Source organism: Aethalodelphis obliquidens, unplaced genomic scaffold, assembly GCF_003676395.1.
Source record: "Aethalodelphis obliquidens isolate GAN/ISIS:26980383/991018 unplaced genomic scaffold, ASM367639v1 scaffold10, whole genome shotgun sequence".
Classification (NCBI taxonomy): Eukaryota; Metazoa; Chordata; class Mammalia; order Artiodactyla; family Delphinidae; genus Aethalodelphis; species Aethalodelphis obliquidens.
The window spans coordinates 10486915-10559003 of NW_020837954.1; the positions used below are offsets into that span (position 1 = coordinate 10486915).

The following is a 72089-nucleotide window of genomic DNA, read 5'->3' on the forward strand; positions in this document are numbered from 1 at the left end:
TACAAGCCAGAAGGTAGTGGCATGACATATTTAAAGCAATGAATGGGAAGAACCTACAACCAAGATTACTCTACCCAGCAAGGATCTCATTCAGATTCGATGGAGAAATCAAAAGCTTTACAGACAAACAAAACCTAAGAGAATTCAGCACCACCAAACTGGCTTTACAACAAATGCTAAAGGAACTTTTCTAAGTGGGGAACACAAGAGAAGAAAAGGACCTACACAAACAAACCCAAAACAATTAAGAAAATCGTAATAGGAACATACATATGATAATTACCTTAAACGTGAACGGATTAAATGCTCCAACCAAGAGACACAGGCTTGCTGAATGGATACAAAAACAAGACCCATATATATGCTGTCTACAAGAGACACACTTCAGACCTAGGGACACATACAGACTGAAAGTGAGGGGATGGAAAAAGATATTCCATGCAAATGGAAATCAAAAGAAAGCTGGAGTAGCAATACTCATATCAGATAAAATAGACTTTAAAATAAAGAATGTTACAAGAGACAAGGAAGGACACTATATAATGATCAAGGGATCAATCCAAGAAGAAGATATAAGAATTATAAATATATATGCTCCCCACATAGGAGCACCTCAATACATAAGGCAACTGCTAACAGCTATAAGAGAGGAAACTGACAGTAACACAATAACAGTGGGGGACTTTAACACCTCACTTACACAAATGGATAGATCATCCAAACAGAAAATTACTAAGGATACAAGCTTTAAATGACACAATACACCAGATAGATTTAATTGATATTTATAGGATATTCCATCCAAAAGGGGCAGATTACACTTTCTTCTCAAGTGTGCACGAAACATTCTCCAGGATAGATCACATCTTGGGTCACAAATCAAGCCTCAGTAAATTTAAGAAAATTGAAACCATATCAAACATCTTTTCTGATCACAATGCTATGAGATTAGAAATCAATTACAGGGAATGCAAAAAACACAAACACATGGAGGCTAAACAATATGTTATTAAACAACCAAGAGATCACTGTAGAAATCAAAGAGGAAATCAAAAAATACCTAGAGACAAATGACAATGAAAACACGAAGATCCAGAACCTATGGGATGCAGCAAAAGCAGTTATAAGAGGGAAGTTTAAAACAATACAAGCCTACCTCAAGAAACAAGAAAAATCTCAAATAAACAATCTAAAGTTACACCTAAAGGAACTAGGAAAAGAAGAACAAACAAAACCCAAAACTGGCAGAAGGATAGAAATCATAAAGATCAGAGCAGAAATAAATGAAATAGAAACAAAGGAAATAATAGCAAAGATCAATAAAACTAAAAGCTGGTTCTTTGAGAAGATAAATAAAATTGATAAACCCATTACCCAGACTCATCAAGAAAAAGAGGGAGAGGACTCAATCGATAAAATTAGAAATGAAAAAGGAGAAGTAAAAACTGACACTGCAGAAATACAAAGCATCCTAAGAGACTACTACATGCAACTCTATGCCAATAAAATGGACAACCTGGAAGAAATGGACAAATTCTTAGAAAGGTATAACCTTCCAAGACTGAACCAGGAAGAAATAGAAAATATGAACAGACCAGTCACAAGTAATGAAACTGAAACTGTGATTAAAAATCTTCCAACAAATAAAAGTCCAGGACCAGATGGCTTCACAGGGGAATTCTATCAAACATGTAGAGAAGTGCTGACACTCATCCTTCTCAAACACCTCCAAGAATTGCAGAGGAAGGAACACTCCCAAATTCATTCTACGAGGCCACCATCACCCTGATCCCAAAACCAGACAAAAATACTACAGAAAAAGAAAATTACAGACCAATATCACTGATGAATAGAGATCCAAAAATCCTCAAGAAAATACTAGCAAACAGAATCCAACAACACATTGAAAGGATCATACACCATGATCAAGTGGGATTTATCCCAGGGATGCAAGGATTCTTCAATATATGCAAATCAATCAATGTGATACACCATATTAACAAGTTGAAGAATAAAAAACATACGATCATCTCAATAGATGCAGAAAAAGCTTTTGACAAAATTCAACACCCATTTATGATAAAAACTCTCCAGAAAGTGGGCATAGAGGGAACCTACCTCAACATAATAAAGGTCATATACAACAAACCCATAGCAAGTATCATTCTCAATTGTGAAAAGCTGAAAGCATTTCCTCTAAGATCAGGAACAAGACAAGGATGTCCACTCTCACCACGATTATTCAACATAGTTTTGGAAGTCCTAGGCACGGCAATCAGAGAGGAAAAAAAATAAAAGGAATACAAATTGGAAAAGAAGCAAAACTGTCACTCTTTGCAGATGACATGATACTATACACAGAGAATCCTAAAGATGCCACCAGAAAACTACTAGAGCTAAGCAATGAATTTGGTAAAGTTGCAGGATACAAAATTAATGCACAGAAATCTCTTGCATTCCTATACACTAATGATGAAAAATCTGAAAGAGAAATTAAGGAAACACTCCCATTTACCACTGCAACAAAAAGAATAAAACACCTAGGAATTAACCTACCTAGGGAGAGAAAAGACCTGTATGCAGAAAACCGTAAGACACTGATGAAAGAAATTAAAGATGATACAAACAGATAGAGAGATATACCATGTTCTTGGATTGGAAGAATCAACATTGTGAAAATGACTATACTACCCAAAGCAATCTACAGATTCAATGAAATCCCTATCAAATTACCAACGCCATTTTTTTACAGAACTAGAACAAAAAGTCTTAAAATTTGTATGGAGAAACTAAAGACCCCAAATAGCCAAAGCAGTCTTGAGGGAAAAAAACGAAGCTGGAGGAATCAGACTCCCTGACTTCAGACGATACTACAAAGCCACAATAATCAAGACATTATGGTACTGGCACAAAAACAGAGATATAGATCAATGGAACAGGATAGAAAGCCAGAGATAAATCCACACACATATTGTCAACTAATCTATGACGAAGCAGGTAAGAATATACGATGGAGAAGAGACAGCCTCTTCAATAAGTGGTGCTGGGAAAACTGGACAGCTACATGAAAAATAATGAAATTAGAACACTCCCTAACACCATACACAAAAATAAACTGAAAATGGATTAGAGACCTAAATACAAGACCGGAGACTATAATAAAACTCCTGAGGAACACATAGGAAGAACATTCTTTGACATAAATCACAGCAAGATCTTTTTTGATCCACCTCCTAGAGTAATGGAAATAAAAACAAAAATAAACAAATGGGACCTAATGAAACTTAAAAGCTTTTGCAAAGCAAAGGAAACTACAAACAAGATGAAAAGACAACCCTCAGAATGAGAGAAAATATTTGCAAACGAATCAACGGACAAAGGATTAATCTCCAAAATATATAAACAGCTCATGCAGCTTAATATCAAAAAAACAAACAACCCAATCCTAAAATGGGCAGAAGACCTTAGACATTTCTCCAAAGAAGATATACAGATGGCCAAGAAGCACATGAAAAGCTGCTCAACATCACTAATTATTAGAGAAATGCAAATCAAAACTACAATGAGGTATCACCTCACACCAGTTAGAATGGGCATCATCAGAAAATCTACAAACAACAAATGCTGGAGAGAGTATGCAGGAAAGGGAACCCTCTTGCACTGTTGGTGGGAATGTAAATTGATACAGCCACTATGGAGAACAGTATGGAGGTTCCTTTAAAAAACTAAAAATAGAATTACCATATGACCCAGCAATTCCATTACTGGGCATATACCCAGAGAAAACCATAATTCCAAAGGACACATGCACCTCAGTGTTCATTGCAGCACTATTTACAATAGCCAGGTCATGGAAGCAACCTAAATGCCCATCGACAGATGAATGGATAAAGAAGATGTGGTATATATATACAATGGAATATTACTCAGCCATAAAAAGGAATGAAATTGGGTCATTTGTAGAGGCGTGGATGGAGCTAGAGACTGTCACTGAAGTCAGAAAGGGAAAAACAAATATCGTATATTAACGCATATATGTGGAACCTAGAAAAATGGTACAGATGAACCGGTTTGCAGGGCAGAAATTGAGACACAGATGTAGAGAACAAATGTATGGACACCAAGGGGGGAAAGCGGCAGGGGGCGTTGGGGTGGGGTGGTGGTGGGATGAACTGGGAGACTGAGATTGACATATATACACTAATATGTATAAAATGGAGAACTAATAAGAACCTGCTGTATAAAAAAATAAAATAAAATTCAAAAAAAATTAAACAAAAATGAAAAAGAAATTCTCCAGAAACTCTTTATTACAGGGAAAAATAATAACCCTAGAAATATTATGAGATTATCTTAATATGAGAGATAGATGGAATAGAGGAAGGAGGAAGTGAAAGCATGCAAACATTATTTTGTGCAAGAGGAAGCTATAGATTCTGGTTACCTCTAGAACGTAGAAAAATATTTATATACACATCAAAAATTTAAGGTTAGCTAGTAGAAAAACACTTTAGTTTCTAGACCACCAGAGTAAAAAACAAGAACAAAAGCAAACAAGAAATTGATCAAAAACAGGCAAGGAACAAAACAAACAGAAAACAAGAAGCATGGTAAAACAACGCGTCAATCCAACACATGACAGTAACAGATGCCTTGTGTGAGGGAAAGCAAAGCTATGGCTATGAGCTATTTACAAGAGATACTCCTAAAATAAAATGACAGCAAAAGATTGAACATAAAGGGATGAAAAAAACATCTCAGAAAATGCTAACTAAAAGAAAACGTGTAGCATAGTATTAATCTGACAAAATAGCGCACAAGGAAACAATTGCTAAGAGACAACAGTGAGGGATGTTTTTATTTTTAAAAAATTACAATCCACAGAAATCATAAGAGTGACAAACAGCTGTCCATTATCCCCAGAATTTCAAAGTACATAAAGCAAAAAGCCTTGTAAAAATATAAGAAGAGGAAAATCCATAACCACAGTAGGTCTAACACCCTTAAAATCCACTCCTATATATTCTGCAGGTTTCTCCTGATAGATTAGCAAAGCCTTACAGCGTGGGTAGTGTGTAAGTTGTTTCTTCCCAGGTGTTAGTATATCCCTATCCCTGGAGCATGCAGAGAATTGACCCTAGTTACAGGGCTAATGGCAACAAGGACTGGTTTTGGTGCGTCTTGAGGAGAACAAGCATCCCCTTTCAAAGCATCTGCCCCAGCTGAGGCTAGGATGGGGTTTTCGAGCAAAGGAAGGCTAGTCTCTTCAGATACCAGAGGGCAAGATAGTTCCAGTGGCAAAGGAATCCTGGGGTGACTTGGGGTTTCAAGATTGTTATTTTATCAGAATCTAACAAGATGTTTCTCTTCCAAGTTGCAGAATCCCATTCTTTCCTAGTCAATGCCCTAAATTTTAACATAAGAAACTTGGCATCACTGTGAATTTAATAATCATAATTCAACAACCCACACAATTAAATTTTCTATAACATTTCAGCGATTATCAGCCCTGTGGCTATAAGAAATAATCCTTGTAAGGGCTTAAGAGAAGCTCTGTGACATTCTATAGTCAGACCATGACTTGAGCTGAGAGTTAAAGGACCTGACCTTGTCATATTCTCTTCGTAAATACTCTAGTACCCTCAGGACAATCCACCCCACATCGTTGTTATCATGACTGCCATTAACAGTCCGGCAGTTTCTTGGGATTCCAAGGCATTTGCTTCCATTGAGATTGCATCATAACGAATCACAGGTGATAGCTTGATTAACTGTGGTGCCGCTACAGTACCAGCATCCCATTTCCCACTGGCAAGGAGCTGAGCACTGCACTTAAGCTCAGACAAATCCCCAAATACTATTCGTGTGTATGGTTGGAGTGGGGAGGGGGACATCTATCTACTGGGACCACTTCCGCTATCAATAGCTTTTTTTTTTTTTTTGCCGTACGTGGGCCTCTCACTGTTGTGCCCTCTCCCGTTGCGGAGCACAGGCTCCGGACGCGCAGGCTCAGCGGCCGTGGCTCACGGGCCCAGCCGCTCCGCGGCATGTGGAATCCTCACGGACCGGGGCACGAACCCGTGTCCCCTGCATCGGCAGGCAGACTCTCAACCCCTGCGCCACCAGGGAAGCCCCCGCTATCAATTCTCTGATAGGGTCCAGACAGAGACAGAAACTACACAGGAATTTGAACATTTGCAACCATACGGGGATGGTTAATATAAAGAACTATTTACAGGGAGTACACCCTAATAAAGCAAGAATACCCTAGGACTGAGGGAGAACAGCCAAGGAAAGAACAAACTTTCCTAGGCTGAGATTCAGATCTCCTTCCAGAGACAAGGCTGCAGCCCACTGCAAGGTGGAGAAGCTCTAGATGCCCGGGGCCAAAGCTGGTCCAAAATGAGGCTGGCGGTCAGGTGTCACAGGCAGAGCACACGGGCTGGGGACCAGCATTACAACTTGCTAGAGGGTGAGCACCACTCAGTGTCCTACACTTAACGCTGGCAACCGTGGGGCACACTGCACACTGGAAGGCACTCCCTTCCTCCTACAATGTCCCTCCAGCACCCTCTACTGACAAATTTAGCACTGTTCCGGATGGCAGAGTCTGGCTCCATTATCAAGGCAATGAAGGGTAGCATGGAGCTGAGAGGTAGTAAATTGGTAACCGTTTAACTTACTTGCTGTCCGTTGCACCTCCTTTTCCTTCAACCAGTCCCACAGCTGCGGGAGCTCTTTACCTGGCACAGTGCCCTGAACCCTCATTCCCAAAGGGGCTGACAGCATTCCCTGCCCATCTGTGCGGCTTTTTTCACCCCAGAAGCAACACCATTGACCCAAGAATGTCAAACCCGAGTGGCTCACCTTTGTAACTAGAGACTCCTTCCCCGATCTCAGAGCGGTACATTTTCCGAGCTTGGAAACACTACAACAAGAACTAGTCGTGGGTCCAGACCTTGGGCGAGTGTATAACCACTACCCTGTGGGCAGTGGATACGGAGTCTGGCTCAAGCGTGGTGACAGTGGTTTTGCAGGAAAGAAAGGCAGAACTGGCGACGAGCAGGGAGAAAGTCAAGCTTCTGAGGGAGGATGAGCTGCTCTTTAAGGGTGCCTCCAAGCCCGAGCTTGGCTGTTTGTTTAGAAAACGATCAGCAGCTGTGAAGGAACTCGGCCCTTATGGGTGGTTAAAGGTCACGAACGCTGCTCCTTCGAGATGGTGGGCGTGGCTAACGCAGCCTCCAAATACCTGTTTATGGCTCCCTCACGTGCACGCACACTAATGAGGGCAGGAGAAGCACCTGGCTGAGGTTCAGGGCAAACAGTACTGGGACCCACAGTAAACAGTCTTTTTTTTAAAGACGCAGCTAGACGTAATCTAATAGGAAAAGAAATGGCCGTGCTGTGGTTATTCTCCGTGAGGATGAAACTTCAGAATACTGTGACTTTCATTTGTCTAGGTCACCCCCAAGACCAGGCTCCTTTGTGGGTTTAGAGATATGAGCTAACTTGTCCAGCTCTAAGTGCTCAGGCAGGGTCAGCCGTTACTCACCCACCGCTTGCCTCTTACCAAGGAGTCAAGTGAAACAGGAGCCAGAGCCCACCCCGCCCCCCCCCGCCCCGCCTTGGGGGACGTTGTAAAATGAGGAGTGCCTCCAGCTGCGGCCACCCAGCAGACGCCACACCTGCACCCCTCCTCCACGCTCCCCGAGCCCGGCCTCTCCTCCGTGGCCTGACTGAATCCTGGTTCCTGCAGCCCTGGCTCTCAGAGCCTGGATGGCAAACGGCGAATCTGCTTCACAAGTGAGTGCACGTGTGAAGACGCCAATCAACAGCCTACCACCGTTTTGGTATATTTTTAGTAAAACATAGCTTTCACCTTTTAAATGTCACCTGGAATTAATTGACTTGTTTTTCACAAAACCCGAAAGAGCCCACATTGGCTCTGTGTGACCTGGAGGGGCCTGCCCTGCCCAGGGCCCTTCTGAGAGAAGCAGCCCAAAGCAGCCCTATAGGGATTCTACCCCATCCCCTCCATCCATAACTCTAGTGAACACCTGCCCCCAGGGCAGTCAGTCCAGATTTCTGGTCTGGCCCTAAAAGATGAGCTTTGCAAATCATACTCTTTCCTTGGGAATTGGAAAACTGAAAGCAGCTGGAAAGTTCCGTAAGTGGAGAGTCACACAGCAGGAAAGTTGTATGACTAGGGTGTCAGGAAACTCTTCAGCTGAGAAAGAGTGGAAGAGAGAGAGAGTTTCCTCACTCCTGACTGCTCTCATGGCTCCTGCGCTAGTCCAGTGAGCCTTGCCCTGTTTGTGGGCTGTTCTTGGACGCCCACGACATTTCCTCTGGAATCCAGACCCCACCAGAGCACTTCCTGCTGGAGTGCTCTCTGGAGGATGAGCATGGGGGCCCTCATTTAGCAGCAGACCTTGGAACAAAATCCCGGCCTCCAGACCAAACTGATGAGGCTGCCCTCAAAAGCAGGGGTGGCCCTGAAAATTCTTGACAGTGGTGTGTGGCCGAGGTCCCACTCGTCAGAAGGGAGGTCTGCCCCTTCAGACGCCAGCAGGTGTGTGCCGGTGGCCAGCCGGAGTCGGGCGAGTCACGGGAGTTGGAGGGAGGCCATGGAGAATGGCTTCACGCCCTTCCCTAAATGAAATAATGTCTTAAACGCTCACTGTAAATTATCAGGGTGGCACAGTCTTCAAATTGCTCCCGTCCAGGCTTGGCTCGGCAAGCCTCACTCCCTGTTCGATGGGGCCAGAGAGGAGTGGAGTGGGGCCCTTAGGAAAGACAAGGGAATCGCCCCTGGTCTGGCGTGCAAACCAAATCCGCAGGTGGAGCTAAAAAAGTCACTTCAAATTTTGGTTGCTCTGCGTATGCACATGAGTTAGCATGAGTAAGGATGTGGCCATCAGAGAAGGGAGAAAGAAGGGGAGATTTTGTAGGTCCCTGTAAATAAAGAAATAACAGTGCTGGTGGCCATGGTAAAAAGCACAAGCACACAGCCTCCCGGTAGAGGAGGAAGGCAACTCACTCCTTCAAATGGCCCTTGGGGAACACTCAGGCTTTCTCAGTGATGTCCCAACATTTTTACACACCCCCAGCGAAATTCATAAAAATAAGTACCCCCTGCATATTTGAAAGCTGATATCTGGTTTTCATCTTAAGCTTAAACAGTTGCAAAGAATACAACTTCCAGTAAAGATTGACATTTTAACATACAACTGTTCCGTTACTCTCTTAAAGGTAAAAATAAAACTAGACCATGAGATAGAATGACTGGAAGGTGAGGTAGAGGAACACTGAGTGGAGATCCTCTTTAGGGACCCATCATCATCCACACAAAACGGTGGGAGCAGACCACTCTAGGCAGAAGGAACAAGTGCAAAGGCCCTGAGGCAGAGACAAACTCGACTTGTTTGCAAAACAGAAAAATGCTAGTGTAGTGAGAGATAGGCTGTGAGGGGGAGGTGGGGCTGGATCATGTAGAAGTCCAGACACTATTGTGTTGATCTCTTCGTTTTGCCTCTCCACACTCCCTACTGTTACGGCCCTGTCCTGAGCCACAAAAGCCTGACCTCACCTGTGTCTCTGTCAGTGGGCAGTTGACTGGTGACTTCTAGATGTGCTTAGCCAAGAGTGCACTCCAGCAGTTCTGACGAGGGAAAAGCAAGAGGGTGGGATGTTTACTACCCCGGCTCCCTTCTTGCAGGGTCCCATGGGCCGGCTGGGTTCCTTCAGCAAAGGTCCCAGCTCCTGTCAGGGAGCCTCTCTGTTTCTGGTTACTGTTTCCTTCCCTTTCCTTCCTGCAAGCCTTGGTGCCTGGGGTGGTTACCACCTGCTTTGGAGTGTTGGGTACCGCGCTGTCTCTTATGGTTTCCCTACCTGCTCCGCACCTTGGTGAAAAGTCCTTTTATTTAACTCTCCTCCAATGACCCTAATTTGTAGGTGTCATCCATAGCTTCCTGGGCCCCTGGCTGGTATTCCATGATTAAGCGGTCACATTTTATTAGTAGTATTCTTCAGTCCTTTGATAATTCTTTCATCCTGTGAAGCTACATCACAGACCTTTTGGGGTTTTTTTTTAGCTTTTGTTTCCAAGCGCCTATTACAGTGTTATAGGAAAAGCACAGTGACCGTATACATAATGCACCACAGAGCCAAGAGATACTTGAGAGACAACTGCTCCGTGGAGAACAAAATGCAGTCGGAGGCCATGAAGTTCAAGTCTGGAACGGCATTCCCATGCACAACCCTCTCTGGGGAACGCAAACTCCACTGCCCTCCCCAGGTTCAAAACTTCCACTTCCCCCTAGTGTTAGTTGGAAAACTTTTAGCCATAACCATATTTAGTCATATCTGGGGAGGGGGGGTCAAAAGTCAAAAAGAAGAAAAAGAATGTATATATGCTTACGTAGCTAAGGTCACAGTTACGGCTAACACACTTGTCTGGGAAAGCCTCAGTCAGAGGGCTCAGGATAAAAAGCATACCAAGCCAAATAAAACTTTTCCCTTCAATCGGGTGGACACTAGCTGCTTTCATTCATCTCAATCCAAGAATCACCCTGTCAAGTCATGGCTTTATCACACTGTGGAAGCCTTAGGTGGCTGCAAGGCCACTGCCGATGGGAGACTCCACGCTAATCACTGCAAGTCACAGCTGTCTTGTTTTTTTTTTCTTTTTCATAAATTTATTTATTTTATTATTTATTTTTGGCTGCGTTGGGTCTCCGTTGCTCCGGGCGGGCTTTCTCTAGTTGCGGCGAGCGGGGGCTACTCTTCGTTGTGGTGCACGGGCTTCTCATAGCGGTGGCCTCTCCTGTTGCGGAGCACGGGCTCTAGGCTCACAGGCCCCAACAGTTGTGGTACGCGGGCTCTAGGCTCCCGGGCTTCAGTAGTTGTGGCACGTGGGCTTCAGTAGTTGTGACACGCGAGCTCAGTAGTTGTGCCTCGCGGGCTCTAGAGAGCAGGCTCAGGAGTTGTGGCGCATGGGCTTAGCTGCTCCACGGCATGTGGGATCCTCCCAGACCAGGGCTCAAACCCGTGTCCCCTGCATTGGCAGGCAGATTCTTACCACTGCGCCACCAGGGAAGCCCTGTCTTGTTTTTAAAGCATGTTTCCTTCATCAAGATCATATTAATTTACTGACAAAAGGAAATCTACAGACAGACAGCCCAGAGAGGAAGCAGGAGGTAAAAGTGGATTGTCCAGTTGAAAACAGAACCTGTGCCGAGGAAAAGTTTCCCTGACATTGGTAGCTAAGCCAAAAAACTTTGGTGCAATATATTGTACCCAGACATTTTGCTCCCACCTTCTGAGAAAGCCAGAAAAGGCCAAGAAGTGCAGGGGGCCCATGAAAATAAGAAGCAAAGAAGAAAGGATGTAGAGGTTGGTTAAAAATAAAATTTATCAGATGAGAATTAAGTCCTGAAAATGTTATCTCTTCCCACAGGAGGATGGAAAAAAAAATCTGCATGTCAAGGAGAACATAGGCCACAGGATGAATAAGCATAAAAATAGGAGGAAATGACCAAGCAAACGTGCCAATCCTGCGGGAGGAGGGCTCTTCAGGAGGTGCTGACCTTCCAGGACAGGCGTCACCCTCCAGCGATACAGAAGAAACTGGCCGAGGGGCTGATTCTGGTGGAGAGAGACTTTTTTTTCCCCTCTATACCTTTTTCAAACTGCTTTCCGTCCCCACCCGCATGTGCATTTGTTACCTTTTCAGAAAAATAATAGGTCTTTGGAAAACACTCTAGGGGAATTCCTACTTCTCAGCATTTTTCTGGCAGGTAACCCTGTCCCAGTGAATTTTTCAAAATCCAGAGAGTTAGCAAATGCTTAAACTGGGTTGAGGATGAAGGAAGCTGGCAGCAAGCAGCCAGCCCTTGGCCGCTAGGAACCCACCCCCGACCAAACCCCCACCCCACCCTCAATAGCTTATCTTGAGATCTGCCATGAATTTGGGCTGCTCCCAAAGCTCTCTTCAAGACAGGCCTACCACACCCAGACCCCATTCCCATTTAACTGCCATTACAAATGATAAATGAAGTCCCAAATCTTCTACCTTATGACGGATCCGCCTGCATCCGTCATAAAGGATATGCCGTTCTTCCTTCAAGAAATAGGCACAAGACAAAGACTACCTGTTGAATGAATTTTTAATGACCCAATGTAAACAATGAATTTTGTTCCACAACTGATCTTAAATCTGTATGCAAAATTGTGACAATAAAACACAACTGCCATTCCCTATCTGAGATGTTTCTCTAACCTTAAAAAAGAATCGCAGAATGGTCTTATAAAATTTCTGAAAAATCTCAGCACTTCGGAGCACGAGCAGCAACTTCTTCCAAAAAAGCTGACTTTTCTAAGTACTAAGTTTATCAAAGGTCAAACGAACAGAATTCAAGAAAGAAATCTGGGCTTCCCAGGTGGCGCAGTGGTTGAGCGTCCGCCTGCCGATGCAGGGGACGCGGGTTCGTGCCCCGGTCCGGGAGGATCCCACATGCCGCGGAGCGGCTGGGCCCGTGAGCCATGGCCGCCGAGCCTGCGCGTCCAGAGCCTGTGCTCCGCAACGGGAGAAGCCACAACAGTGAGGGGCCCGCGTACTGCAAAAAAAAAAAAAAAAAACAACAAAACAGAAAGGAATCTGGTGCTTTTTCAACATTCATAGTCTTCCAGAGTATTTAAATAAGCAAAAGAGCTGTGTGTTTAAAGAAATTAAAATGACATCCTTCTACAAGCCACCTTAAAATGATTAGATAAGAGACTGTCCAAGTGCTTTGGAGAATGAAAAATGTTTCTACATCTCCACTCAGTGTCACTTAGAGGTGATGACAAGAATTCCCTAAGATGACAGAGCCTTGCCTAGCCTCCTCTCTTGGTTTCCACGTATCAGATGGAGAACTGTCAGTAATAGAACCACACCGTCATCTCCGCCTTAAGCCCAAACTGGAAAGTTAGGTGTATTAAAATGAAAAAAGTTTTCTTTCCTCCCCTCAGAGGGCATCAACATAGGGACATGAGGGCAGCAGCTTGGACGCTGTCCAAATGTCCCCATGCACTGTGGCCTGCTGGGAGGCCTCCAAACCACACCCAGGAAGTCCCAATCTGTTCTTCTTCCAGGTGGTCCACAATGCTTAACCCTGCTCTATGGGGAATGGCGCGCTCCATACAGCTCCTGCCCAGGGTTAGCCGGGAGGCCAATGTCGCCCATACTTCCTCCACGATCCTGGGAGGCATGCAGCAGAGATCCCATTGCAAAGACAAGGGAGTATTCAACTATGACACTGATGTTTTCTGCTCATGTGGTTTCTACTGAATAACTGACATTCCTTTAGGATACTGGGCATGAGACCCTCGTTGATAACCCAAACCTCATGTAAAGACATCAGGCGGCAAGCACTTAAAGATTCCCCTCTTCCAATTCGACTCATTCCTGCTTTTGTCTGGCATCTCCTCTGCAGGAAGGAGACAGCAAATACTGAGGAGCTGGAAGTCTTGAGTGTGCTATTCCTTCACCATGTAATGTCTGAAAGCCATCTAATTGCTCTGAGTCCGTTTCCTCATCTGAAAAGAGGAAGAGCTGTCTCAAAGCTGCAAGGAATAAACATGTGAGGGCGCGTAGCACAAGCCTGGCATAGAGCTATTCTCTGAGTATGCAGAGTCATCTTACCGACTGCACTACATCAGGACACGAACCTCTGACCTTGGCCTTGCACATGTAAAGAGAAGATAAGCCACAGTAAGTCCAGGATCTCAAAGGATCTAACCTATCAACAAGGAAAGATAGCAACATATTAAAAAATCACTTTTGGATGGGAGTAGAGTCGATCTGAAGCCAGACTGGGTCTTAAACATAAACCGGCATATATTAGCCAAGAGTTCAACTATAACCAGCTTCATCTTGAAAAGAACTATTTATTTCCATTCTGTTTTGACAATAGTCTCTAACCACCTGGCTAACCAGTATTCTTTTCATGCCATTCAAAAGAGTCAAGACTGAAGCTAAGTCAATTTTGTATTACTTTTATTTAAAATAACTTTACCAAGTACATTCCTTGGGCTTGTCCTCATAGTTGATCAAATATAAAAGGACCTGACATGTCCAAACCCCTATTTTATATAAACTGCTGACCCAGCATGGCATTTCCCATCACTGCTTCCTAAATCACAGGAAATTTCAAGACCGTAGGGCCAAAAGAAATTAGGATGACCCAGCGTCTAAAAAACCTGATTTAAAGAAGAAAACCCAAATCATATCTGAATGGATAATTCATGATCCAGACAGCCCAGCATTTAATTGGTATTAACTACTCTACTGAAGACCTATTTAATGCACTTAGGTAACACTTTTTATTTCCATGAAATTGGATCTTTGGTTCAAAATTTAATCTCCTGCCAAGGACTCTGCACTATGTAGGTGACATAACACTGAGGTAGGCTCTTAACATGTCATTGCCAGGAATATAAAAGAAATTGATCCGATTATTTGCTAAATAATGTTTCTTCATCAGGGCTAAGTCGTCCCCTAAGTGTGCTGTCACAGAGAGGAGCAAAAAGCAGTCACTATTAGTTGTATTTTTCAGGACTCAAATTCAGCCATGAAAAGAATCAGTGCATTAAAAATTGATTTGATATATAGTTTATTAGGTTATAGGACCTTTGTCTGGAAGGAATAAGCAAGGCCTACGAGGTCTGATCTTCTGGCAAGTCAAAATATTGACTAAAATGAAAGATACAAGACATACTATTGGAACAACATGATATTCCTTCAGAATATCATCATTATCATTCTCATGACATTAGTAATCACGAAAAAAACTTAGCTACCATTTTAGGGAATATAAAATCCCTAATAAATAACCTTCTTCCATTCTCTCTTGCTGAAGTGTTTTGAAATTTTTCTGAAGGAGGAATGTAGTCTGTCCTATACGAAGCTACTCTTATGTTACTCCCACGGTCCCTGGACACAGAGGGCAGAATCCTCTTGGTTCAATCTTCAGATTCATTGTGGTCAATGAGCTCTTCAAAGAGGCAAACAGATAGGAGAGGACACTGTGACCAAAGCTTTCTAGTTTTCTTAGCCTAAATTTACAGGTCAAAAATAAGAGAAAGACATATGTGCAAAACTTCTAGCGAGCCCTTCCTGCCCAAGAAGGAGGAAATGAATCAAACCATTAAAACGTGACGACAGGGGCTTCTCTGGTGGTGCAGCGGTTGGGAGTCCGCCTGCCAATGCAGGGGACACGGGTTCGAGCCATGGACCGGGAAGATCCTATACGCCGCAAAGCAACTAAGCCCGTGCGCCACAACTACTGAGCCCATGTGCCACAACTACTGAAGCCCGGGTGCCTAGAGCCCGTGCTCCGCAACAAGAGAAGCCACTGCAATGAGAAGCCCTCGCACTGCAACAAAGAACAGCCCCCGCCTGCCGCCACTAGAGAAAAGCCCGCGCGCAGCGACAGAGACCTAACGCAGCCAAAACAAAATAAATAAAATAAATAAATTTAAAAACAAAAAAATGGGGCTTCCCTGGTGGTGCAGTGGTTGAGAGTCCATCTGCCGATGTAGGGGACACGGGTTCGTGCCCCGGTCCGGGAAGATCCCACATGCCGCGGAGCAGCTAGGCCCGTGAGCCATGGCCGCTGAGCCTGTGCGTCCGGAGCCTGTGCTCCGCAACAGGAAAGGCCACAACAGTGAGAGGCCCGCGTACCGCAAAAAAAAAAAAAAAAATGCTACAGCAGGAGAGTGAGTTTATTCAACAAGTATTTACTGAGCCCTTACTATGTGCCAGGCACTATTTTAGGTGCTGGGAATACATTCCATTGATTAAAAACATACAAAAATCCCTGTCTTCATTGTGCTTACACTCTAGAGGAAGGATACCAGACAATGAACATAATAAATAAGTAAATTACACAGTAAGTTAGGAGGTGATGACTACTACAGAAAAAAAACAGAGCAGTCGTGAGAATGAAGACAAGTCTTATCTGGAAATTTTCCAAACCAGACACACACACACACAAATATGCTTCTTTCCTGGAAAGTCTATGTATCTATCAGTGACCAAAGAAAATATTTCTGGCCCCTTAATGTTCATGGGATTTTCAAACAAGAAATTACAGGGATTTAAAAAATATGAAAATGGAGTTGAAAACTAAGAAAAGTAACTTGCATAAAACAGGAGCTCAATAGAGAGTTCTTGAGGCAGCGGAATCTGGGCTTACTGTAGGAGCAGAGCTTCCCACAGTTCTAGCAAATTCCATGATTCTGGCCACACTGCCAACCACAGTGGATCTGAAGTCAAATCTGTTGAAAAGAGGCTACTAGGGTCAGAAAATGTGGAAGAACTCAAGCAGCTTTTCAGGATTTTTTGTTTTATTTCCATTTCCTTTTTAAAATACAGTGCCCTAGTTTTTGTGATTTTCTTATTTTCTTAAAGAAGAAAGGTGAGCTCATTAGAAAGGAAAACTGAAAAACAGGAATGCCCACATTTCCAACTCCATCTCCAATCTTAAATCATTCAAGATGCACACGTTTATTGTATATCAGTAGACCCAGGTCTTTTGACACCATTATCAGAGGCTGTTGGCTCTAAACTACCAGGAAGATTTTTTCCCCTTGATTTAAATTCAGATTTCATTTCAACAAAGCAACCAGAACAATGAATGAATTAGGTTCTCTAAGTCAGAAGTGAAAATAGAAAATAAATGGTGTTGTCATCTTTGATCAGAAAGTCATATTTTCAGCAAAATGGGGCAGAGGCAGCAAGTCCAGTTTGCAGGACCAGGAAAAAGGAGTGTCCACCCACAGGATATTTAGAAATTGATGACTATGACAGCAGCCCTTTCTAGAGGTAATAACGTCATTAGGTTGTGATAATCCTCCAGAAACCCCAACAGCCCTGGATTAAAAACATCTGGAAATTGTTCAGATGACACAAATTTCTGTTTCCTGCTGTTAAGGCTTCAGTGATGCCTCTCTGTGGCATCTGTCACCGTCTAACTTCTTTGCAAACCTCCTCCTTTCAAATCAGGAAGTGTACATAAAGTGCAAGTAAGATTCAGTCCCTCGCCTGTGCTTCCAGGTTCTTGCTTTGATACCCAGGATTACCAAATCTGACAATGAAACCGCTGGCCAGCTAGGTCGTCTGCAGGTATTTCTGGAGTTAGCAAGTGAGTTCATCTGGCAAAGAGAGTGTCTGAAGGTAGATGGAGTCTTGGCAAGAAAACACAAAGTACCGTACGCAAGACAGGGATGTGAATGATGCAAGCAATAGGGGGGTTCTCATCACCGAGTCACTAAAGAAGTGGCCTTCTTTGGATCTCAACTCTTAAAAGTGAATTCAGGAACTGTTACTAAAATGAATGAGGCCAGCGGATTTCAGATCAGGGTCAGTCCTCAGTGAGGGCAGGTTCAGTTTTCCCTGGGTTGGGAAGAGAAAAGAAAATGAAGAGGGTAAGGAACCAGATCTGATGACTTTCATGCCACAAACGTCACCCCAAAAGCCTCCGGCAAATGCTTCCCATCTTACAGAACAAAGCTGAGCAGAGTGCCTCCTGACAGGGCTTAGCAAAATGTGTTTTCTTTGGGATTTGCTAGGTAGACAGTCCAAATGGATCATGGGTTAGGCAATGTTACATACATCTTTAAGATTTCTTAGATTAATTTTTCTTGATTAATATGCCCACAAGCACTGTGACTCTTCAAGAAAGAGATACAGTATGTAACATTTCCCACATTTGGGGACCAGGAATTCCCGCAAACTGACTTGGCTTTCAATACAATGTATTTTCGGAAATGCTGCTTTACAATACTGGTTGGAGGGGACAGGAATGACCTTACGTCATATTCAGTTTATATTACATGAGCCCAGTTTTTTTAATGAGAGTCACAGTCCCGTACCAATATAACAAATTAACCGTCGTTGTTGGGATCCACTGTATTTCCTTTGCAATGTGCCAAAATCATGGGCAAAATTTAACATTATGTTTGACGGACAAACATTAATGATCAAAAGTTAACTGTTTCCCATCTATTATAAACTGTCACACAATCAGTGACAGTCACAGGGGATGTCCTTTGCATTTTTTCTGATTTTTCCAGAAGAGCTAAGGCCAGGGTTTCAGAATTAAGTCCACCAGGCTGTCATCATATATATATATGCAGTCCTGCATATATATACGGCTGAGACTGAACAGAGTATATTAGAATATACATAAAAATCTCGAATAAAAGTCAAGGATTGACTTGGTCAAAGTCACAGAAAATTATCAAACACATACTAGTTAAATTCCTGAATTTCTTTTTGGCTTCTGCCCTTTCTTCAGCATCAAAGTACCAAACAGTCATGGCATATCTGTGAAAGATAAGTAGATATTAGAAAAGAGGTTTAAAAATACTACCAAAAATAAATACTATGAATTTCACATAACAGTCATTTGTAAAGCCAACATTTAAAACTTTTCCTATTATCAGAGGTCCATCCCAATTTTAATTTAAAATAAACTTCTCTGGTTTCAAGTCTATTTAAATGTAATAAAACATTTAAGGAATTCCATGTATGCTCCAGGCATTATCCTGGGCGATGGGAATTCAAATGGTCATGTGAATACATCAGCCTCTTACTCAAGGAGCTCAGGCTCTAGCAGGCAGAAAAGGAAATTTGACAAATAATGTAACAGGTTAAGATGATCTACACAGAAAGGGCTAGAAGGGAGTCATTCTGCTAAAGACTGAGAGACCTAAGTTGATGGGGAGAGCACAAAGGAGTGAAGCTTTGAAGAATAACTTATCAAATGACAGGACACGTAAAACTCCTGGCTTTTTTCTTTAGTTTTGGACATTGAGGCAACGATGCAATGGCCTCAAGCTTTCTACTGCGTCCCATCTATGGGACAGACTATAATAGGAGTAATTTCATGCATGAGTTTTCAAAAAGTTGCATTTTATTATTATTACTAGTTAATGGAATTTCTATAGCACCTGACTTTTTCCAAAGGCTTCCCATCAGCATGTGCTAATGTTTCCCCTGTGACCCTGGTCATAAAGGAACTTAGGAAGAACGAGGGAATTCTGCACAAATGACAGGGTCCAATTATTGTACAACATTAAAGAAGCCACAAGCAGGCTTTGCTGGTAGAATCAGTTACCTGCTCACCCAGGGCACATCCCAATTTGGTATTTCATACGCAACTCTATGTGGGGCTCAGATCTGTGATTTCTGGAAGGGGCCACATAAACCTTAAGCTGTTAACACCTGTGATTTTGATGTAATCAGTCTTGTTAAGGTTTAGGCATTACCTTTCTACCCAACCTCTCTCCTCCCTGCGCCCAACTGCTATTCCCAATTCAGGCTGCACCCCACAGAGCTCCAATACCACCTGCTTTGGCCATAAAACAAAGGCAAATGAGAGGCAGAATCTGAAATTAAGATTACATCAAGGGTTTTCAGATTAATAGTAAACAATACTAAATTGTTCAGTTACTCTGAAAATCTCCCCATGCATGATCTAAAGAAAGAAGTCTGAAAAATCCAATTGTTGGGACATGATGGGTATAGTAAGCCCAATCTAATTTTAAGCTCAGGAAAGGGTAAAAAGGAAAAGAAATCAGAACAAATTCCTCTTTCTTTTTTTTTTTTTCTTTTAAATTTGTATCGGAGTAGAGTTGATTTACAATGTTGTGTTACAAATTCCTCTTTCTCTTCTCGAGGTTCTTTCTCTGCTTGCAACTGGCAACTTGTAAACTCATCCAGAGCTAACCAGACAGAATTCCTGTTATGTGGCAGCCAACATTCTCCAGGGGTGGTTCAACGTTAGGTTTTTTTTTTAAAGGGGGTAGGGGGAAGAAAGGAGAGAAGAGAAAAATGCTCTGGGAAATTCGGAATCCAAGATGCTCACCTAATGGAAAACAATTTGTTAATAGTTCAAACTGATGTTAGGTTTGTGTACTAGAGAACCCCAAATTTCTCCTTTAATTTTTATTGACTTCAAACAGGTTTGCTAGGAGCTTTGGGGGGTGGTTGGTCCCTCATCTGCATAGAACACAAGTTTAGAGAATTCTCTGGGCGTTTGTACACGGAGCTTCTCAAGAGGAATCGTGGCCCTGGCCGTTACCTGGTTGCATAGGAAGGCTGGACTTCATGTGGGTTCCTGCGGTCTGACCAGAAGAACAAGAGTCTGTCAAAAATGGGCTCCACATCCGCTATGAACGATTTCCCTTCTGGAAATATCCGCAGGACCCCACCATGTAGCTGAGGGCCACAAAGAAGGGAGATTATTGCCTCACACATAGTCATTATCAATGATACGTCAGCCTCATCTAGAAACAAAGCCATCTTCCAGCCGCCACTCCAAGCGCATGTTACTCCCAAATTTTTACTTCAGCCTCATCCTTTGTATTAAATGTTATTTCAAATTTGGCTAGACATATCTCCTTATTCACTTCCCACCAAATGAAGCCTTCCCACCCTCATAATCACGGAGTCCATGGATACAACATGGAGTACTACTAGGTCAAATCATACAGAATTGCCAATATTCGACTGTTTCTGACCTATAACCCCCTCCCGCCCCTCCCCCCAGCAATTTCATAGAGTTCAGTCTAATATTAACAGCTCCCTAGGATAGGGACCACACAATAACCTCCCCTTCAATTAGAATTTACAGCTTTCTTTTGAGCTCCCCTATCTCCTATCCGATTTCATCAGTTGAAAGTTACATGCTCTTTTTTCTGAACTCTCAGACGACCTTATCTTTCATGACATATATCACTCTCTTCCTTGAATTACTTTTTTTTACATGTACACCCAAGCTGTCCTACTAGAATAACCACGTCAAGGTAGAATTCAGACCTCACAGGTCGACGTTTCCCCACAGCACAATGCCCGGCGCTAGCAGGCACTCAACTATTTTTTGAATGATTTCATACTTTGTGATTTATCATCACTGATCTGACAACTTTACCCTCTTGCCTATAACGCTACCTTTCAAGATTTCAAAGGACAACTAAGGGATATATTTCAGTCACGTTACCAATAGGGAGCCGACACAAACCTTGTCACTAATTCACTGGTTTCCCAGGCTTAGTTTTTCTGACCCCAGATAAAATATCCTTGCTTTATGACAGCAAGTATCTGGCCTAATGAATAGTGAAAGGAGTTGCAGAAGGTTCAAAAGCCAAATAAGCCTGAAAAGTCCTCCAACTTCTCAGACTCCTAAATCATCCCCAGCTTTCAGAAAGCATACATATTCCAGACAAATGTTTGTCAGTGTGGAACCAGACTTCATATCTCTATCTATATATATGTTCAAAAATATAAAAATAAGCCATGAAACCTTTGGCATTCACAAACCATAGTAAACCATGGCAAGAGGCCACCAGGGAGACATTTTACTCCAAGAGGGAGGACTGTGTGGGAAACCTCACTTGGGGATAGTTTAATATCCTACAGTTCTATTTTTGTGAAATTCTCTCAGTGTTGCTCCTGGCAGGGAAAAGTATGTATCTTATTCCACATTGAGACTCAAGAATCCTATCAGCTCTGGATTAGACTAAAGAAATTGATCCCCATTCCTAAAATTATAAATTATTTTCTCTTCATCAACCATCAAATTATAACCTATAACCTAATAATGGCCCTACCCACCCAGTCCCATCAAATTAACTTCATATCTATTATTTTCATCTCATCCACTTTAGTACTAACACCGTAAGAGGAAAAAAGAAAAAATATGAAATAGAAAGGATTCATCAGTGGGGATTATGAACTGCAAACTTTCCTCTAAGTCATCTGAATTCTTTTCCTATAGTTCCTAACCCCTCACTCTACTCCCATTATTCCAAGTACCTTGGCATCCCAGTTCTTGTTCAGATAGTAGATGCAGGTGATGCAGCGGCCGTCACCGCTGGGGTTGTCCACATGTCGAACATAACCTGTTCCATTTCCTGGGTAGCAAGCCACCATCGCCTATGGAGAAATCCCAGGGAAGCTGGTTAACAAAGCTGAACCAATCTTCTCCCACCAGTGAACAGCTGAGTAACACAGTCTCCTTGGGTGCCACATGACATAGTTGACTGTTGGCTTCTTCACTTCACGTACAGTACATGAATTTGGACCCTTCAGCGTATGTGATTAACGGCCAAGTTATACCTTATGGCTCAGCCCAGTGGAAAGTAGTTCAACAATATTCCCACAATTCTAGAACATTTTGGACAGTATCTATGGTTGTCATTAGGATGCCCTGCCTTTCTTCAATCTTTCTTTTTGAAAAAGCAGGTTCTGGGTTCCCACCCTAGAGCCACAAAATCATAATCACTAGGTTTGGAGTTTAGGGATTATGCATTATTGACAAGTGCCCCTGAATCACTGAATCAATGGCTAAAGATACTTGCATTTACAAAGAGACAGGAACCAATGACGAAGGAGAAAAAGGTTAGGCTTGTTCAATAAAATGCTTAGGATAGAAAGAAGAGGGGAGGGTCAATGGAAGCTGTGTCCCGACTTGTCAGCATAGACGATAGTCAGATCCAGTTCATAGAAAAAGCCACAGACACATCTTAATGCATTTTTCAATGCTTGTCTTCTTCCTCCTGACAATTATCAAATTAAATGATAACCTGAAATTCTCTTCCTTTTGCCCAGGCGCTACCTGTATCAGTCAGGTGGAGAAATAAAGCAGGAAGCCAAACTAAAAATCCTACTAACAATTACTATTAGGGAATTACTATGAAGAGGGTAACAAATCTCTAATTGTTCCCTGGAAAATTTATAGCAAAGAGTAGAAAAAATTAGACAAAGTGTAAAAAGCCAGTTCTTTTCACAGGACACTGCCTTATTTCTAAAATATCTTTGTAGGGATGAGATACATGCAGGGAAGATATTGTCAACACAAGATGAGAAAAAGGATATTTTTTCTGTTTTGTTTGCTGATGTATTCTTAGTGTCTAGAACAGTTCCTGACGCACAGAAGGTATCTGATTAAATCTGATTTTTTTCTTGGAGGGGAGGGGAGTACCGCGGGGCTTGTGGGATCTTAATTCCCCAACCAGGGATTGAACCCAGGCCCTCAGCAGCGACAGCACGGAGTCCTAACCACTGGACCGCCAGGGAATTCCCTTTTTGTGTTTTGTTTTGTTTTAAAATTTGATAAATGAATGAATAGCAAACACCTCTTTCCTCTAAACAGTAAGTTTACTTTCTGCCTAGATCAATAGAGATTTTTGTCATTTTAAAGCATATCTTCAAACATACATGTAGCGATCCAGTTCACATTTTCCTTCATAAATGGCAAGACTGTTTCACTGGTAAAATAACCAGTCAGGTAGAGTCCAAACTAATAACACTAGTGGCTCAATGAATCAGCTTCAAAACCATGGGTGCCAAGTCACTCCCAGTGGTAACACGAAGACATGAGCTAGGCATGTACTTGAAAGGCTTCTTGCATACTAGAACAAAAATAAGGCTGAATAGTAACTTGGCTTTACGTGGATCTTAAGGCTTAAATCACCATATCTCTCAAGCATTATATCCCTATGCAGCTAGCAATCCCCATATCCTGCCTTTGAATGTCTAAAATGTCAATGCAATGTCATCTTAGAGCTGAAGTTAGGCTGTGAGCTTGAACATCTTTCAGAGGTGGAATTCTGAGGCTACTCCAATCGAGATTTAACAAATGTTGGTACCACCAAGCAAAGGATGGCTTGGGGAAAGGTGATTGGTAGCAGACAGAAATAATGAGTCTAGCTGGGGAAGAAGAGATAAATGAAGTCGCCTATAATGACTAGGGAATTACCCATCCCTGGAAGCAGCTATTAGGATTATAAGAGCCACCACTGAGCCAATAATGAAAGTCACTTAAGCCACAAACAATTATAGGCTGAATTCCCTACCAACTCAGCTTCTCCCCACTGTGAAGCTCTGAAAAGAAGAAAAAGTACTCCATCAGTGCTACGTAATCGGGCAGAAACAGAGACACAGATGTAGAGAACAAACGTATGGGCACCAAGGGGGGAAAGTGGTGGGGGGAGGTGGTGGTGGTGGGATGAATTGGGAGATTGGGATTGACATGTATACACTAAAATGCATAAAATAGATAACTAATAAGAACCTGCTGTATAAAAAATAAATAAAATACAATTCAAAAAAAATGCTACATGATCTTATATTCTTAAACAGCTTTACTCTAAGGAAAAGGTCAGTGGTCTGGATGTCTGCCATCTAATTTACTCTGCAACTAATCATGTGATCCCAGGCTTGGTTTCTTTCCTGTAAAAAATGGCTTGGGTTACCCAGCCTCCGATGGTCCAAGAAGATCTCAGACTCTATCTAAGCATCAACCCCAGAAGCAGCAACAGAGTTCTTCAGGGCATTCGGAAGTGCTTAACTGCCTCAGGACTCAGCTTAGATCAAATACTGATAAAAAGAGATACAAACTCAAAAAAGTACGTCCTTTTGTATGTACTGCTGCATCTATAAAACCCACCCGTAGAGAAGGAGCTAGCACATTCCAGGGGACTTATCGTTAGGACAGAACTCCTAAGTGTCAGCAAAGTATCAGATTGCTTAAGGGAGACAAATATAGAGAATTTTTCTGGCCAGAGTGAATCTTCACCTTCTCTCCTGGTTCCTGAAACCATAGCATCAAGTTCAAAACAATGCAAGCAAATCACTGTGAGCCTCAGTGGGCCTGTTGAAACTACACAGGCCAATTTTATCAGTGTTTTCTGGACAAGAGCCACAGGAGATGGGTCTTGGCTTGGGCACATTCCCAGTATCTGTTGGGTTTTGACACAGTCTAAAACCAGGAGGCTAAGGATGCGCTGAGAAGCAAGGCTCACTTCAACAACGTCATGCGTTTCTATGCCAAATCATGCACGGGGCAGAAACAAACCCCGGAAACCGATCAGTTAGTTCTACAGAGCTGCTATCCAAACCTCATCAAGCCAGCAAGGGAGTTAGAGTGTACAGAGGAGGAGAACGCTCCAGGACAATAAGAACATCACCAGAGTACTTCAATGATCACGTGACAAACACGCTGCGCGATAACACCGACACCCATCAGGAGGAAGTCTCACTTATCGCCGACTTTTTATTTGCCAGAACTTGCGGACTAGATTAATATTTGAAATTTATACAAGTTTAATAACATGTTAGTGTGACCTGCAATAGCACATACAATTTAGTCCTATACTTCTATTCTTGGATGGGCAGATAAATCCACACGTCCCCTTATGTATTCACCATCCCTTCCTACGGCCCCATCGTGGACACCCCCCACCCCCTGCACCATGCCCAGAGGCTTCTCCATAGCTGTGTAGCAAAAGGAAATGAGTGGAGAGGGGTGAACCCCTCCCAGGCTCCCAAACTGGCTCTAGACCAGAGATACGTGCTCTGGATACCTAGGCGGCCACGTTCAGGCAGTAAATGTGTAAGGATTCTTTGAAAATGTACACAGACCTATAGAACTTTTTTTTTTTTTTTGCGGTACGCGGGCCTCTCACTGTTGTGGCCTCTCCCGTTGCGGAGCACAGGCTCCGGACGCGCAGGCTCAGCGGCCATGGCTCACGGGCCCAGCCACTCCGCGGCACGTGGGATCTTCCCGGACCGGGGCACGAACCCGTGTCCCCTGCATCGGCAGACGGACTCTCAACCACTGCGCCACCAGGGAAGCCCCAGACATATAGAACTTTGACAGCCAAACCCAAGTAACAAAATCTGCTCCCCAAATGCCACAGGTGGAAAAGAAAACAGTTTCTGTTAAGGGGTATTACTGAGTTGGCTTCATAAAAAGCCATATTTCATCAATCCCAAAGGTAAAGCTGAAAAAGGAAAGTCCAGGATTTCCATCCCAGTGCCTAAACAGAATGTTCTTAATTGAAACAAGTTTGATCGCATATATACACCATTTCAAAAAGCTGGCATCATTGACCTCCACTGTCATTCATGGGTGGGAAGGGGACACATCTGTCCCATCCCAGCCTCCACTCAGATTCACCACTTCTCTAAAAACAATCAACAACATAGATGTTTCATAGAAACGTATTTTACATCACTCATGACTTCAGCGTCAGTCACTAGTATGACTTGATCTTAAAAAAGACAGTGACGTTTTACATATAGTTTAACTCAGCAAATTAAAACAGTAATCAAGTCTTATTTTACTTACCAAATTTGCAATAAATATGAACCCATTTTTAAAAATTTGTCAAGAATAGCATAACTTCAAAGCTGCCAGGCTGAGTGACCTTTAAACTGGTATTTTGGTCCACGGCCAAATGCTAGGCCCCTCTAACTGTGAAGCAGAAATACCAGCCAATCTTGGTAAGGATTTGTTTTGAATTACGAACGGTCCCTAGCAAAGCATATTTTAATAAAATGTAACCTAAACACAGAATAACCTGTACTTAACCTCTTCACACCTCAGTTTTCTCATCTGAAAAATGGGTTTATGAGGATTGACGGTGATAATCCGTGTAAAACAGTGCAAGGCCTGGCACACACTAAATGCTGCTTAATGTCAGCTATTTGTAAAACTGATGATGTGCATGTTTTTGTCTTCCCCTCCACTGGGGCTTCAGAATGTCTCCCCTTCAGGGATCCGATCCTACCTAAGTGCTTTGTAGCTTCGAACCCAGGGCTGGCAAACTCATATAGCCTGTGGCCCTTGCAAGTAACATAAAAAATTGAAGCCAACCAGGTATATATGTGTCAAAACTCTAGAGTGTGTACTATGCTAACTACAACTAGGGAATTTTCTAACCTTGGCAATGAGGGGCCGGTGTTACAAAATCTTCAGATATTAGGACAGTAGCAGGGAACTGAACCGGATTTGTATGTAAACTCTCCTGTATATTTTTTATCCCGATTGTTAAATCAGGGCCACAAAAAGACATATCAGGCTGGATTTTGAGATCACTGTCTGAGGCTCTCCCAAGAGATCAAGCTACTCTGTGTTACTTCCTGAGCTACAAGGAGGCACCTTCCCCATTTCTCTTTACCAGGCTCAGATGTATCCTTCATCCTTCAGTGCCATCCACATTGCACAGGCCTCTGCCAAACCTCTCTCCCCTCAAGTCCTTCCCCCATGTCCGCTCTGGATATAGCAATGGGGGCCCAGGATCCCTCCTCTCTTTACCATAAGACACTAACCACATAGAGTATTAGATGTGTAAAGACTTGAGAAGCAATACACAAGGCCATGCACCTTGTTTAGCTTGGAAAAACAGCTAAGCAAATGTAAAAGCTGAAGTTTTCTGGTCAGAAATGGGTCCAGTTTATATTAGCTAAATCGGACAAAAATCCTATGATATCACTTACATGTGGAATCTTAAAAAATGATACGAATGAACTTATTTACCAAACAGAAATAGACTCATAGACTACAAACTTATGGTTACCAAAGGGGAAGAGGGGTGGGGGATAAATTAGGAGTTTAGGATAAAAATATACACACGACTATATATAAAATAGATAACCAACAAGCACGCACTGCATAGCACAGGGAACTCTACTCAATATCTTGTAAGAACCTATAATGGAAGAGAATCTAAAAAAGAATATGTGTGTGTGTGTATGTGTGTGTAAGGGAATCACTTTGCTGTACACCTGAAACTAACATAATATTGTAAATCAACTATATTTCAATAAAAATTTAAAAATATATATATTACCTAAATCACTTAAATTCCTACAATATTTACAACGCATCTTCACAACATAGTTGCAACTATGCAAAGCTTTCTTCAACAGTTTCAAGAAAATGTCACTAAACAAGAGTTCACCTTGCGGCCAGCCTCTTACAAAAAAGCAAGCTCTCAGTGTGATGATGAACAGCTCATAAGCAGAAAAAGGGCTTTAGAGTCTTTATATTCATTCTCATGTCATCTAGATTGGCATAAAGAAATTAGCTGGAGATAATGTAGGCACTTTAAGGAAACAAGTGTGCAAACTGTCACTAGTTATCTTGGCATCTTGCTTGTTATCTGTCTTGTTAGTTAAGAGCAAGCCTAGCTAGTTCCTTCCTCCTAGTGCCCTACTTAAAGACTGATGTAACGAAATGAGGGAGAAATGGGAAATATGCTTTTGGTGGGCAAAAGCAAGAGCTGTGTCCAGCTACCACGTTCCCCTTCCCAAAGTTTCAGCATCTGACCACACAATTCAGAAGATTCAGAACATCAGACAGTTAATATCCATCAGGTAAGTAATCTTGAAAACGAACCCCAAGTTTTTCACTAAAATGTCTTCTACTATTCTGTTTCTATCCTGGGAACTTCTGCCTTCCTCGTGTGCCCTAAATCCACACTAAAAATTCCCCTCCCTGAACCCACGTACCCAGAACTCTGCCACATATAACCTCACCTCCAATTCAGAGCAATAATCATTATGTCCCCATACCTGAACTTTGCTGAAATGCAGGAGCTTCAGTAATTCTGAAAATGAAAAATCAGAAGTTATTGATATAAGCAACTCTCAGTTGCTCTGGTGAAGTAGGCCTGCTGGTTCCTCCTGATCAGGCAAGAGCATCCTGCCTAGAAGGGCAGGGAATTTACCATATTCACCTGAAAACCTGTCCTTGGGGAGACCTTTTTCATCAATGCCCCTCTTTACTATGAACTTGATCCTAACTTTGGGATCATTCAACCAACTATCAACAACTATCAAGACTCTGAAACCTTCTACTCAGTTCTCTTAGCTCCTTGAGATTCTTACATTAAAGAGCTGGGCTCCCACACCCACTCTCAGAAATATGCATAGATGCACACACACACACACACACACACACACACACACACACGCATGCATAAGGTCACAAAGGATTCACGGCCTTGTAAGGTCTAACTGAACGAGATCAAGATTCTATTTCAGGGGATCCTGTACTTTGTGCATGAACCTGAGTAAATCACCCTGAACTTGAATGAATCACCCTTCCCCAGAAGCCACTGAAACTCTCAGAGGCCAGGAATTTAAGAGACTATTGTCACTCCTATTCGAATTCTGCTTAATTCCTCTCCTTGGAGGGGATTCAAGCAGAGTCCTGCAATTAAGCACAGTAAACAGGCCCCGGAACATCGACACAGCAATACAGGCTGTTTGGGTTTGGGAAGGCGGCGCTTCCCGCAGAGGCCTGGCTCCCGGCCAGCGGGGTGACGGCTGAGTGACAGGGCTACGTGCGCTGCGTGAGGGTGGCAGCCAGCCCACACCCGAGCACACAGCCCGGCAGCCCGCGGAGGGAACCGGCACGGGAAAGCCCTCCCCCATCACTACCCCAGTCACCAGAGAAATGTACTCAGTAAGGGCTTCCTTGCAATTATGAAATCCGCAGAAGTCAGCCAGGCCCTGGGTTGGGGACATTAACACAGGCATTTAACCGTATCCATTCCGCTGCCTTTCCTCAAATCATTAACAACTGCCATTTCCGGAAGACCCATGAAGCCAGGGAGCATTTCAGGTGGCAATTTACACATATTCTCTCATTTAATTTCCGGGTTAAGGGGAAGGTGAGCAGCGGTCACCTGCCCTGAGTCACCCTGCCCACAAGTCTTCGGTAGAAGTCATTAACCCTGGAAGTTATTATATTGACCTAGAAGTTACCTTATTCCTATAGAAAAACAAATTCAAGAGTAATCCTTAAGGCAATATGGGGGTAGGGACGTTTAACTTCCTTTGATGTGAGAAACAGACTTATCAGTAAATAAAACTTTACATGTAGCTCTCTAAAGGCTTGAGCCGAATAGAAAAAAAGAATGTCTGTGACCACAGGATTGTCAGAGAATTAAATATGGTCGGCTTTAAATTCTCATCTGGAATGAATCCTAAAATACTTGAGGGAAGTCATGATAACTTAAATACAGTTGGTAAGACAAGATTTTATTGAGTAATATACAAAAATATATAGTTACCAATCAAAACATGTCAAGAAAAATGCCTTGAAGCAACAACGTTCTTAAGAGAAACCAGGAAACACTTTACTTGCAATTCCCAGTCGCTCTGAGGAGTCTTAACGTGGGACAAGGTAACTATGTTGGAAAAAGAAAAAGTTAAAGAACTTTCTAGGAAACCAGATCTTATATTCACATTTGGATTTCAGCACTTAGAAAAATATATCTGCTGAACGAAAGGAATGACACACAGCAAGTCAGAACTAGAACTCATGAAACTTGGGAGGCACATTTATTTACTGAACAAACATGTGTACGTGCCTGACACTGTTCTATGTGCCTCCCAAATATTACCTCATTCAATATTCATAACAGCTCCATGAGGCAGGAACCATTATTATCTCCATTTTACAAATGAGGAAACCGAGGCACGAGGAGTTTAGGTAACCGGCCTTTTCAAAGCCAGTTAGTCTGGCCGCAGAGTGACCTCACGCTTTACCCGCGCAGCTTATCCTTTGTCTAACATTAACCGGTTCACCTCTTTTTTGAGAGAACTAAGATCTTCGGTTCTTCTTGAAGTATTTGACTTCTTCTCCCCCTCACCTATCACCCTTGCCATAATGATAGAAAATCACAAAACGCAAAAAGAAAGAAAGAAAAATAGAGTGTCCTTGGTGTTGAGTCTGTGAACTAAACGCTCCAGGGCAGTCAAGGGGGTAGGGGGTAGGGTGCAGGTGGGGTTGTATTTCAACAAAAGCCGAGAGCAAAGGAAACTGACTCAGTCCTGCAGCGAAACACTAGTTGTCCAAGTTGCCTTTGATTGGTTATTCCCACTGCAGGACAAACTCAAGCCAACTCTAAGCTCTGTAGCCCCATATCTGACTGGGATGCAGTTGGTCAGTGATCAGTCTTCTCCCCAGGCTGCTCTTCCCCTTACCTCGGGGTCTGTGGAAGGAAGTCAGCCTCTCCAGGACCTTTCCTATTAGCTCAGGTGAACACCAGCCAAGGTTTTCAGACTTTTTCAAAGTCAGAAAGCAAATGACCAATTAACAAAAAACTTGAAAGGAAATACAAAAGTGTATTTCCCTTGGGAAGGCACCTGGTCAACTCCAAGGAATCCCAGGGATGAGACAATTTTTCCTTACTCAGGTGCAAAGCTTATTCAGGAGACTCTTAACTCCACTACTACCACATTAATTAGAATTCACTAAGTACAGAACTTTCTAAGATCAAGTGAATTAGAATACGCTGGATACAGACCCACTATGGCTTACAGGAGGGGTGATATCTAGAGGACCACTCAGACACATGAAAAGTAAAAGGCTCTTCTGAGAGAAATGTATAAAATACTTTGGGGAGCAGCAAGGGGGCTAGAAATAAAGGAGTTGCCTGGCTCTGAGTCTAGGGGGCAGCGATGGTGAATATAATTGTACCTATGTCCCTTCAAGATGGGGCTCCAAGAGAAGCCCCATTTTACGAATGTGGAAACTGGGAGAGACAAAAAGTAACTTAACGGGACATTATAGAACCAAGCATGGTCTTCCCACTGCTAAACACTGCTTCTACAATATCAGGAAAAAGTTGTTCACTGAAAACAGGTGCAATTATTTCCAGAGTGACCACGAATGAAATTGTCTTCCTTCAAGATAACACAACAAAGGATTCTCAGATGATTATCATGGCTTATCAAATAGAGGCGCAAACGATATTAACTGGGCAACCAAAGCCCTCCACGCAGAAGTAGGAAAAGGCAAGTGCCAGCTACTCTCCAATCTCTACCCAGTAAAACCTTCGATTACAGTCAAGCTGGATTCGGTTTTCGGCTTTCCTTCCCCAAAGAGTCCCACACCTCAGCCATCTTACCCTAGAGGGTCAGAAACAACCCCTAGGCTTCTGTGTGGTTTCCAGTGAGTGCATAACAGATACTCAATACTGACAGAATCATCTGCTCTTTTCCAGTTTGTTCTCACCCCAAATCACTACGATGCTTTCTTGTTCTCCCTGGTGCCTTGAGCTTGCACTCCTTGCCAGGCTGTAGGATACAGGGGAGCAATACTGCGCAGCTATTAACAAAGATTGTTCCCCTCCATTCAACGCAACAGGAGAGAAACAGTTCCAAATTATACTCCAATTCTGGTTCTGGAAAATTATCTTTTTTTTTTTTTTTTTTTTGCGGTACGCAGGCCTCTCACTGCTGTGGCCTCTCCCGTTACGGAGCACAGGCTCCGGATGCGCAGGCTCAGCGGCCATGGTTCACGGGTCCAGCCGCTCCACGGCATGTGGGATCTTCCCGGACCAGGGCACGAACCCGTGTCCCCTGCATCGGCAGGCGGACTCTCAACCACTGTGCCAGCAGGGAAGCCCCTGGAAAATTAACTTTTATTGGAAAAAATAATAGAAAAATCGTGTGTTGTGTGTGTGTGTGTGTGTGTACTTAACATGTTAATGTGTTTTTCTCAAAAATTTCCCAAATGAAACAAAAACACTTGCATGTTTTAGTTTTAGCGATCAATAAGCTCAGATCTGATCAACTGATCGAACGCCGATTTTCTCACTGATAGAGAAACTCTAAGAAGATAGAGCACCATCCCCATTTAGCCTCCTCATATTCATTTTATTCTGTGGTTCTCAAACTTCAGCCTGTATGAGAATTGCCCGGAGGTCTTGTGAGCTTCAAGAACATGCATTTACAGCATGTTCCCAGATGCTGCTGCTGCTGCTGTGGCAAAGCAGGAGTCTTCGTGCAATGCCTCACCCTAAATAATAAAAGGTCAAGGGGAATTAGAATTAGTCACCTGCACTAGTTAACTTGGAGAACAGGCGGTGGTGGGTAGAGCAGGAAGTGAGAGGAATTCCTATAGGGCAGTTTCTGGCACAGCCTCTGCATTGTGATTCCTGAAACTGGCAGGAAACATTCCAAGTGCAACTCTGTAGCATTGTTGAGGATTACTGTCCTGTCAGCGCTGGGGTGTGTGACTGTGGATAGAGTCAGATCTCTTCTTCAGGCATCCAATCAGAGGCACTGAAAGCACCTATTTGCCCTCTCAAATAAAATTACAGTCTCAATTTTCATTGAATTCCTTATCATATGGAGGTAGATTTATATTATTGGATCCATGTTATAGATGACAGTGAGGCTCAGAGAACTGACTTGCCAAAGATCACAGTGAGACAAAATAAAATGTAAAACGTCCACCCCAGTGCCTAATAAGGTACTGACCAAATTAAGTTCAAATACAAAAATAAAAATCGACCTTGTTCCTAAAGAAGTGGAGATTAAGGTCCTGAGATGCTGCCTGCCAGGGTCTGGGCAAGGACCAGAAGCCAGGGTCCTAGCCTCATGGTCCCGGGCTTCTCTGAGGCAGACCTCTAAGTATGAGCTGCCAGGATCTGATGTGACTTGGTACTTTCTAGGGCCAAGCATAGAGTATCAGAACTAAGGAAAAAAAACCTTACAAAGCCAAAGTCCCTCCTTTGAGATGGTCCCTCACAGCCTGTTAATGTAATAAAATAGTTAAACCCTTTAGCACCAAATTAGGGAAGAAGTTGTAAAACCTTTCTTTCTCTTTTTTCTTTTTTGGCCTAACAAAATATTTATAGCACGAATGGATGAAGAAGTTGTGGTACATATATACAACGGAATGTGGTATATATATACTCAGCCATAAAAAGGAACGAAACTGAGTCATTTGTTGAGACGTGGATGGATCTAGACACTGTCATACAGAGTGAAGTAAGTCAGAAAGAGAAAAACAAATATCGTATATTAACGCATGTATGTGGAACCTAGAAAAATGGTACAGATGAACCGGTTTGCAGGGCAGAAGTTAAGACACAGATGTAGAGAACAAATGTATGGACACCAAGGGGGGGAAACCGCGGTGGGGTGGGGATGGTGGTGTGCTGAATTGGGAGACTGGGATTGACATGTGTACACTGATGTGTATAAAATTGATGACTAATAAGAACCTGCAGTATAAAAAACCAAACAAACAAACAAAAACAACCAACAAATACTAAACTTTCTTTAGGTTATTTGTATGGAAATACGTTAATATAAATGTTTCAGACATTACATGAAATTTCTAAAAAATATATATATATATATTTATAGCTATTTTTTGACACCCTGACATCCTTAAAATCAAAGTTCCTTTTAAAGATGAAATTAAGTCAACAGTAAAGCACTATTGGAGGCACTAAAAATATATATCAAGCTTAATAGTCTCTGCCTTCAAAGAATTTATAGGTACATGAGGGGCAGGCAGGGTAAGCAGCAAAGAAATAAATCTACTGGGGTGGCCCGGGTTGAGCCACCCACAGAGTTCTAGGAAGCAGAAGGGAACTTCACGGAGAAGGCAGGAGGATGGATTTTTGAGGAGAAGACAATGAGGAAGCTTGGTTTGCCCGGCAAATCCGTTTCCAGCACTTCAGGGATCTGGAGGGAAGGAAGGCTGTCAGTGGGAGATTAAATGTAGAAAGGTCAGATGGGGTCAGACGTGGAGGGTCTTAAATGGCACGCTAAATTCACAGCATATACGGTGGACAATGGGGAGAGAGCACGGTTGGGTGTGTTTTTGGTTTTGTTTTTTTAAGCATGGAGACTGCTTGATTAGCGTTGGGTTTTACACTGCTTAACACCGGCAAAGCTCATTAAAATGGATCACAAGGAGAACAAGAACCAAGGGCAGGTGATTTCTCTCTTTTTTTTTTTTGCGGTACGCGGGCCTCTCACTGTTGTGGCCTCTCCCGTTGCGGAGCACAGGCTCCGGACGCGCAGGTTCAGCGGCCATGGTTCACGGACCCAGCCGCTCCGCGGCATGTGGGATCTTCCCGGACCGGGGCACGAACCCGTGTCCCCTGCATCGGCAGGCGGACTCTCAACCACTGCGCCACCAGGGAAGCCCAGAGCAGGTGATTTCTGATTAAAGTAGGTATCTTTAAAATACTTCCCTCCTCAAGGATTTCTACTGTGAAAGAGAAACAAAATTTAGTTTTTTAAAAAAAGACAAAACTTAAGGTTCCACAGGGAGCCTAAAAAAAACCCTCAAAAAGCCAAAACAGCACAAAATAGCCAAATTTTGAGCAATAATATTGCACGTTCCTGAATGAACCTTCAATGTTTAAAACAGTTTTGTTTACCTACTCCAAACAATCAAATTAAACTGCAAAACAATATAAATAGGAAAGAAGCCATCCAAAAAAAAAAAGACTCACTGCCAACTTTGTGTGGGGTATTGAGATTTCTAAGTAATAGTCCCTCAGGTTTGACTAGACAGATAAGTAGAACTGGGAGGGGATGTGGAGGGAGGGGCACAGGCAGGATCTGTGATCTATTTGTCTGGAGAACACAGAGCAAGCTCCCCCCAAATGTTCAGACTGTTTAAAACAGTGTCTCTTTACTTCCAAGCAATGTTCAGAAAGAAGAGTATTATCCTGAATACTTCAAAACAACTTCAAGTTGCCCTAAGAGAACCAAAACTAGATGTCACTGCCACCTGGAATTGTGTTTTTCCATTTGTCTTCTTCCCACTGGCAAATAATCAAGACTACTATCATATTCTTTGAATCTCTGTATTTTGGAATTATTTTTATATGGTGATATTATTTTGGCTTCATTTTGGAAACAAAAATAAAAGTTAATATGAGATAGGTACATTTACTCCAGAACTTGAGAAACAGTGATCATTGCATCTCCTAAAGAATGAAAAATTGGTTTGACTAAAAATAGAACTACCATATGACCCAGCAATTCCACTCCTGGGTATATGTCCAAAGAAAATGAAAATACTACTTTGAAAAGATACATGAACCTCAACGTTCATAGCAGCATTCTTTACAACAGCCAATATATGGAAGCAACCCAACTGTCCATCCACAGATGAATGGATAAAGAAGATGTGGTATATATACAACGGAATACTACTCGGCCATAACAATGAACGAAATTTTGCCATTTGCAGTAACATGGATGGACTTGGAGGGCATTATGCTAAGTGAGATAAGTCAGATGGAAAAAGACAAATACCGTATGAATCACTTGTATGTGAAATCTAAAAAATACAACAAATGGACAAATATAACAAAACAAAAGCAGACTCACAGATACAGAGAACAAACTAGTGGTCACCAGCGGGGAAGCGGGCAGGGCCAAAATGGGAGTGGGGGAGAAGGAGGTACAAACTACTACACCCAAGTAGTACAAACTACTTGGGTGTAAGACAGGTTCAAGGACATATTGTACAACATGGGGAATATAACCAATATTTCGTAGTAACTGTAAATGGAAAGTAACCTTTAAAAATTGTATAAAAATAAAGGGCTTCCCTGGTGGTGCAGTGGTTGAGAGTCCGCCTGCCGATGCAGGGGACACGGGTTCGTGCCCCGGTCCGGGAAGGTCCCACATGCCGCGGAGCGGCTGGGCCCGTGAGCCATGGCCGCTGAGCCTGCACGTCCGGAGCCTGCGCTCCGCAACGGGAGAGGCCACAACAGTGAGAGGCCCGCGTACCGCAAAAAAAAAAAAGTATAAAAAATAAAAATAAAATTGGTTTGATTTAAGGAGGTATTAACATTGTACTGAACATGGAGGACACTCAGTAAGTAGGAACCAAATGAAACCAACACAAGATGCGAAAGCCTGCATTACACAGCTACAAACCCATGGGTCTGTAAGGCTGGGACTGGGCAGAGGCAGGGGGTAAAAAATATGACACTGAGTCACTACCAGCTCACCAAAAACAAGAATAGGGACTCACCTATAAATCAATATCAAAAGAAGATACAAAATTAAGGTAAGAGCCATATTGGTTTAAGATTGAAATAATCGAGGGAAACAGGGTACAAATTTCTATGTATAAAGAACCAAGCTAACTAATCTTGCCTGGCAAACAGACACATAGCTCTGAATCTGAGCCAAAGCAACGGCTCCTGGCAATCTGCCAAAGCCAAATTCCTCGGTCTGGCATCATAAAATGATTTGTCTGTCGAATTTACAATTCCAGTGTCTCTGGATTCAGCTACCCACTGGGCACCCCTGGCAGTTGCCCAGCAGAATACATCTGAACTATCATTACTGTCAGAACATGGGCATTTGACAAACATTGGAGAAAAATGACACTCATTTCTTAGAGCAATATTCGTTAACAGCTACAAAGTGCTGCTACAAAGGAATTATCAAGTCTGTAGCTATAATAATTAACGAAGAGTTAATAACCTTCTCCGAAGTGCTAACCTGCAAGCTGCTCCTTGGTGTTCAGTAGACATGGGTCAAACTGTCATTTAATTTACTGGAGGCCACAAAGGTGAGTCAAAATCAGAGGTCTTGCCAAACTGAGCAAACATGGTCCAAAGGCGAGATGCCCTCTGAACTTTATCCTCAAGTGCTAGGATGCTTCTCAGATGCGACCTGCTTATCATGGGTTAAACTCCACCCCCAGTTTTAAGCTCATCAGAGAAGTCTCCCAGACACGGTGCGTTTTCAGTGTAGAACTGTAACACGCAACTCCAAGACTGCTTGTTATTTATAAAATCTGAAAATTTTCTAGCCAGAGTTGGGAATCAGGGAAGAATTTGCAAATTTTGCTTGAGCTGAGTAAGGTCAGAAAGGGAAATAATTCATGATACCCACAAGTCGAGTGCACAGATTGGCTACTTAATTCCCACCTAAGGATGGGTGCTAATCAATTTTAAGTCAGAATTATATTTAAAAATTATAAACCACTGGCCATCTGAATTTTAACACCTATTTTCCACATAAATAATTCTGAAAACGGTGAACATATTCTAACTTCTTCAAAAAAAGAGCCAGATGGACAAATGAGATAAGCAACTGTTTTAAGATATTCCTGGTAAATTAAAGAACCATGATTGATTTTAAGAAGCTACATACATCCTAGCCCTAGTTTTCTTTAGCTTAAAGTAGTTAATAAAGTAGAGCAACTTTCCTCTTTTCCTTAAAAAAAAAAAATTCCCAAATAAGACACTGATGCAGCTGGCTTAACCTACCGACCATGTCTCCCAGTCCACCTGACTTATGAAGCAACCCCAACCAAGGTAGCCCCTTCTCTATTAAAGCACTTTGCTCAAGCCCAAGACCTACTCCAATCTCTCCTTAAGGACCTATGCAAGACCTCATTTCTCCAAATACAAAAACCACCTAATTGCTGAATGATTGAGGAATTGGACAAATGTAATTTCTGATACCTCCCTAGCTCCAAAAACCTTTATTATTAAAGTCCTAATAGTTTTGGTCACTTATTTTAGTCACTTCATGTTAAGTAAACAGAGAAATTGGACAAAGCCCAAAGAAGAGAAACAAAAACGACTAATCAGTGTAAAACTGGTCTGTTTAACCAGAAAAACAGAAAACAAAGTTGGTGACAACCAATTCACGCCACTCAACTTTCAGCTTACTTCTTTAGGTGCTTTTATCATCCCTTTCCACCTCCTTTCTCCCATCCATGTACAGATCTACCGCAGTGCAAGGCATTTAATGATTTGTGAATGAATAAATTAAATTGATACCCCCGATTTCCCGCTTCACTGCAAGCAGACAAGGTCGTGGTGGAGTGGCCAGTGGCCCAAAATTGAACAAAAGAAATTATAAAGGAAACACACATATGCACCTTCTTTTCTTTGTTCCCAAGTGTCATTCAACAAAATAGACAAAGAACACTATGAAAACTCACCCTATGAAGAAACTTGCTTCACTGTCACTGAGGCTGTATTCTGTAAATTATTTCCTTCCTCCAAGAGCTAAAATACAAAACCTTTTATTAAGAATTCTCACATCCTTATAGAAAGATGTTCCAGTGCTTCAAACTCAGTGCCTCCTCCCCCTAAAATACCTTATATTTTTTTTAATTAATTAATTTATTTTTGGCTGCGCTGGGTCTTCATTGCTGTGCGCGGGCTTTCTCTAGTTGCAGCGAGCGGGGGCTACGCTTTGTTGCGGTGCGCAGGCTTCTCATTACGGTGGCTTCTCTTGTTGCAGAGCACAGGCTCTAGAGCGCGCGGGCTTCAGTAGATGCGGCGTGTGGGCTTCAGGAGATGCGGCGCGTGGGCTTAGTTGCTACGCGGCATGTGGGATCTTCCCGAACCAGAGCTCGAACCCGTGTCGCCTGCATTGGCAGGCGGATTCTTAACCACTGCGCCACCAGGGAAGCCCTAAAATACCTTATTCACAGATAAATTTTTAAGACTTTAATTGCAGAGACACCATGCATGATGCCTAGTCCCCAAACCCCATGATCTAAGAACTGCACCTCTCATGGGCCCTGGCAACTGTATTTGTGATGTATGATTCCACATGCCCTCCCAAACCATCCCCACCCAAGGTTGACAGGTCCTCTCTCGGGGGGGGGGGGGGGGGGATGAAAACAGGGATTCTAGAATGTTAGTCAAGTCTCTGTTGAACTCAAACTGAGGCTGAGATGGCCACTGTGGGGTAGCCATCTTGAGCTGTGTGCTCAAAAGCTGGACGGAAGGTAGAGAGGGCTAGAAATAAAGAGTACAAGCAGAGAAGCAAAGATGGGGGCCATAGAGCACCAGAGAAAAGAACTAACACACCAGCTCTCCTGGACGTTAAGGACTTTCTAGTTCCTGGTTCATGGTTTCAGGCTTCTGTGAACCCCACTTGCATTTCCTGCACTTGGGTCCTGAGAGAGATCCTGATCTCTGAAATTCATTACCCCAGGTTTGTCTAAGGTAGTTCACAACCATGCTAAGCTCCATCGAGTCATGAATATTCCTGATATCACAGGAGAAGGAAGGGCCAAAACTGTTCTTGTTCTAGCAGCAAAGGAACAAAATCCACCATTTGTAACATATTTTCTGTTATCTACAACGTACTGCTGTTTCATCATTTCCCTGTACAGTTTCCAGGGGAGGACTGACCTGCTGATACAACCCCCATAACCCAATCAGCCACAGCTACTCCAGTTGGGGATCCTAACAACCAAGCTGGTTAACAAATGCTTTTCCTGCAAGTAACAGTAGGAAAACATTAGCACAGCATTCCACTCTCTTCTTCAAATGTACTTAACTGACCCACTTCAATGTTTGGGTTTTGTCTTTTTTCTTTTTTAAGCTTGAGGATAATCAAGTGTGCGCTAGAGGATCCTACAGTTCAAAAGTGCACGTGAATGTAAGCTCTAGGGGGCAGGGCCGATGCCTGTCCACCTTCGTATCCCCACCCCTGCACGGTACCCCATGCTGAGTGAACATTTGCGGAGGGAAGGAAAGGAGGGTAAGTAGGAGCCTAAGAGTCAACAACACAAACTCTGGGCTCAGACAGACCGGGGTTAGACTCCCAAATCTCCCCTTAGAACATTTATGAAGGCTCAGAATTCTGCTAAGAATTTTATGTACACTGTCTTATTTCATGCTCCTTCCCCCGCCAAAGCTTTAAGGTATTCTCTCTCATTTCACCTTTGGTGAAAACTGTGCAACTTACCTGTGGCCACAAGGTTAGTCACCCCAAGTCCAAGACCCTAACCCCTATGACAAACTGCATTTACTGCTGACTTCGTGTCCTTGGACAAATGATTTCATTACTCAATTTGCCGAAGATTATGGTTCTGAAGACTGTCAGACAGTGTCTGAAAAGTGCTTAGCACAGTACCAGGCGGAGCCAATGGCTCATTAAAAGGTAGTTATTATTATTAGAGTTAGTAACTTCTGCTGCAAGCAGAGGCACTCTGGGTCCTATAAATTACACATTCTCTGGAAAACAGCCATGTCCAAGATCTAGGCAGCCAAAGCAAAAGGAGCAAATTAGGACCAATATTTATCTTGGATATGATCTAAGTTCTCCAATAGGGAGTAACAGATAAGAAATCTTTTCATAGCCTGAAAGCAATGATTGTGCTTGAAGTTAGGGGGCACCATACTGCTGTATATCATAGAAACATCTGCCCCAGAGTCCTCAACACCCTTGGATTTTTCTCCAACAAAGCGGAGGTAGATAAATTCTGATCAGTTAACACCTTTTGTGGCAGGGAGGGGAACACTTTAATATTTCTTTCCATACCCTTCCACAATTTCAATTTTAGGTCCACTATATTCCTATTCTATTTCCAATGCCTCTGCGATTGTTTCATTGAGATAAAGAGCATTATTACCTGCTTCAATGACCTTTAAAAGTTCAGGGAAAAAAAGTATTTCATTAGGATTAACAAGCATAACACCAAGAAATGTAAAGTACCTAAAAAAAAACTGGTCGAAAATATGTAAATGTATATATTGGCAATTGTTGAAAATGGGTGATAAGGAGCTCATTATACTAGCCTCTCTACATTTATATATGTTTGAAAATTTCCATAATAAAAAGTTACAAATAAATGTTTAAAATAAATGTACAAATTCTACCTTTTAATAATTTAGTTTTTACTGAATACCTGCTTCGAGAATGGAGCAGGAAACTGGGTCCGTATCACTACTCTGGGAAACAGCACAGAGTAAGGCACTCAGTTGAGGGAAGAGAAGTAAATAAGGTTAAATTAAGGTGGAACTAATATAAATCATATAGAAATGGAATATGTTTCTACAATGCTTTAATAATGAACTTCAAGTAAGAGACCCAGGGCTACAAGACATTCCTAAGGAGACTTCTTTATACAAACAAACCAAACTTTTTTTTTTTGAGTACATATAATAATTGTTTGCTCAAGCCTGGTTTACATTTGGTTTTAGCTGGCCAAGGAATATCCCAATTTAGAGGTGATTTTTCTAAAGGGCAGAAATAAAGAACTTTGTGCCAAACCACTAAAAGAAAGCTGGAAACCAAGGTACAGGCAGATGTCTCTTCAGTGGAAAAAGATGAATTTTCTCTTTTCAATTCACAGTCACCTTCTGAAAGGGTTAACTGAAAAGTTATTTGTTCTACCCAGATGATAACCCATAATTGAAAAATCATCTCTAGAGATCTTTTAGTTTTCCTTACCCAGACGTACACAGTGTTTTTCATTCAATTTGTGGAGTTAAATTCTAGCTTAAAACCCTATCATTGTCCATTAAGTCAAAGCTAAAATAAGAACAAAACCCAAAAAAACTTAACTTTCAAATATGTTAGTGACCTCTATCAACGAATTCTGATCTCCCTCCCTCAGAGCAAATTCTGTTCCTAGAATGCTAGGGGTGAATTTCCTAACACCAAAATTTAAAAGAAACTCTAAAAAACTGATAAGAAGCCACCTGCTGTTCTAGGTTGAAGCTATGTACACCTCTTCAACACTGAGGATAGCTGGTCCCCTCCTGACCCCATCCCAAAGGCACGGTCATTTACAAAACAAGTGCAAAAACAAAACTAATCAAGACAAATGGCTTTCTACTCCATCACCAAAACGATGCCACAAGAGTAAAGAAACACTTTACCATCAATCTTCTACAGAGTCCGGCTAACTGAATTTTCCCCTAATCACGGTAAAATTTAAGAAGCAGCATCTTCTTCTAAGATTTACTTTATTTGCACTCTATTAAAAACAGTGCTTTCAGATATTCTAACCATGTCCTCCTGGCTTGAAAGGTATACAGCAATCTCTTCTCTATTCCACTCGCCCAATCCAACCCCTTCATTTCTATACACTTCCAGTCTTTACCACTTGCCCTTTATTAAAAGTATTCCTCTTAGTTTACGGGACAAATGAGACAACGATGGTATGTTTTATCACAAATTGAGGAATACTACATACAGTGTGACAGAGTAGTACATAGGTGAATGTTCACCTTCCTTCTCACGCTAGTATGTTTTGCCTCACTGTGTTAAAGTAAAACTTGTCTACAGTTCTGAGTGCCCCTTGACCAGTCCACAAAAAGAGGTACGAAATCACTCTCAGAACTGCCCTGAAAAACGTGCTGGATTATCATTTGTAGAAAATACTGAGTAGCTCGACTATCCCAACGTAACGTACACGCACAAATATCATGGTACTCCGCGTTCCCATATTTCTGCCAATCTACCTGTAAATGTTTCCAAGAAAAATTACCACCCAGGGAGTGACTGCTGGCCATCTGAACAAAAACATGGTTTCTTTCCAGAGGTACTTGACTACCCTCTTCTGATCACTTAACTGGTTGTTCTCAGTGGATCTCCCCAGCAATTGATAGTTAGGAAAGGGGGCTGGGGCTCAGCACCAGGAGAGAATTTTCAACTCAAGTGGATGATCAAATAATGTCCTGGGCGCAGAAAGCCAAGGGCAGCACTAGAAAGTGATGGTGATGAGCCTTACTCCTTCACAGGTCAAACTCTTCCCACACCTGCCAAACTCCACAAGCCAAATGCCACACTGTGAAATGACACTGTCTCTAGAATTCTCTAAAAGTGCTTTCGCTGGAATCCCCTCTGAACACAATGAAGGGCTGACGGGCAATATTAGGTGACTTGAAAGTAGACATTTAAGATCATGAGTTCTCATGTCTCACACCATACATAATGTCTCTAATAACCTGTCCCAACATGGGGCGGGGGAGTGGGAGGTGTAGGGGGAACCAGGCGGACTTCTTGCTTCTTGGTTAAAAACTAAAGTTGGCTTGCAGCCCTGCCAAGGCGACAGACCACGGACTCCAAACGTCCCCAGTCCCCGCGGGCTGCAGCAGCGGCCGGGCACCCGCGCGCGTCCTACCTTGGACCTTTCCTTGACGTAGTATTTGCCCAGCCGGCTCCCGCAATACAGGACCAGCCTGTCGATGAGGGACAAGAGGAAGCTGATGGCCTCGCAGCCTTCCTCGTTGCCCCCGATCCACGTGATCTGGTCGCCCCGCAGGTGCCGCTTGGAGACGCCGGCGCGGGGCCCGGCCAGCTGGCCGTCCCGCAGGGCCCCGTTGCAGTGCAGCTGCTTGACTCGCTCCAGGACACAGTCACCCACCACCTCGCCCAGGAAGTTGTCCAGGTAGCAGAAGCCGACCTCGTGCAGACAGGGCACGATGTACTCCAGGGCGATCTTCTCCAGATCCAGCCTCATGATATGTCCTAGGGGCATCTCGCCCGCAGAGCCGAGCTCGGGGACCCCCAGCGTGCACCCGGAGAGAGAGCGACCCGCGAGCGCGCTCAGCCGAGGCGCAGGGAGAGTGGCCCGGAGTTCAGCTACCTGCGGCGGCCACGGTCCCCGAGCCACCGCGGCACCAGGGAGAGGGGAAAGTTGCTCGCAACCTCTGGGGAGCAGGGATCCTGTTCAGGGACCAGCGGTAGCTGTGCGGGGCTCCACGACTCAGCGCCGGACTGGCCCAGCGAGGAGTCGGAGGGCCCCTTTTGGAAACGCGGAGCCACCACTGGCGCGGCGGCGGCCCCAGGCGGGGAGAGGCTGAGGTCCAGCCCCTGAGCAGGCCGACTCCGCGCGTCACGGGCCCCGCCCAGGCTCCGCCCCAGGACCGCCTCCGGGACAGCCCTTCCCCCCCGGCCCGTCACCCAGCAGGGTTTACCCCTTGCCCAAGGAGCCCGGCGAGCCCGGCGCCAGCCTCCCTTGTTTGTGACCAGGAGAGGGGCTGGAGAACAGACGGCATTTTTAGAATGCCATCGATTTGCATATTGTTTTGCATAAAATCCCATAACAAACTTGAAAACCTGTATCCCAACTCCGAAAATGCAAATGGATTAACAGCACAGTTTACTGCCACATTCTAGGCTGGTCACCTCCCAGGCTTTTGAATAAAATAATAAACCCAGGAACAAACAAATATTTTAGCAATGATCTCGTTTTAGCTTTACCTGGTACCTTATTCCCCTTTCCTCTGCTGTTTGACCCAGGTCGGGAGGTGCAAAGACACTGAGAGACTGGGAGGAATCCAATTTTAAATAAAATTAACAAGCATCTCCCTGACCCCTACTATCTTCAAGGCCCCATGAGCTCAATGAAGGGGGGTGCGTACAATGAAGAAATACTGGGTCATATCTCACTGAATCCTAAAAATACTGTATTTTTCTTTCCTGAATGTTTTCATCCACTTATCTTTCAAGTTTCCTACTAAAATATGATGTTCTGAAGGTCTGCCTTCAAAATTCACCACATTCTCATGTAACAGCTAACACAGGTATGTCCCACAAGACTTTTTACTTATCCAAAGGTAAGCTGATTGCTTAATGAATTTTTTTTAAATTCCCTTTCCTACCGAACACCAGAGAACAGACTCCAGAGAAAGATTCATAAATTGCGTGCAAAGCCATTTTAAATTTTACATCAGTTTGCACTTGGGCTCTTCATGTAGGTTGAACAAAAGAATGTACAGTTCTCACATTAAGTTGTAAGTTACAATGCATTAGGGCTTATATAAAGTTGAACAACAAAAAAATGGGTGAGCTGTCTCTGTGTTTTAGTTTAAATAAACTGAGTAAAAGATAAAAGTACAATTAACATTTGTGAAGAAGAAGAAGGAGAATGTACAGGTTTTTCAGGTATCATTTTGTACACAATCCCCTACAGCGTTTACACGTTTATTCTCCTGCCCATAGCCCTCTCTTTTCTTCATCTGAGAGGAGAAATATGAAAGGAGAAATGGAGTGAAGTCTGGGTCAAGAACAAAGAGCAGAACAGGAAAGGCACGCTGCTGCTACTGATGGAAAGAAGCAGACAGAGGCGCATGGTCACCAAGTAAGAACCTGAAGAAGTGGTCCATGGGAAACTTGGTGAAACTCCTAGTTATACAGGGAAGAGGACCTCTGCCAAGATGGTGATAGTGGGCACCCTTGGTATGACCTTTCGGCAGGAGGTGCACCAACTGGGGTAACGGCTTGATTGGTCAGCATCGAGGAGCTGCCATCTAAATTCCCACAGCAGCTCCTGGATGACAGAAGCCCGTCATCCTTGGACCCCCAGCACGTAGCACATAGTAAGTGCCTAATAAATAGGTACCAGGAACCTGGTGTCTGACCCTGAGCCATGGCAACCTCCACGTGGGATTGGGGCATGTCTGGGCTTGTACGAAGCCTGCCCAAGGGTCTATTTGCATGAAAGGAGGTGGGGGGAGCCTCCCCAGAGAGAAGTCACTGGGAGAGTGTCAGGCAGAGCATCCTGGCTCACTGGCTCAGAGCAAAACCTCAGGGGCCAGTGAAGGGGGCAGTCAGGCATTCTGTAGGATACTTGTTTCCTGGCTTTGCCTCCCTATCCAGCCATGGTGGATGTTCAGGGACCGGGGACTGGGTTCGAAACCTGGGGACTGTTCGTTTGCTGCAAGGAGTAAAATGGAGCTGCAATACCAAAAGAGAGGAAGGCCCTTCCCCGACTTGTGCCGGAACCGTGCATAGCCACAATACCTTGCCCCATCCAGTGATCTCCTTCAGGGGCAGGAGAAGAGCCGTCCGAGGCCGCCTGAATGTGGGCCCTGGTAGGCAGTGGCTTGTGTTTTTTGCAGCTTCGGGGTTTGTTGTAGACCTCAGAAGTAGATATCCTTGAATTTAAAAGGGGGGAAATGACAGACTTGATAGCTGGCTGAAAATTTTCTGAAGGTTCTGACACTCCTAGGAATAATAAGGGGATTTACAGAGGACCAGAAATCCGCAGTAGAAGGTGGAGGAGGTAGTGGTCAATAAAATACACAAAATTACATCCCCACCTCCCAGAATGAACATGTGGACCCAGGACTTTAAATCCCAGGACTGGTAAATTTGGCTCGCTATTCAAATAATATTGCCATAATTTTAGAATAAAGTTACAATTAGTTCAGGTGTCACCAGAGCCATAGTCTGTGAGCAAGTTTTAGTGACTGCAATCTTTCAATTGTTCTAGATTACTCTGGTTGCAAAGCCTGGGCAGCTTAGAAAGGTATTCTAAGTAAGAACCATCCCTTAGAAGAACCAGGGACTGGTTCTTGCCTACTTGGCAAGGACACCCTTTAATCAATCAAGGGCCTCCTAATCAACCCGGGGCTGCCAGCACTGCATCTGGCAGAGCAGCCTTAGATCCAGTGACTGGCAAAAAGCACAGTGTGTGATTACACCGAGGGGTGCAGACAGGCTGGAGCCATGCACGGGCTCAGAGGCGTCTGAACATCAGAGTGGCAAACACCAAGCTAATGGTTCAAGTGCATTTGTTCTAGTTATTTGCCCGTTCATTTGCATCATTATCACAATAAATATTAAAATACTTTTCCTGTTAATAACTAAAATTAATTTCCCTGTAATTTAATTTCAATAAATTGTCTTCCAATGTATATCTGCAGTACAGACGCAGTCATTTTTATTTTTCAAGCATGTGGATGAGAGAGGGTAAAAGAAGGAAGCTGAATTTCTTTGCCTTGGAATTTGAATCGGAAGGGATCCTGGTGGTCCAACTTCATTTTCCTACTGATGAGGAAACCAGGGCCCAGAGGGGCTGGACATTAGGTAACTTCCCCAAGAAAGGAATCTCTGGTCAGTGGAAGGGGAAGCCTGGAATGCTTTTGTATTCTCAACCACAACAAGAGAGCATTCAACTCTTGTCCTGTTTATGTATGTATGGGGGTTTTTGTGTTTTTGTTTTGGATGAGGTAAAAGTCACCAAAAGTAGTGTGCAATTCAGTGGCATTTAGTACATTCACAATATTGTGCAACCACCACCTCTCTCCAGTTCCGAAACATTTTCACCATTCCCAAAGAAAACCCTGTATCCAGTAAGCAGTTACTCCGCACTTCCCCAGCCCCTGGCAACCACCAATCTGCTTTTAGTATCAGTGGATTCACCTTTTCTGGATATTCCCTATAAGTGGAGTCATAGGATATGTAACCTTGTATGTCTGGCTTATTTCACTTAGTATAATGTTTTCCAGGTCCATTCATGTTGTAGCATGTATCATTCCTTTTTATGGCTAATATTCCATTGCATGGATATATGACATTTATCTATCCATCATAAGCCGATGGACATTTGGGTTGTTTCCACCTTTTGGTTATTGTGAGTAATGCTGTTAAGAGCATGTATGTGTAAGTACCTGAGTGCCTGCTTTCAATTCTCTTGGGTATATACCTAGGAGTGGGTCATATAGTAATTTTACATTTAATTTTTTGAGGAACTGCCACACTGTTTTACACAGCAGCTGCACCATTTTACATTTTTACTGGTAATTTGGGAGAGTTCCATCACATCACATCCTTTTTTATTTCCGATGAAAACCACCTACATTTCTTTCACCCCTTCAACATCTTTCTGTGCCAGAGTTTCCCTCCCTCCAAGCTGGCATCTGAGTATCCTTTTCTGTTTTTTGCCATGCCATATTATCAAGAGGTTTATCATTACATTGAGTGGCTTTAGTGTGGGCAAGGATGATCTTATTTTTTGATTTATCAAACACTTTTTTAAACACCATATATTCCAGGCACTGTGCTAAAAGTATTACAAACACTATTTCTATGAATTCTTCTAACACTACCAAGGAATTATTATTTTCACTATTGTGAAGATGACAAAAATGAGGAGTAGAGAGGCTAAGGAACTTGTCCAAGTTCACACAGTGAGAGAGTAGGACAATGCTGGACAAAATCTAAGAGATTCCAAATGAGATAAGATTGGGGGTGGGGTGGGGATCATTTTGAGCCACTTGCTTGACATAGCAATGTTTTTGCCCTTAAGTACTCTTTTTTATTATAACCCTTAATTATAGCACGTTCACCTGCAATGACAATTTTAACTCTTGGTTTCCTTACTGATACTTAGTGTAGAAGGACAATAAGCAAAATTTACCACGAACTATTTAGTTGACTACATTGGTAGGAACCTTCCAAGCTACAAATTAGGATTTGCTCCTTGCTCCGTTCCAATTATGGCGCAGTGTTTCCAGGAATCCCACATAAATTCAGTGATGTACAGTCTGTTGAGAGTAGTAGTCAGTAATGAGCCACACCTCAATCCACCGGATTCAATTGCAAGACTCACCCCTCAGGACACAAGATGTCCATTTCATTTAAATGGAGCTGGTGAAACAAGAGGAGAGTGCCTGAGGGAACTTATGCTTGCGCTCACTGCTATGAATTGGGTTGAGAGAGAGAGGCATGGGATTATGTCCCATTCCCTGTGGAGTCCAGCCATCCTACTCCTTTCCAAGTCTAAGGGGATGGCAAAGAATGGGACTTGATTGGTTCTTAATTATTTCTAAGCATATGAACAAGTTTAAGCCTCTCTCAATTGCTCTTTGATAATTCCGCTGTGTGCAGGTCCTAGGAAGTATGACATATCAGGAATATTCATTAGTATTTTCCAATTCAACTTTTGTTTAAGCTGAAAACGTCTAAAAAGCATTCTCTCCCGCTAAAAACATGGTACCGATCATAAAAATACAACAGTGTCAAATTTAGATTAATATGGAATATTTTAAAGAACTCTTTTTGCTTAATTTTATAAAGCTTTTTCCAAAGGTGTTTTCATTCATTAGAATTTCACATCTTAATATGCTGTATTTAAAATAACCTTATTTTAGAATAGTTTTAGATTTACAGGAAAGTTGTGAAGATTTATACATAGTCCCCATGTGCCGCATACCCAGTTTCCCCTATTGACATCAGATATTAATATGGTTACACTCGTCACAATTTATGAACCAATATTGTGACATTATTGTTAACTAAAGTCCTTATCGTGTTCAGATTGCTTTTGTTTTTACTGAATGGCCTTTTTTTCCCCCCCAGGATCCTGTTGAAATTGTACAGTAGTTGAAATTAGTTCAAAGGGTTTTCAGGAGAGTATATACCAGGCCTGTCTTTTCAGCCCTTTAGCACCTACAGAAACTTCCAGGTTCCCCAGGGTAGGAAGGAATGGATACCTACAGCACGTGCTTTCTTCCCATCTTAGCTTGGCCCACTGCGAAGCCTGTTGCTGTGGCTAAGGCTTGGTGGCACAGGTGGGAGGCCTCTCTGTACAGCTAGGCGTCTGGGGGTTCAGGTGGCGGATCCCCCGCCCTGTTCTGGTCTGTCGGCGGGAGGAGGGAATGTTAAAAGGCTCGGGGTCCTGGGGTTCACCGTTCTAACAGACCTCGATTTTGTTCTCCTATTTATCTCCTCCCAAGCTCCAGAGAAGAGCCTGACTGATCTCAGGCCGTGGGTCTCAAACATTAGTATCCATCAGAATCACATGGCAAGCTTGTTAAAACACAAACTTCTGGGTCCCACCCCTGGAGTTTCTGAGTCCATAGTCCTGGGTGAGGCCCGAGAATCTACATCTCTGACGGGGTCCTGGGAGCTGTTTCTGCTGGTCGAGACTGGGGCCAGGGGTGGTGGGGGGGTGTCACACTTGGAGGTCCACTTTTCTAAGCCAATCAGTTCATGGCATTACCCTCCCTGGTGACTGTTAGTCTAGGGGTGGGCAGGTGACCTAAACCATCCTAAACCAGTGGTTCTCTGCCCTGGCTGTACATGAAAATCAGCTGGGAGCTTCTAAAAATGACCTCCAGCTGGGCCCTACCCCAGACTAATATTTCTAGAGAAAAGGCCTAGGTATTGCAGTTAAAAAAATAAAATAGCAAATAAATAATATATCATCATCATCAATTAATAAATAATAAAGTACAAATGAAATAATAAAGTACAAATGAAATAATCACAATAAATAAATAAATGATACAGCACTCCTGGTGACTTTAATGTGCAGCAGTACTGGGAACCACTGGTCTGCTTGAAAAGAATTTGTATTGAAGGGAAGGGTCTAATTTTCTTGCTGAACATGGAGAAGGGCAGGCAGCTCTGTGGCCTCTGGCAGCCATCTAGTCACCCTGAAGGGAGCCAGTCTCAGGAGGAAGGCAGAACAGAGTGTGGCAAGAACTTGGGACCTTGGTGACATCACTGAGCGGCTCATCTTACTATTCCGGTAGCCTGTCCTACCTCTGGACTTCCAGTTATGTGAGATAATGCATTTCCTCATTTTTAAAGCCAATTTAAGTCACGGTTTTCTGCTACCAGTTGTCAAAAGGATTCTAACAGATAACACCAGAGACATGGTCACCCTGTAGCCATAATAATTAGCACCCACTCTTTTTTTTTTTTTTTTTTGGTACGCGGGCCTCTCACTGCTGTGGCCTCTCCCGTTGCGGAGCACAGGCTCCGGACGCGCAGGCTCAGCGGCCATGGCCCACGGGCCCAGCCGCTCCGCGGCACGTGGGATCCTCCCGGACCGGGGCACGAACCCACATCCCCCGCATCGGCAAGCGGACTCCCAACCAGTGCGCCACCAGGGAAGCCCTACCACCCACTCTTAAAGCCACCTTGTCTCCGTGTCACCCCTTCTGCACACTTCAGAGGACCAGCTTCCTCAAGAAGTCTGACTCTATGGAGACCAGGCAGATGCGCAGCAGGAGAGTTCTAGTGTATTCTGTAGCTAAAGCTCGTCTCCATTTCCAGCTCTGAAATTCTACTGTTTTCTTCTTCCCAAAAAAAGGAAATGAACAGTCTAAAGAAAGACCTGACATTCTACCTTATATTTAAAAGAATTATTTTCTCTTTCTACCTAAGCAAATAATCTCCTAATATTCAAATTAGAGTTTACGACTGTATTCTTCATGAACTGTTTTCTTAAACTGCAAATTTGTCTTCAGGCAATAATTCCTTTTTTACATTTATAATCCGAAAATGTTTATAGAACATAAATATTCAACCCTGGGAGCTAGTTGTAACGAAGTAAACGTCCAGCAAATGTTTGATTGCAAACATTTAGTGCAGTGGGTTACAAAACTGAATGTAGAGTTAGAGTCCCTTTTTGAGAGAGATTGAGATCAAGATGTTATTAATGATTGTTTTTGGGTAGGTGGGAATATGGAAGTTTTTACGTTGTATTGTTTTCCTTATTTATTTATTTATTTATTTATTTATTTAATGGCTGCACTGGGTCTCCGTTGCTGTGTGCGGTCTTTAGTTGCGGAGAGCGGGGGTTACTCTTCATTGCGGTGTGTGGGCTTCTCATTGCAGTGGCTTCTCTTGTTGCGGAGCACGGGTTCTAGGCATGCGGGCTTCAGTAGCTGTGGCACGTGGGCTCAGTAGTTGTGGCTTACGGGCTCTACAGTGCAGGCTCAGTAGTTGCGGCACACGGGCTTAGTTTCTCCGCGGCATGTGGGATCTTCCCGGACCAGGGCTCGAACCCATGTCCCCTGCAGTGGCAGGTGGATTCTTAACCACTGAGTCATCAGAGAAGTCCCTCCTGTATTTTCTAACGGGCACATATTGCTTTTGTTAAAAAAAAAAAGAAATATAATACATACTTTTTATAAAATATAGATTGTTTTTCCTACTTAAAACAAACCTTTAGTTCTTCCATGCGCTGGCCGTTGGCTTGCTCGTGCTAAGTACAGGCCCTGCCATTCTGTGTGCTGCTCTGTTGGAGGTGGCTGGGATCCTGTGAACTGCATCTCCCAGACTCCCTTGCCAGCCGGCCGAGTTAAATGCTGCCAGTACGAAGCACTGGTGGGAAACTGGATAAAATGAGGGAGGGAGAGACACCCCCCTTTAAAAGCAAGTTTCTGACAGTGGCTGTGGCAGTGGCCTTCAGCAGCTCCAGCAACAGCATCCACGGTTGGGGCAGTGGCCAGTGCCGACAGCATCTGCAGCTTCCCGCGGTGTCAGATGCCAGGTACTCCTGGGCTCTGAAAACATCAGCACTTCTCTATTTTATCTCCAGCCTTAGGAGTGGTCCAAGACTTCTTGAAGATACTTATCTCTAGGTCACTGCATCCTCTCCTTTTGGTTCCTCCAACCTATCCCACACTTTTGTAACTGATTCCTTAGGTCAAATTCCCTCCACTTGAAATACCTGGAATGATTTCTGTTCTCCCAGCTGGACACTGACTGATATGCCTACTCTCAGTTCCTACATTGGACTCACCAACAACGCCTCTCAATTCGACTGCCAAGTTGTACCTCCAACTTCTCCTCCTTCCCAGTCTCACTGCCACAACCATTCCAGACTGCCATCATCTCCCGAGTGGATTACTGCAACAGCCTTCTCTCGGGGCTCCCCACTTTTACACTTGCCCCACATCAATCTGTTCTCTACATGGAAGCCAGAGCAATCTTCCTTAGGCTTAAATAAGCTGGCATCACTCTGCTTTGTGAAACCCCTGCACTTAAAATCCAAACTCATTACTGTGGCCCAGGAAGCCCCAGCGACGAGTTCATTGTGCCTCATCTTCTTTACCCACCGTGATCCAGTCACACCCCTTTTTTTTGTTGTTCTTGAAATAAGCCAAGCTCTCTTTCCTACCTTAGTAACGCTGCATAATGTGGTATTTTCACCTTGCAATACACTTTTCCCTACCCTCCGTAAAGGCAGCTTCTCATCATTTCCTCCATGTTACTTCTTCCATAAGGCCTTTCTTATCACCCGAACAAGAGGAGGCATCGCCCATCTCAGCTCCCTGTTTATTTCCTTTTTAGTGCCTATCAAAACTTGACTTTTTTTTGGTTTGAATCTGTTTTACATCTATTCCTCCCAGGAGTCTGAAGGCAGAATGGGTTCACCACAGCAATCCTAGTGCCCAAAACAATGCCTGACACAAGTCAGATGTTCACCATACACTCAATATTTAACTGTTATATATGCACTGCATATTTAACTGTTTCTATATTCATGCACAGAACTCAAGGAAATCTGATTTTCTCAATAAAATTTTTATTGTTGGATGTTTAAATTATGTTTCCCTAGAGAATCAGCCAAAAGTTCATTAAAATCTAAGAAGTAGAAAGTAAAAAGCAAACATTTTGGAAAAACAGACCAAATGGATAAAAGATAAAGAACTGAGAAATCTTTCCATGATATAGTAGCAAAATGTTCTACCAAATCTCATTTGGTCCAAATTCTTCTGTTGACAGATTGGCTTTTGCCTAAATTGATTTAAGTCCATTAGCTAAAGCTGATTCGGTTATCCAAGCTGGGTTCCAAGTCACTTTTAAGGTTCTATGATGGACAAGCAGAGAATTTCAACTAGGATCAGACCTCATACGTAAAACGCTTTGAGCTCTTTCATTCAGTCACTGAGTCAGTCAACAAATATTTTCTTGCATGCCTTCCAGGTGCCAGACACTGTACTAGGTGCAGGATGCAGAGTAAACAAGGCAGACAGGATTCCTGGGCTTCTGAGGCCCACATGCAAAAGGGAAACAGTCAACAAGGACGCACATAAAAAAGCACAATAGGGGCTTCCCTGGTGGCACAGTGGTTGGGAATCCGCCTGCCAATGCAGGGGACATGGGTTCAAGCCCTAGTCCGGGAAGATCCCACATGCCGCGGAGCACCTAAGCCCATGTGCCACAACTACTGAGCCTGCGCTCTAGAGCCCACAAGCCACAACTACTGAACCCGTGCTCCTAGAGCCCGTGCTCCACAAGAAGAGAAGCCATCATAGTGAGAAGCCTGCGCACCGCAGCAAGGAGTAGCCCCCACTCGCCACAATCAGAGAAAAGCCCGTGCGCAGCAGCAAAGACCCAACACAGGCAAAAATAATAAATAAATAAATAAAATAAATTAATTAAAGGAAAAAAAGCACAATAATTGCAGACAGTGATTATGTGCTGTGAGAAAACACAACAGCAGAACGTAATAGGTGGTGAAGAGGCACCAGCAAGTCACTGGTTGGAGAAACCTTCCCTGAGAAGGCAACACTTGACCTGAGGCCACAGTGACCAAAAGGAGGCAGCAGGGGCACACTGAGACTTTAGAGGCTTTAAACACGACAAGATTAGGGGGGCCCCCCCCCTTCCCCGCCCCCGCCCCCCCCCCCAGGCAACTAAAAATATAAAAAGCCAATCAAGGCTTAAAGTAAGTGCAAAGAATGTCAATGAAGTTCTGCTTCCCTCACCCCTGTAAGAACTACTTGAATACTTTGGGGGAAATATCTAAAATCAAATTCATTCCAAAATATTTTCTCATTTTTAGAGCTCTTTCTTCGCTGATTTTCCAAATATACATTTAATCTGTTTACTGAGTCAGCTAGCACTTGGAGCCATCTATGCAAAAATCTGAGAAAGAGGATTCCAGGAAGAGGATGAGCAAATGCAGACTCTGACCTGAGAACCTGGTGCATGCAGCCTGGGGGCCAAATATGGTTTTCATGGAACATGGCCATGCCAGTTCTTTTTTGTTTTTGCTGTATGCGGACCTCTCACTGATGTGGCCTCTCCCGTTGCGGACACAGGCTCCGGACGCACAGGCCCAGCGGCCATGGCTCACGGGCCCAGCCGCTCCACGGCACGTGGGATCCTCCCGGACCGGGGCACGAACCCGTGTCCCCTGCATCGGCAGGTGGACCCCCAACCACTGCGCCACCAGGGGAGCCCCATGCCAGTTCTTTATGTGTTTCTGTGGCTGCTTTCACAGCCTTGAGAGTGACCATCTCCTTTAACTTTGTTTCACTGGATAACTGGCTTGCTTCACTCTAGCGCAGCCCATCTTTTGGGGGACAACAGCACAGCAGACACCATAATGGACAAAGCCTGAAATACTTACTTTGTGGTCCATTCCAGAACATCTCTGCTGATCCCTGGGCTTTGTTTATTCATTTATGTTCATAAAATGATATCAAGTGCTGTTAGAGAATTTTCAGCTGTGGAGGGAGCATGGTTTCATTTTCCTTTTCATTTGAGGATTCTGGGCTTTCACTGCTGTGGCCAGGGTTCAATCCCTGGTCGGGGAACTGAGATCCCACAAGCCTCATGGTACAGCCAAAATAAAAAGATGGCTCTGGCAGCTGTGTGGAGAATGTGATGGGAGGGTGGGCACCGGAGAGAGCAGGTAGAGGCTTTGGAGATCGTTGTGGGGAGACACTGGGGCTCGGACTTGAGAGGGAGTGGTAAGCATCACGTCTCCTGAAGGGCCAACCCTTCAGCAAATACAACGACATGAGCCTATTTTTCTCTTGAAAGAACTCTCATCCTTCAGCAGAGCGTCCACCACTTTTCAGTAAAAAAAAAAAAAGATGCCTTTTGAGACTTCCTGTCCAATCGATCGTCTTGAGAGGCCTTTGATGTACTTCTGCCCAGTTGCAGGTCTTCACAGGAACCTCTGGAACACTCGTGTACCCATTTTGTTCCCAGACATCAGGAAAGTGCCCCAGGGCCTCTGCCAGCTGTCCAGGCCATAAGGAACGCACTGTGGAGGCTGCTGTCTTTTGCCAGTTTCTCCAGGTGACAAGCTGGTGAGCTCCCTAGGAGGCTAAAGTCAGAGTTCTGGTGCCGGGTCCCCTCTGTGGTCCTCATCACAGGCCCAGAATCTTCGGGGGCTTTGCTGATACACCTTCCTGGCTTCCTTCCTCAAGAGCCTGAGGCTTTACCCAAAGCAGACCTGCGTCTCTCCCGTGTGATGCACGCAGCAGGGCCCGTCTTCTCTTCTCTAACCTGAGAGTTCTGAGTCAGCCGCAGGGATACATCTGCTTTCTTCTGGGTGTTGGCTCCTACCAGGAAGGGAAGTGGAGGGTGACGGAGGGTGGAGTTTCTGACAAAACTTCCTTGATTGATGGAGAGTGGATGGCTTCTTCCATATCTCTTTTGTTCACTCTCAATACAACTGTATTCAAGGTTCAATTCACTTTTTAAAAAAAATAAATTGCTTTCCTCAAATCATTGTAGATTTGAATTAGAATCTTCCATGTGGGGACTGCCCAGAGTGCCTTCATTTTATAAGGCTCAAGGCAAATCAGGTGAAGACAGAGGCTGAGATACACCTCATAATCATATTAATAATGAAAAAGCTTTACAGAATGTTTTTAGCTGTTTTTAGTCATTAGAAGGATGGATGGAAGGAGGGGGGGAGGGAGGAAGAGAGGGGGAGGGGAGGGGAGGAGGACATTTAGGAAAGTGAAAGGAATCATGTCCTACTAAACAGAGTGGAGCTATTTCTGAGTCTGCCCTCTATTTTTCAGAGTTCTCTGCCTCCTTCACTTTTAAGAAAAACTATAGTTATCTATATATAACCACACATATATATGTATATACAACTACACATATCCATGTATATACTTTACTGCTTGATTTATGTAACTGGGGTCTTTCCTGCCAGCCTGGTTTACTCTCTACCTTCCTCGAAATTTCTCCAAACTTCCCAAGCAGCAGCACGTGTTTCTCTGACAACTGGCAAAAAGGAGACAAACAGAAAGTGGATAGCCATGTGATTTTTAGAAGATGAGAACTGTTTAGAGGCGTCTTGCCTCCAGAACTGACAGACTTCGAGGATGATCTGGAAATTTCGGGTGATATATTGCCATCTTATCGTTAAACACGAGGTGAATAGTAGCTGTGTTTCAAATCAGAGGTCAGAAGAGCCCGGGAAAGGAAGCCACTCTGGAGTTAGGATGGCTGGTCCCAGCATCCTACGGTCACCTCAAGGGCCGAGGGGACTAGGCTGACGAAGGCAGGGAGGTCGATGAGATGGATGGAGGCCACCTGAACGTTAGCTGCATAGGTCAGTCTTCATCTGACAGTGCGAGTGGCTCTGAAGCCTTAAGGAGAAGTTAGGGGGACTTCCCTGGCGGTTCAGTGGTCAAGACTCCGTGCTTCTGGGCTTCTCTGGTGGCACAGTGGTTAAGAATCCGCCTGCCAAAGCAGGGGACACAGGTTCGAGCCCTGGTCCGCGAAGATCCCACATGCCGCGGGGCAACTAAGCCCGTGCGCCACAACTACTGAACCTGTGCTCTAGAGCCCGTGAGCTACAACTACTGAGCTCGTGTGCCACAACTACGGAAGCCCATGCGCCTAGAGCCTGTGCTCCGCAACAAGAGAAGTCACTGCAACGAGAAGCCTGAGAAGTCACTGCAATGAGAAGCCCGCGCACTGCAACAAAGAGTAGCCCCCGCTCGCCGCAACTAGAGAAAGCCCGCAAGCAGTGATGACCCAATATAATAATATTTATTTATTATAAATAAATGGGGCACGGGTTCGATCTCTGGTCAGGGAACTAAGATACTGCATGCTGCATGGCTCAGCCAAAAAATAAATATTTTTTTTTAATTTTAAAAAATTAAAAGAAGTTAGGACATGGGAAGGGCTGTACAACACTGGGGACTTGCGGTTGAACACAGAGTAGTAGTAAATGTCAAAGGGGTGGAGCATATCAGAATCACCTGGGAAACTTCTTTTTTCATTGAAGTATAGTTGATTTACAACGTTGTGTTAGTTTTAGGTGTACGGCAAAGTGATTCAGATATATATATATGTTCTTTTTCAGATTCTTTGCATTGTATGTTATTATAAGATATTGAATATTGTTCCCTGTGCTATCCAGTAGATCCTTGTTGTTTATCTATTTTATATATAGTAGACACCTGTGGAACTTTTTCACACTCTGATCCATCCCCACGCACCCCTATATCCCTCCATATCCTCCTCCCCCTCCCAGCACTGTGGAGCAAACCTCTGTCATTGACAGGAATGTGTCTGTTTCCCCACTGTGTTGCAGGGGAATATCCCGGTTTCGTAGGGCCTGAAGCTGATACAATTTTAGGGGCTCTCTTTAAAAAAAAAAAAACAAGGGCTTCCCTGGTGGCACAGTGGTTGAGAGTCCGCCTGCCGATGGAGGGGATGCGGGTTTGTGCCCCAGTCCGGGAAGATCCCACATGCCGCGGAGCGGCTGGGCCCGTGAGCCATGGCCGCTGAGCCTGCGCATCCGGAGCCTGTGCTCCGCAACGGCAAAGACCACAACAGTGAGAGGCCCGCGTACAAAAAAAAAAAAAAAAAAAAAAAAAACAAATAAAAAATGCCTGCAAGCCAATACAAAATACACTCAATGCACCTTAGTGCCACCCATGTGCCGTATTCTTGTTAATAACTGCGTACTATTTTACTGTATGAATGCACTGTAATTTACTTATCCATTCCCCAGTTGATTGATCCACGTATTGTTTCCAGCCTCTTGCTATTACATGCAACACTGCCATGAGTACCTTTGTACCCATATCAATTTCCACACTCGGGAGCATAACTGTAGGGCAAATTTCTAGGAGTAAAAACCACTGGATGAAAGGGTTTGTGCATTTGTAACTTAGATAAATATTATCAAATCACCCTCTATAAAAATTTTTCCAGTTTACGCTCTTACCAGCAGGATATGAGGGTTACTGTTGCCATAACCTTGCTGATACAATATTATCTTTGCCAATCTGATAGATAAAAAAAGTATCTCTCTCTCTTTTCGTTTTTTTTTACCATAGGTGAGTTTGAGTACTTTTATAAATGTTTGAGCAGCATATGTTGGTTGTTTGTTTCGTGAACTGTTCATATCCTTTGCCCATTTTTTTCATATTAGACCAATAGCCCAACTGGTGTTTATCTTACTGAACTGTAGAAAGCCTTTCTGTTTTAAAGGCCATGTAATAACAAATTAGCCATGTAATACCTAATATGCAAATATTTTCCCAGATTTTTTTATTGGCTTTTGACTTAGCTTATAGGTGCTGTGTCATCAGGGTTTTGGGTTTTTTTTTTTAAATGTCATCAAATTTAGCCTCCCAGAGGGGGCTATTTTAGCTATGCTGGTAGGGAAGGCTCCTCTAGAGAGGTGGCACTCGAGCTGAAGCCTAAATTTCACGCAGAGAGCAGGAGACAGAGCTCTGGTCGGAAGGCTCTCAGGCAGGAACGCGCTTGGTGTGTTAGAAATGAAAGGAGCCCCAGCAAACAGCGCCGAAGGAGGAAATGGCACACGATAAAGTGGGAGAACTAGACAGGGCCCAGATGGTGAAGGCTGTGAAGCCCAGGGAGCGAAGTGTGGCTTGGCTTTAGGAACGAGAGGGGAACCAAAACCAATGAAAACAGTGATAGGGAGGCAATGCTAGGTTCTACATTATTAGATGAACATTCTAATAATTATCACTGTCCACCATGGAATGGGCTCCAAGAGTATTTATGGGTGAGTTTCCCGTCCCTGGAATTTTTCAGGCAGAAGTGTAACACACCTGGGTGCAAACACTGTAGAGGAAACTCAGCATTATATGGGAGTTCCACTAGGAGACATTCATTGTACAGACCCCTGCTTTTCACTTTTCTCACGGCTGCTCTCCTTTTCTGTTCTTAAATCCTTCCTTTCCTTTCCTTTTCTTTCCCTCCCTCCCTCCCCTCCTTCCTTCCTTTCTTTCTCCTTTCCTTCCTTTCTTTTCTTTCTCTTTCTTCTTTTCCTTCCTTCCTCCTTTCTTTCTTTCCATTATCTTCTCCCATGTGATAGTACTGCCAATGGTTTATTCTTGGCTCCACTGATAGCATTAAAAGCCACAGTGACATAGTGTTTACATGGAAATCACTTTCTATTTCCAGTGGTACCTGTTTATAGCTATGCTGTGCACGTACTTGGCACTGGAACCCTCTTTGACCCAGGAGTCTCTGAGGACAAGAACCACATCTTTTCCCTCCTATGTTGTATCCGGGTGCAGAGACATGGACCCACTAGGTGCTCAATAAATAGGTGATGTTAACATGCCTTCACAGGCTGCGTCTGCAAAATGGCTAAGTGCAGATGGTAGAGTTTCCTCTTTTTTTTTTTTTTTAACATCTTTATTGGAATATAATTGCTTTACAATGGTGTGTTAGTTTCTGCTTTATAACAAAGTGAATCAGCTATACATATGTTCCCATATCTCTTCCCTCTTGCATCTCCCTCCCTCCCACCCTCCCCATCCCACCCCTCTAGGTGGTCACAAAGCACCGAGCTGATCTCCCTGTGCTATGCTTGAGATCTAGGAACAGGGAGGGCAGAGCCTAGCCTGAGGAGTCAGGGCATGAAATGGATTTGAGAGCCTTCCCTATAGATGAGGTAAAGCCACAAATATGGATGGGATCACTAAGTCAGAATGTCGGGGAGTAGGTGTAGAGGGACAAGGAAAGAGAGAAGACGCCCTTGAGATTCCTAGCCTAGGAACATCCCCAAAGCTTGAGGCAGACAATGTCACGTGACACCGGATTTGGAGAGGGGCCAGGGTAGGAGGTGACACTGAGATGAGAAGGAAAAAAAAGAAAAGGAGGGTGAATTAGGCTGTTCTCAGAACCTGGCACCAGAACTGAAGCAACCCAGTGGGGGACTTGGGGGGAAGAGGGGTTAGAGGCGTTTATACTGAGCCAGTGCCTTCGCTAGGAAGGCCAGAAACGTCTACGGCCTGTACATATTCTGCTTCATTTAATTTCATGGCAGCTCTGCAAATTACAAATTATCATCCTTGTTTTACAGCTGTGGAAACTGAGGCTCAGAAAAGTGACTTCCCCAAAGTCACATGGTTGGTGAGTGATGGCATAGGGATTTATACCCAGTATGATTCCAAGGCCTCACTCCTTCCACGCCATCAATAAAGAAGCGAGTGTCCCCTGCTACAGCAAGACATTGGCTGGGCAGCCCAAGAAGAGACCAGCAGGTCTCCAGGTGAGGGTAGGATGTGCCCTCAGCCAGGTGAACTGGGCTGGCAGATGTGCTCTGCTCTTGGCAGAAGGAAAAGAAAAACGCACCTACTACCGTGTTCTCAGCTTCGCTCTAGAGCCAGGTCAACAACATGTTTGTTCTAGAGCCATGTTTTATCCAAATGACATCTTAATGTTTCCTCAAAGGAAGACATCAATGTGCTTAGTTTAGAGGCACTGATTTCTTTCCAATTTCTTACTTCCCTGGGGACACATTCTCTCAACACATCTCTCATCCACACAGAGCAACCAGGCAAACTTGGAATTGGGATCCTACACAGAGGAAAAACACCCAATAGGAAAATAAACCCTAAAAATCCTTTTTTTTTACCCACCATGGATTTAGTTGGAGATGGGGGTTGTCCTGCTTTAAATACATTGCAGAACAGTTAGATACACAAGCATAAAGCATCCTAAATTTTTAATGATTTGCTCAGTTTACATTATAAAATCTAGTCTAGCCTGGCCATAAGACAATCATCTCACATATAAAATTACATAGAATTTAGTTCATGTTTTGAGTTGCCCCAATATTTTTTAGTTCTCCATTATTATTATTTGTCCTTTGACACTGATTCTAATAATAGACGGTAAATTGTTCACTGAACCCGGGTTTGTGTAACCTTGGCGGTGCAGGTCCTTTCTATGAGCGCTGATACTTGGTTAGGAAATGTGTGATCTCATACAAGCAGGTTTCCTCAAGACAAACCACTCTTGAAAACAGGATAGAAGTTCTTGTCTTTAATTCCTATTTTAGACATGTTATAAACATGCAAATTTATTTCCCAGTTGATTCAATCTGCCATCTCTAAATCTTTAGGGAGAATTACAGAAATGGAGATAAAATCTTGGTAATTTATTCAATTTTATCACTTCTACTGATCCCATAAAAAGACTCCATCTGTCAAATTATCCTTTCTTTAAAAAAAAAATCCTTTTATAATTTTCTTTATATGGGTATGTTGAAAACGAGTAGCTTAAGTATCTGTGTCATGAAAACTATTGACGTTCCAATAAAATCTGTTCTTTCTAAATTATCTGTTCTTTAGCCTCTTTTGAGAGGAAGCTTCATCTTCTATCATTTGTTTATAATTTGCTTGTGCAGCTTGGGATTTATTTCTTTGGGTGAATATATTATGGCATGTTTGGGAAGCATAGAATAAAATATTCTTATGTTAATATATTCTGTGATTTGGATGCCAATCTATAATCAGCACATCTTTCTTTTTAAAATTTCTGCTGCCTTGGTTTTACTGAAAGCACAAATAGTGGGCATAAAAAGAAGAGAAAGCTAGCTGAATTCCATCTTTTCTCATATACTTTATATCTCGTTTTTGTAATCATAGGCTGTATGAATACCAATGTACCCGAGCGTCGGAGCTCCGTTAGAGAAACACCTCAACCACCACCAGGAGGTTTCTGATTTCTAACCTCAATTAAGCCCTCCTTGTACTAATCTTTGGTCAGCTCGCTCATCCTCTCAATGACGATTCCAGAGCTTCACTTTTCTCTTAAGGCCCCACCTAGGGCTGTGAGACAAACTACAGAATGCCCAGTTAAATTGGAATTTTAGATAAACAATGAATACAATTTAGGGTGAGTATGTCCCATGCAATATTTGACATGTCCTCTATTTTTACTTACTAGATCTGATGACCCTACCCCTAACCTCTCTTGCTCTCTCTCATAACCAACTTTGTCTCACAGTAAAATCTGAAGTCATTAGCAGGGACTCCCTCAACTGCCTGTCATCTCCTCTTCAGATTTACCTACCTTAAGACACATCCTCACCTGGCTCTCTCCCACCCCAGTGACTAGCCTGTTCAAGACCAGCCCCCTTCCCCAGCCATTTCCTGTGTGAGAGGTCCCGACACCAAAGAGCTGAGCCAGTGGCTGTCCTGCAGGATAAAGGCATGCTACAGAGCCCAGGACTGGATGCCTGTGTTTAGTGGAGGAGAAGCAGGATTGAAATGTTTGGAGCCAGAAGCTGGGCTGGCTGAATTTTACAGCTCATATAGGAAAGAAACCTGATGGTTTTCCTAGATCTGACAACAATCTTAAACACTCACAGGGCATCATCAAGAATTTCTGTGATGCTGAAAAAAAACCTTTCTGAACTATCAATTTTTGAAAGTTTAAACAACTATACTAAAGGAAAGATTGAATTACCTTTCTATGTATTCTATGGAAAATGATTATTACAAAATCATTGTCGTATGAAGGGGTGATTAAAATGTATGAAGTCAAAAAATGAGGGAAAAGTGTTCTAGACGTATTTAAAGGAATTAATTTTTTAAATTATGTGACTTTCTAGATTTTGTGGTATTTAACTTTCAAAAATTTATAATTACTGTCATTTCTTGTCTCATTCCAAATAAATATTTACCTTGTAACTTATTTTGTATTTATAATTTCATATGTTATAATTTATAATTTTGTAAAAATGTTCCCCACTATCGTGTGGACTTCAAGATCCCATCCAAACCTGGATCTGTCCCCGTGTGGCGGAGCCCCGGACTCGATAACCGAGGCATCATTAGTCAAGGTGAAAAATTCACAGAGCCCACAGGTGGAACCTCATAAATTCCAGAAAGGAAGAGCAAGCAGAAAGTGCCTTTGGGACTTCCCTGGTGGCGCAGTGGTTGAGAGTCCGCCTGCCGATGCAGGGGACACAGGTTTGTGCCCCGGCCCGGGAGGATCCCACATGCCGCGGAGCGGCTGGGCCCGTGAGCCATGGCCACTGAGCCTGCGCGTCCGGAGCCTGTGCTCCGCAATGGGAGAGGCCACAGCGGTGAGAGGCCCGCGCACCGCAAAAATAAATAAATAAATAAATAAAAGAAAATGCCTTTGGCAGCTCTTGACACATCCCTGGAGTTCTTCTCCCTAACAAGTCAGGGTCAGTTTGGGAGAAATGGCTCCTCTTCCTTGGCTCAGCCCTCATGTCATAGTCTTCAGGATTCCTTCCCTCCTTATGCCACCCAGCTAAAACTTCATTGCCCGGTCTTGTCTATTCCCGTGTTTCTAATCAACACCTAGAATCTAATGGCTGTTAACTCTCTAGGACTCTCCTCTCCTAAGCTTCATACTCACAGGGAACTCTTCTGAGAATGTTCCCAGCTCACAGTGGCCCCTTGAGCTGCCATTTTGTGCCCTGTGTTCTTGCCTCCCGGCCACAGTCCGTTGGGTCAGGGCAGTCATCTGAGCCAGCCTGGGCCAGTCAGCATCTCCTTTTCTATCAATTTGGAATTGGGGGCCATTGACTTTCCTTCTTCAGAAAGCTGGATTGTAAAGGGTGTGGTTGAGCTTTGGGGCAATCCTCTCCCACAGTAGAGTCAGGAAAGACCAGCGTGCAGGGAAAGAGAGAATGAGCTGTTGTTTAAGGAGAAGCAGAGAGCATACCCCGTGCAAATGGTCGCCCAGCTTTCCAGGTCTTTGTGTCAGAACCTCCCCGAGACCCCATGGACAAGACACCTCTGTATTCCCATAACAAATTTCCCATTTTAGCTTCAGAGCGTGAACTGATTTCTGATACTTGTAACCAGAAAGCTATTTCTTTTTTGTTTTTGTTTTTTTGGCCGCACTGCACGGCTTGTGGGATCTTAGTTCCCCGACCAGGGATCGAACCTGCACCCTTGGCGGTGAAAGCGCCGACTCCTAACCACTGGACAACCAGGTAATTCCCCAGAAAGCTACTTCTAACTGTTATATATAGCCTCTGGGTCATACCACAAACTCAGATTAATCAACCCAAATGCATTAACAAAGAGAATTCTCTTTTCCAAACAGAGGAAATCCTGCTATTAGAACTCATTTGAGGACATTTGAGAATTTTCTTCTAGGTAGAATTTTTGGAGCTCACTTCAATTTGATTAGAGAAAACTTTATTGTTACATATCATATTGGCTTCATTACAGTCATTTGGATCACAGTCCAGCTGGTTTTTGTTTTTGTTTTCTTGGTTTTTTTTGGCTGCGTTGGGTCTTTTTTGCTGCGCACGGCTTTCTCTAATTGCAGCGAGCAGGGGCTACTCTTCATTGCGGTGCGCGGGCTTCTCTTGCTACGGAGCACGGGCTCTAGGCACGCGGGCTTCAGTAGTTGTGGCTCGCAGGCTCTAGAGCGCAGGCTCAGTAGTTGTGGTGCACAGGCTTAGTTGCTCCGCCACATGTGGGCTCTTCCCGGACCAGGGCTCAAACCCATGTCCCCTGCATTGGCAGGCGGATTCTTAACCACTGCACCACCAGGGAAGCCCCTCCAGCTATAGTTCCATTATGGTTTATTACAGGATATTGAATATAGTTCCCTGTGCTATAGTTCCCTGTGCTGTTTTTTTATGGACACATAACTTTGTGTAAATTGGATTTCCCTACAGGAGATTGAGCTTATTCCAACTTTTCCTAGAGTGCCAAAATGAGCTGCACACTGACAAAAATTACCCTTATGAGGCTTACCAATAATAATTACAGAGAATATTTTTAACATGGCATAATATATTGAAGTATACGCAAAAACACCTTTATTTGAATTTTTAAAGAGCTGCCATTACCTCACGATGCAACAACATGCTATTGTTTTGATAACCATCATTTTCTAAAATGACTGCACAAGTGCATCTTAAAGAACTTAAGAATGTGCGGCAAAATAGATGCCCACAAGTGTAAAACGTGTGGTAAAGTGGTTAATTTCAAAATTTTTCAGGAAAGAGAAACATTCAAAACTTTTGTTACAAGATATCCATGCTAGAATACTTATTGCAGCATTGTCTAAAAATTGGAAACAACCTCAACATCCAGCAATAGGATGTTGGTTAGGTAAGTTACATGATTCTATGTAGCTATTAAAAATGATGATGTAGGTTTATAACTGTAATAGAAGGGACAGATGCCAGTTAGATGGTACCACATCTCTGGTGTAAATGTCTCAGCCTGGAGGTCCCACTGTTCCAAGTTTATAAACTGGCTGAAGATCCTTTCAGATGTTCCTGATTTTCCTGGCTCTTTGCTTCTTGGGCATCTGCCCCAATTACTGTTTGTGTCAGCTTCCTGTCTATGTGGGAATGCTCCAAAGTTTAAATACATTGTTTTTGACTCTTGGCCAAAATTTAGAAGATGCTGTGAATATCATTTTGAACTTGTGTAAATATATGAAACAGAAAAAGAAAAGGAGGATTTTTTTCCCAATCCCATTTTTTTAAATTGAATTATAGTTGATTTACAATGTTGTGTTAGTTCCTGGTGTAAAGCAAACTGTCAATCCCACTTTTGTAACATAAGTATGAAAATAAATTCTGTGTGAATCTGAAACTTCAAATAATGTATGCCAAAATATAAATGGCAGTGCTTTTCTTTGGGTGATGGAAATATGGGTAAACTATTTTAATTTCTCTATTTTTGTATTACATCATTTTGGGGGTTTTTTGCTTTTGTTTTTTAACATCTTTATTGGAGTATAATTGCTTTACAATGGTGTGTTAGTTTCTGCTGTATAACAAAGTGAACCACTATACATATACACATATCCCCATATCCCCTCCCTCTTGCGTCTCCCTCCCACCCTCCCTATCCCACCCCTCTAGGTGGTCACAAAGCACCGAGCTGATCTCCCTGTGCTATGTGGCTGCTTCCCACTAGCTATCTATTTTACATTTGGTAGTGTATACATGTCCATGCCACTCTCTCACTTTGTCCCAGCTTACAATTCCCCGTCCCCATATCCTCAAGTCCATTCTCTACATCTCTGTCTTTATTCCTGTCCTGCTCCTAGGTTCTTCAAAACCAATTTTTTTCTTTTAGATTCCATATGCATGGGTTAGCATACAGTATTTGTTTTTCTCCTTCTGACTTACGTCATTCTGTATGACACACTCTAGGTCCATCCACCTAACTACAAATAACTCAATTTCGTTTCTTTTTATGGCTGAGTAATAATATTCCATTGTATATATGTGTCACATCTTCTTTATCCATTCATCTGTCAGTGGACACTTAGGTTGCTTCCATGTCCTGGCTATTGTAAATAGAGCTGCAATGAACATTGTGGTATATGACTCTTTTTGAATTATGGTTTTCTCAGGGTATATGCCCAGTAGTGGGATTGCTGGGTTGTATGGTAGTTCTATTTTTAGTTTTTTAAGGAACGTCCATACTGTTCTCCACAGTGGCTGTATCAATTTACATTCCCACCAACAGTGCAAGAGAGTTCCCTTTTCTCCACACCCTCTCCAGCATTTATTTGTAGATTTTTTGATGATGGCCATTCTGACTGGTGTGAGGTGATACCTCATTGTGGTTTTGATTTGCATTTCTCTAATGATTAGTGATGTTGAGCATCCTTTCATGTGTTTGTTGGCAATCTGTATGTCTTCTTTGAAGAAATGTCTATTTAGGTCTTCTGCCCATTTTTGGATTGGGTTGTTTGTTTTTGATATTGAGCTGCATGAGCTGCTTGTAAATTTTGGAGATTAATCCTTTGTCAGTTGCTTCATTTGCAAATATTTTCTTGCATTCTGAGGGTTGTCTTTTTGTCTTGTTTATGGTTTCCTTTGCTGTGCAAAAGCTTTGAAGTTTCATTAGGTCCCATTTGTTTATTTTTGTTTTTATTTCCATTTCTCTAGGAGGTGGGTCATAAAAGATCTTTCTGTGATTTATGTCATAGAGTGTTCTGCCTATGTTTTCCTCTAAGAGTTTGATAGTGTCTGGCCTTACATTTAGCTCTTTAATCCATTTTGAGTTTATTTTTGTGTATGGCGTTAGGGAGTGTTCTACTTTCATTCTTTTACATGTAGCTGTCCGGTTTTCCCAGCACCATTTATTGAAGAGGCTGTCTTTTCTCCATTGTATATTCTTGCCTCCTTTATCAAAGATAGGGTGACCATATGTGCGTGGGTTTATCTCTGGGCTTTCTATCCTGTTCCATTGATCTATATTTCTGTTTTTGTGCCAGTACCGTACTGCCTTGATTACTGCAGCTTTGTAGCATAGTCTGAAGGCAGGGAGGCTGATTCCTCCAGCTCCATTTTCTTTCTCAAGATTGCTTTGGCTATTTGGGGTCTTTTGTGTCTCCATACAAATTGTGAAATATTTTGTTCTAGTTCTGTGAAAAATGCCATTGGTAGTTTGATAGGGACTGCATTGAATCTGTAGATTGCTTTGGGTAGTATGGTCATTTTCACAATGTTGATTCTTCCAATCCAAAAACATGGTATATCTCTCCATCTGTTTGTATCATCTTTAATTTCTTTCATCACTGTCATAATTTTCTGCATACAGGTCTTTTGTCTCCTTAGGTAGGTTAATTCCTAGCTATTTTATTCTTTTTGTTGCAGTGGTAAATGGGAGCATTTCCTTAATTTCACTTTCATATTTTTCATCATTAGTATATAGGAATGCAAGAGATTTCTGTGCATTAATTTTGTATCCTGCTACTTTAACAAATTCATTGATTAGCTCTAGTAGTTTTCTGATAGCATCTTAAGGATTCTCTATGCATAGTATCATGTCATCTGCAAACAGTGACAGTTTTACTTCTTTTGCAATTTGGACTCCTTTTATTTCCTTTGATTCTCTGATTGCTGTGGCTAAAACTTCTAAAACTATGTTGAATAATGTGGTGAGAGTGGGCAACCTTGTCTTGTTCCTGATCTTAGAGGAAATGGTTTCAGTTTTTCACCATTGAGAGCGATGTTTCCTGTGGGTTTGTCATATCTGGCCTTTATTATGTTGAACTAAGTTCCCTCTATGACTACATTCTGGAGGTTTTTTTTTTTTATCATAAATGGGTATTGAATTTTGTCAAAAGCTTTTTCTGCATCTATTGAGATTATCATATAGTTTATATCCTTCAGTTTGTTAATATGGTGTATCACTATGATTGATTTGCATACATTGAAAAATCCTTGCAGTACTGGGATAAACCCCACTTGACCATGGTGTGTGATTCTTTTAATGTGTTGTTGGATTCTGTTTGCTAGTATTCTGTTGAGGATTTTTGCATCTATGTTCATCAGTGATATTGGCCTGTAATTTTCTTTCTTTGTGACATCTTTGTCTGGTTTTGGTATCAGGGTGACGGTGGCTTTGTAGAATGAGTTTGGGGATGTTCCTCCCTCTGCTATATTCTGGAAGAGTTTGAGACAGATAGGTGTTAGCTCTTCTCTAAATGTTTGATAGAATTCACCTGTGAAGCCATCTGGTCCTGGGCTTTTATTTGTTGGAAGATTTTTAGTCACAGTTTCAATTTCAGTGCTTGTGATTGGCTGTTAATATTTTCTATTTGTTCCTGGCTCAGTCTTGAAAGATTGTGCTTTTATAAGAATTTGTCCATTTCTTCCAGGTTGTTCATTTTATTGGCATAATTTTGCTCGTAGTAAACTCTCATGATCCTTTGTATTTCTGCAGTGTCAGTTGTCACTTCTCCTTTTTCATTTCTAATTCTGTTGATTTGAGTCTTCTTCCTTTTTTTCTTGATGAGTCTGGCTAATGGTTTATCAATTTTGTTTATCTTCTCAAAGAACCAGCTTTTAGTTTTATTGCATTTTGCTATCATTTCCTTCATTTCTTTTTCATTTATTTCTGATCTGATCTTTATGATTTCTTTCCTTCTGCTAACTGGGTTTTTTCTGTTCTTCTTTCTCTGATGGCTTTAGGTGTAAGATTAGGTTGTATATTTGAGCTGTTTCTAGTTTCTTGAGGTAGGATTGTATTGCTATAAACTTCCCTCTCAGAACTGCTTTTGCTGCATCCCATAGGTTTTGGGTCATCATGTTTTGTCATTTGTTTCCAGGTATTTTTTGATTTCCTCAGTGATTTCTTGGTTATTCAGTAGTGTATTGTTTTGCCTCCATCTGTTTCTATTTTTTACAGTTTTTTTTCCTTTAATTGACATCCAGTCTCATAGCATTGTGGTCAGAAAAGATATTTGATACGATTTCAATTTTCTCAAATTTACCAAGCCTTTGTCTGTGACTGAAGATATGATCTATCCTGGAGAATCCTCAATGAGCACTTGAGAAGGAAGTGTATTCTGTTGCTTTTGGATGGAATGTCCTATAAATATCAATTAAGTCCATCTTGTTTAATGTGTCATTTAAAGCTTGTGTTTCCTTATTTATTTTCATTTTGGATGATCTGTCCATTGGTGAAAGTGGGGTGTTAAAGTCCCCTACTATGATTGTGTTACTGTCAATTTCCCCTTTTAGGGCTGTTAGCATTTGCCTTATGTATTGAGGTGCTCCTATGTTGGGTGCATAAAGATTTACAATTGTTATATCTTCTTCTTGGATCAATCCCTTGATCATTATGTAGTGTCCTTCTTTGCTCTTGTAATAGTCTTTATTTTAAAGTCTATTTTTTCTAATATGAGAATTATTACTCCAGCTTTCTTTTGATTTCCATTTGCATGGAATATCTTTTTCCATCCCCTCACTTTCAGTCTGTATGTGCCCCTATGTCTGAACTGGGTCTCTTTTAGACAGCATATATACGGGCATTGTTTTTGTATCCATTCAGCCAGTCTATGTCTTTTGGTTGGAGCATTTAATCCATTTACATTTAAGGTAATTATTGGTAAGTATGTTCCTATTACCATTTGCTTAATTGTTTTGGGTTTGTTATTGTAGGTCTTTTCCTTCTCTTGTGTTTCTTGCCTAGAGAAGTTCCTTTAGCATTTGTTGTAAAGCTGGTTTGGTGGTGCTGGATTCTCTTAGCTTTTGTTTGTCTGTGAAGGTTTTAGTTTCTCCATTGAATCTGAATGAGATCCTTGCTGGGTAGAGTAATATTGGTTGTAGGTTTGTCCCTTTCATCACTTTAAATGTGCTCTGCCACACCCTTCTGGCTTGCAGAGTTTCTGCTGAACGATCAGCTGTTAACCTTACAGGGATTCCCTTGTATGTTATTTGTTGCTTTTAATATTTTTTCTTTGTATTTAATTTTTGATAGTTTGATTAATATGTGTCTGGGTGTGTTTCTCCTTGGATTTATCCTGTGTGGGACTCTCTGCACTTCCTGGAGTTGATTGAGTATTTCCTTTTCCATATTAGGGAAGTTTTCAACTATAATCTCTTCAAATATTTTCTCAGTCCCTTTCTTTTTCTCTTCTTCTCCTGGGACCCCTACAATTCGAATGTTGGTGCATTTATTGCTGTCCTAGAGGTCTCTGAGACCATCCTGAATTCTTTTCATTCTTTTTTCTTTATCCTGCTCTGTGGTAGTTATTTCCACTATTTTATCTTCCAGGTCGCTTATCCATTCTTCTGCCTCAGTTATTCTGCTATTGATTCCTTCCAGAGAATTTTTAATTTCTTTTATTCTGTTGTTCATCATTTTTTTTTTTTTTTTTTTTTTTGTGGTACATGGGCCTCTCACTGTTGTGGCCTCTCCCGTTGTGGAGCACAGGCTCCGGATGCGCAGGCTCAGCGGCCATGGCTCACGGGCCAGCCGCTCCGCAGCATGTGGGATCTTTCCAGACCAGGGCACAAAACCACGTCCCCTGCATCAGCAGGCAGACTCTCAACCACTGCGCCACCAGGGAAGCCTGTTCATCATTTTTTGTTTGCTCTTTAGTTTTTCTAGGTCCTTGTTAAATGTTTCTTGTATTTTATCCATTCTATTTCTAAGATTTAGGATCATCTTTACTATCATTACTCTGAATTCTTTATCAGGTAGACTGCCTATTTCATCTTCATTTGTTTGGTCTGGTGGGTTTTTACCTTTCTCCTTCATCTGCTGCGTATTTCTCTGTCTTTTCATTTTGCTTAACTTACTGTGTTTGGGGTCTCCTTTTCGCAGGCTGCATGTTCATACTTCCCGTTGTTTTTGGTGTCTGCCCCCAGTGGGTAAGGTTGGTTCAGTGGGTTGTGTAGGCTTCCTCGTGGAGGGGACTGGTGCCTGTGTTCTGGAGG

The 72089-nt window shown here is 42.9% G+C and overlaps 1 protein-coding gene and 1 long non-coding RNA gene across 2 annotated transcripts; both read right to left on the bottom strand.

Moving 5' to 3' along the window:
• Positions 1-15764: 15764 nt before the first annotated feature.
• On the bottom strand, positions 15765-44171 carry EGLN3 (egl-9 family hypoxia inducible factor 3). The gene is made up of 5 exons (XM_027111038.1): positions 43512-44171; positions 21863-21982; positions 20130-20266; positions 18297-18370; positions 15765-17437 (listed from the first exon to the last, which is right to left on the bottom strand). The coding sequence occupies exons 1-5, from the start codon at positions 43866-43868 to the stop codon at positions 17406-17408; spliced, it is 720 nt and encodes a 239-aa protein (XP_026966839.1). The 5' UTR covers positions 43869-44171; the 3' UTR covers positions 15765-17405.
• A 9248-nt stretch (positions 44172-53419) lies between these two features.
• Positions 53420-56174, bottom strand: LOC113622659 (uncharacterized). The gene is made up of 2 exons (XR_003433607.1): positions 55275-56174; positions 53420-53905 (listed from the first exon to the last, which is right to left on the bottom strand). It is a non-coding gene; the product is annotated as an uncharacterized LOC113622659 (long non-coding RNA).
• Between the last annotated feature and the right edge of the window lie 15915 nt (positions 56175-72089).

What these genes read in the sequence shown, in the direction of transcription:
- EGLN3 (XM_027111038.1), bottom strand. Translation starts at nt 43,868, where the DNA reads ATGCCCCTAGGACATATCATGAGGCTGGATCTGGAGAAGATCGCCCTG. An exon ending in ACGTCAAGGAAAGGTCCAAG is followed by an intron (nt 21,983 to 43,511) that starts GTAGGACGCGCG and finishes ATTTCTCCATAG; the next exon opens with GCGATGGTGGCTTGCTACCC. An exon ending in ACAAGAACTGGGATGCCAAG is followed by an intron (nt 20,267 to 21,862) that starts GTACTTGGAATA and finishes TGTGGCCCTCAG; the next exon opens with CTACATGGTGGGGTCCTGCG.